Source organism: Nerophis lumbriciformis, linkage group LG15 (genome assembly GCF_033978685.3).
Source record: "Nerophis lumbriciformis linkage group LG15, RoL_Nlum_v2.1, whole genome shotgun sequence".
NCBI lineage: Eukaryota > Metazoa > Chordata > Actinopteri > Syngnathiformes > Syngnathidae > Nerophis > Nerophis lumbriciformis.
In genome coordinates, this window is record NC_084562.2 from 12,254,730 (window position 1) to 12,326,818 (window position 72,089).

Genomic DNA, 72,089 nt, shown 5'->3' on the forward strand with positions numbered 1-72,089 from the left:
GGCCCAGAGAAGCCGGCGGCGTTTCTGGATGTTGTTGATAAATGGCTTTCGCTTTGCATCGTAGAGCTTTAACTTGCACTTACAGATGTAAATGATAAATGATAAATGGGTTGTACTTGTATAGCGCTTTTCTACCTTCAAGGTACTCAAAGCGCTTTGACACTACTTCCACATTTACCCATTCACACACACATTCACACACTGATGGAAGGAGCTGCCATGCAAGGCGCTAACCAGCACCCATCAGGAGCAAGGGTGAAGTGTCTTGCTCAGGACACAACGGACATGACGAGGTTGGCCATTCTTCCACTGCGCCACGCCGACTAACTGTATTTAGTGACAGTGGTTTTCTGAAGTGTTCCTGAGCCCATGTGGTGATATCCTTTAGAGATTGATGTCGGTTTTTGATACAGTGCCGTCTGAGGGATCGAAGGTCACGGTCATTCAATGTTGGTTTCCGGCCATGCTGCTTACGTGGAGTGATTTCTCCAGATTCTCTAAACCTTTTGATGATATTATGGACCGTAGATGTTGAAATCCCTAAATTTCTTGCAATAGCACTTTGAGAAACGTTGTTCTTAAACTGTTTGACTATTTGCTCACGCAGTTGTGGACAAAGGGGTGTACCTCGCCCCATCATTTCTTGTGAAAGACTGAGCATTTTTTGAGAAGCTGTTTTTATACCCAATCATGGCACCCACCTGTTCCCAATTAGTCTGCACACCTGTGGGATGTTCCAAATAAGTGTTTGATGAGCATTCCTCAACTTTATCAGTATTTATTGCCACCTTTCCCAACTTCTTTGTCACGTGTTGTTGGCATCAAATTCTAAAGTTAATGATTATTTGCAAAAAAAATTTTTTTTTATCAGTTTGAACATCTTTGTAGCATATTCAATTGAATATGGGTTGAAAATGATTTGCAAATCATTGTATTCCTTTTATATTTACATCTAACACAATTTCCCAACTCATATGGAAACGGGGTTTGTATGACAGAAATAAGCCAAAGGACGCTCCGGTGCGTTCTCGCTAGTAGCTAACGTCCCTCCACAGTGCGATGCTGCCTCTATGTCAGCAAATGAACTACACTTCTTACATGTATCATTATCACTGGAGGACGAGGAATAGCAAAACTCGCTACGCCACACACCGTGGGAGGAAACAATAAGCTATGCAAACCGCTAATGTAAACAGAGGTGGGTGGCTAGATACAAATATTGACAGTCATGATACTATGTATAGTATCATTGTATGGTTGATACTGCGGTCACTAGATCGATAATTTTTATGATAACACAATTTATATTTTTGTTATTGATAACACATTCAGGAAGTAAGTCCCTGGACACAGGAATGCTTTAAGGCGAGGGGTGTCAAACTTGTTTTTATTGGGGGCCACACCGCAGTCATGGCTGCCATTGGAGGGCCGCTCGTAACAGTAAATAATTAATGAATTTGCCTATGAATTTCAATATTTAAAAAAAAAATTACGTAAAGAGTAAAAACAAATTTGTGGATTTTACCACTGTTTGGCAGCTTAGTTGCCAGACTTTTTTTTTTTTTTTAATTATTATTATTTTTACAACATATTACTGTAAATAAAAATACAGTACCGCTGTTAAATTTTATTTTGGCAACTCAGATTAAGGCTGCAGCTAACGATTATTTTTCTATCGATTAATCTATAGATTATTTTTTTCGATTAATCGGTTAATCTATAGATTATTTTTTCGATTAATCTATAGATTATTTTTCCTTTTACCGATTATTTTTTTTATTTAAAATGAAGATGAAAAAATAAATGTTGGCCAGTTTTTTCAAAAGGCATGACTTTTATATACAAAAAAAAAAGTATGGCCACTCAGTCAACATTGACAACAACATGACAAAATATTCTGTAACAATGTAAACATTTAAAACTTTTAACATTTAACAAAATTAAAAGTAGCTTATTTGCTTTTTAATGTGCAAATATAAAAGTAAACATCCAGTGCAAATCTTAATATTCTGCAATAGTATAAGCATTTCTAAAGTAAAAGTATTGCTTATTTTGCTTTAAAATGTGCAAAAATAAAGATAAACATCCAATACAAAAAAGTGCAAAACGAAATATTCTGTAACAGTGTAAACATTTCAACAAAAGTAAAAGTATTGCTTATTTTGCTTAATAACACAACAATGATAGTATGATTAAAGTGAAAGTTAATTGTTGGTTTGTACATAGTATATGTAACTGTTAATGTTGTAAAAGGTATTTGCACAACTAATTAACGTTAGCGTTAAAGAGGAGCGCGTCTTTGTAAACACTGAACAGGCATGCCAAACGCGCCTCTCAGAGCGAAACAGTGTTTTAGTTTATGAATTTACAACGCAGATACAAATGACACATTCATGATTTTGTGTAATGATGACAATGTATACTCACGCGGACGATTGACTAGTTGATGGTGATGGCAAGAACGCTGTCGGGTGTTTTCTTTTCAAATGTTCCTTCATAGCCGTTGTGCTGCTATGATAGGCCATTTCTGCTCGACACAGTGTGCATACAACAACTGTCAAGTGTTTTGCTTTTTTCGCTGTGCTTATCCCACACTTGAAGGGATGTACCAATGCTGAATGTGGCTTCTGGATTTCACTCAAAAGACCAGACCGTAGTTACTTTTTCCTTTTATTTTCCTTTAGTTTGCAACAGTTTTTCCAACCAAGAAACAGCTTCTTTTTTCTTCTTTAGTCTTTTTAGCAGTCTTTAGCAGTGTTAATAGACTTTAGTTTCTTTAGCTGTCATTAGCTGTCTTTAGTAGCCTTTAGTAGCCTTTAGCTTCTTTAGTAGGTGAAAAACCTTTAAGGACAAAACACCACAAGATTAACATGCTGTAAAAAATCAATCAATTATCAATCCCATAATTTACAACTATTAATTAGCTATCAAACTCTTAACCATTAAACAAGTGCAAGAAAATGGACACATCTTTTCCCTTTAAGTTAAAACAGATTTTAAATAAATTGTCTCAACATAAATGCACCAAGATACATATAAAATACATTTAACACCAGAAACACAATAGATAAATGCAACAGAAAACCCAATATGCAAATACATAAATACCTAACCAATTAACCACCTATTTAGATACATATTTAAAATCCATATTCAATATAAATATATTATTAATTTAGCAGTGAAACACTCAATCTTAAACGCTGTCTACTGATAGAAAAATGCCCCTTTTTCTACGCCCTCACCAACACAGTTAAATCCAACACTTTAAATTGAGCGACTTCACCCTCCTGATGAAGCAAACTGCTCCAACATTTATCAAACTAAGCAAAGAATATCAACACTAAACAACAGTTACATAACACACTGTGTGTATTTAGCCTCCAGACTAAGCACGCTACATGCACACAACCCCCCCTCCCATCTCACCAGCGCAACAGGTGCGCCACACCCACGAAGAGAAATATTAAATCTTACATACTTTTGGCACAACTCTGGGTTATCTGTAATGAACTAAACCTTTTTCCACTCTGCGCTGGCGTCTTTTGTACTCCTTGATTTGACACAGCGGTCTAATTACCGGGCTCGCGCACCAGCAGATGAGACAGGAGCGCGCCGCGTTATACCTGCGCGCGAACGTAAACTGATCGGCTCTGATTTTATAAGCCGACTGGCCGAAATATTGCCGAATTATATACATTTGTTTATTGAAATACTCCCACACTTTTGACGACTTTTGGCGTGCTTTTTTTCCCTCGCTCGCGCCGCTCGCATCATCTGCTTTGCGCTCCGCCATGACGGCAGTGTGACGTAAATATGCGACGCGTCGAAGCATAAAAACGACGTCGACGTATTTACGTAACCGATGACGTCGACTACGTCGACGCGTCGTTTCAGCCTTAACTCAGATGCAATTTTTTTTTTACCATAATAAAATGTGGTACCATAAAATCATCAACCGTGGATTTTACAGTAAAAAAAAAAACCTGACAGTTCAGTCGACAGAATTTTACTGTAAAAAAACAAACAAACATTGTTTTTGTTTTTTTTAAATTTACAGTAATATTCCGTAAAAAACTCCCTAAATTTTACAATACAATCTATTGGTCATTTTTATAGTGTACAATTTGATGGATCATTTGCTTCAAAATCATAAGTTAAGCAGATATTTAAGGATTTATTTGGATTTTGACCAAAAAATGTAGATAATATAATATTTGTTGAAATATTGGACAGTATTTCCCCCCCCCCTGTCAAACTAGAAAAAACAACAACAAATACCTTTGGTAAGAAAATAAGAAAGTAAAGAAATACAATATAACGTAGTAGTTTGACACCTGTGCTCTAAGTTATAAAAACAAACAAACAAAAGACTTAAATCAAAGCTAATATTAGGAAATATTTTATTAATATAGTTACACCGCCATCTTGTGTTTTAGTCCGACTGCAAATTTAATGATATTGAAAAGTTTCAGTATGAGCATTTTTCAAAACTTTTTAACCACTTTTACAGCCTTTGTAAACCATTTTAAAATGTATTTTTTATTATAATTTACAAACCAGACTTGTCAGACTTCCTTTCAGCCTTAGGGCTAGCGTGTGGTTCTCTGAGAGAAAAACAACAAGGATTGTCTGTACGCGAGAAGAGCACTCACTCTGTTGTCGCCGAACGATTGTTCATGGAGAAGACGTCTCACTTTGTTAACTTTTACCACAAATTTGGGTATCATTTTGATACCAAGTCGTTACAGGATCATACACTACTCATATTCAAAGTCCTCATGTGTCCAGGGACATATTTCCTGAGTTTATAAACGTAATATAATTTTGTTCAAAAACAAAAGATTTTGTGATGCTAAAAAATATCGATGTAATCATAGTAGTATCGACTATATACACTCCTGTATATATTAGGTGTAGATCCACCCATGGCACCCATGGGGGGCAGAGAGGTGAGGGACTGGTACTTTTTAGAGGCGGTATAATACAGAATATGATTCATTTAGGGCCGCAACTAACAAATAATTTGATAATCGATTAATTTGTCGATTATTACTTCGATTAATCGATCGGATAAAAGAGACAAACTACATTTCTATCCTTTCCAGTATTTTATTGAAAAAAACAGCATACTGGCACCATACCTATTTTGATTATTGTTTCTCAGCTGTTTGTAAATGTTGCAGTTTATAAATAAAGGTTTATGAAAAAAAATAAAGTAAAAAATAAAATAAAAATAAAAAATACAATAAAAAGGAGCCTCCGCGCATGTGCATAGCATAGATCCAACGAATCGATGACTAAATTAATCGCCAACTATTTTTATAATCGATTTTAATCGATTAGTTGCAGCCCTAGATTCATTAGTATCCCTAGTTACTAGTAAAAAATGCGGCGCTATTAAAAAAGCGCACTTATTACAAACACTGGCGCTAACACAATCCAGTGAAAAGATTCAACAGAGCTGCCGTCAGTGCCGCTGCTAAGCTAATAAACGCAGCTGAGCAAAAATGCCGACGTCACACGTGACTTGGCAACAGGCACCACCTTTAAAGGCACACTCTGCTCTCATGAAACATCCGTATCTGCTTATTTTAAGTAACGCATTAATAATTTTTCCCATTGAAATGATTAAAAAGTAATTCCGTCAGTAATTCAATTGCTTTTTTTGGTAAAGTATTGAGTAGCTATAGTTACTTTTTAAAAGTCTGGATTAATCATGATCAATCCAAATTCAAAAGTGTGAATAATCTGATTTAAATAAAATGCATAATTTGACAGCACAAGTTTACAGACACACAGAAACAAAAATTGCTCAAATGCAATCATAAAACATTTAGCATGTCAGTATGTAGGGTTGTACGGTATACCGGTATTAGTATAGTACCGCGATACTAATGAATCATATTCGCTACTATACCGCCTCTTAAAAGTACCGGTCCACCACCCCGTGCCCCCCCCCCCGCCGTCGTTGTTGGTTTTACAAGCAGAGGAGCATGTTCGGCAGCGCACAATCACGGAGTACGGATGGACGCATTTTGGCTTAAAAACTAACGATAAAGGTGAAGTTATAACACTGAAACGCCTTCAGGCAGAGGTGCTTTAAGACAGTGGTTCTCAAATGGGGGTACGCGTACCCCTGGGGGTACTTGAAAGTATGCCATTTTTTTAAATATTCTAAAAATAGCAACAATTAAAAAATCCTTTATAAATATATTTATTTAATAATACTTCAACAAAATATGAATGTAAGTTCATAAACTGAACATCAAATCAAGTAGGCTATTCCATTCATTACAATGCAACAATGCAATATTGTGCTGACAGCTAGATTTTTTGTGGACATGTTCCATAAATATTGATGTTAAGGATTTCTTTTTTTGTGAAGAAATGTTTAGAATTAAGTTCATGAATCCAGATGGATCTCTATTACAATCCCTAAAGAGGGCACTTTAAGTTGATGATTACTTCTATGTGTAGAAATCTTTATTTATAATTGAATCACTTGTTTATTTTTCAACAAGTTTTTAGTTATTTTTATATCTTTTTTTCCAAATAGTTCAAGAAAGACCACTACAAATGAGCAATATTTTGCACTGTTATACAATTTAATAAATCAGAAACTGATGACATAGTGCTGTATTTTACTTCTTTATCTCTTTTTTTCAACCAAAAATGTTTTGCTCTGATTAGGGGGTACTTGAATTAAAAAAATGTTCACAGGGGGTACATCACTGAAAAAAGGTTGAGAACCACTGCTTTAAGACATGGCTAGCGGCTAAAGTCCAGCTGCAGTCGGCAGTGTTCTAGCTACTTCTAAATCACTAATCCTGGTCTCCATGGCGACAAATAAAGTAAGTTTCTTACGAGTATCATCCCTGCAGGACGAGGAATAGCTAAACATGCTTCACTACACACTGTAGCTCACCGGCGTCAAAATGTAAACAAACGCCATGGGTGGATCTACACATGACATCCACTGTAATGATACCAAGTACAGGAGCGTATCTAGTCGATACTACTATGACTACGTCAATATTTTTTGGCATCACAAAATCTTTTTTCATTTATAAACTCAGGAAATATGTCCCTGGACACTTTGAATATCACCAATGTATGATCCTGTAACTACTTGGTATCAGATCGATACATAAATGTGTGGTATCAACCAAAACTAATGTAAAGCGTCAAACAACAGAAGAATACGTGATTTTTTGCATTTTAACAGAAGTGTAGATAGAACGTGTTAAAAGAGAAAGTAAGCAGATATTAAGCTGTAAGCAGTTAATTATTCATTTTCTACCACTTGTCCATAATAATGTTGACAAAATAATAGAATGATAAATGCATACTTGCCAACCCTCCCGGATTTTCCGGGAGACTCCCGAAATTCAGCGCCTCTCCCGAAAACCTCCCGGGACAAATTTTCTCCCGAAAATCTCCCGAAATTCAGGCGGACCTGGAGGCCACGCCCCCTCCAGCTCCATGCGAACCTGGAGGGTCCGCATAGAGCAATGTTGTTGTAATATATTGAGTTTGAGGCAATAAACAGGCGTGGGGATGAAGTACGTCTCTTTACTGTAGACTTCAGAACAGACTCACACACTTGACGTCAGGTGCGCAACACCACTAAATCGTTGGCCAACCAAAAAGTAACCCCAGTACGCTATAGCCAACATTCACCAGGAGATGGCAACAGACAAACATAGATCACTCTATTACATTCCTCCCCTTTTAGAAATGTAAAAGTTACTCAAAATAAATAAACAACCCAACCAAAAAATGCAGCAGCTCAATTAAAAAACTGTACTTAAGCCACATTCTTTTCTTTTTTTTAGTACTGAACTCTTAACCCTCATTTGTAAACAATAACATGCTTATTATACAAACAGTATTTGTACAACTTTAACACAGATTTTTATACTGTCTTCAGAGATTCAGTTTTTTTGGTGGGGTTTTTGTTGTGGGTGATCTGGGTTCTGATGATGGCAACTCAGCAGCCCTTGAATCTGGTTCAATGATGAGACTAGTTTGTGTCTGACTCACTGATGGTCCTGGTGATTGAACTGAAACAGCACTGTCCAGTTGTACTGATGGCACATTTTCTGCAACTGGTGGAGACTAGATAACTGGCAGTCTCTCCATGTTTTCTCGCCATGGTAACATGTGATCCACATGCACTGTGCGCTGTCTCTGTCCCTCTTGATAGATATATATATATATATATATATATATATATATAAGTATTTCTTATATATATATATATATATATATATATATATATATATAAGAAAATACTTCACTTTCAGTGAATTCTAGCTATATATATATATATATATATATATATATATATATATATACATATATATATATATATATATATATATATATATATATATATATATTTATATATATATATATGAAATACTTGACTTGGTGAATTCTAGCTGTAAATATACTCCTCCCCTCTTAGCCACGCCCCCAACCACGCCCCCGCCCCACCCCGACCAGCCCCCCCACCTCCCGAAATCGGAGGTCTCAAGGTTGGCAAGTATGGATAAATGACAAAATATGTTACTGCATATGTCAGCACACTAAATTAGGAGCCTTTGTTTGCTTACTTACTACTAAAAGACAAGTTGTCTCAAATGTTCACTATTTTATTTAAGGACACAATTGCAATAAGAAACATATGTTCAATGTACCCTAAGATTTTTTGTTAAAATGAAGCCAATAATGCAATTTTTTGTGGTCCCCTTTTTTTAGAAAAATATCAAAAAGTACCGAAAAATGTTGGTACCGGTACCGGTACAAAAATATTGATATCGGGACAACACTATCAGTATGCTAACATTGGAACAAGTAGCATCCATGATTTTCAGGTTGAAATGTTTACCATTTGCTAAAATGGTAGCATCAAACATGAGCATGCTAACCTGGGAACAGTTAGTATACTCGTAAGATGGTGTCAATAATAAAAATTCCTATTTTTAATGTTTAAACTTACAAAATGTGCTAAAATGATAGCAAAAAAACAACAACCAAACATTAGCATGCTAACGGTAGCATCTTACCAGATAGGAAGAAATAGCAAAAGTTTCCAGGGCAGTTGTAGAAAGTTCCAATGCCATACCTGGAAGTCTTTGTCATGTCTGTGCACCACCTCCCTGGTCCACAGGGTTTCTTTTCAATACCAGTCTAAAATCAGACGTTGCGTCACCGATAGTGTAGTGCAGGTTTTCAAAGTGGAACACAGCCAGTCTCCCCTCAGAGAATATAACGGGGTTGTGGCCTCTCCTACTCTGCGAAAAGAAGGTTTTCTTGGGCATATTTTGTGAAGTTTTCTGCTCCCCACAGACTATTGTTCACAGCAGGGACACACAAAAAAAACCAACACAATTAATTTTGTCTTGGATAGAACTGAAATCAGCTGTGCAGGTGTGGAAAAAGCTGGTCTTCATTTTTTTTCAAGCTACTGCAAGTCTTCTGGGAGGGCCTACTTCACACTTTGAAAACTTGGCTGAGCAATTTCCAGTCAGTGACAGAGATGACATCAGGGGTGTCAAACGTACGGCACAACAGGTTTTATCCGGCCCGCGAGATGAGTTGGCTAAGTAAAAAAACATTTTTGAATATAAGAAACTGCTGTTCTAAATGTGTCCACTAGATGTCACAATAGCAATTATTTGTATCTTTGTAGATGATGCTATATATGTAAAAATAAAATAAACCACATGGTGTTAGTGCACCAGTCGAGGAAAATGATCAAACTACATAAATAACATCCTGTAATTTGATTTTTGATATTATTTTTTTATCTTGATAGATTGAAAATTAACACCAATGAGTTGACTGATGAACATTATCACATAATTTATTCAGAAAATATAAATAACGACAAATAAAGATATAATATTATTAAAGGCCTACTGGAACCAACTATTACCGACCACGCAGTCTGATAGTTTATATATCAATGATGAAATCTTAACATTGCAACACATGCCAATACGGCCGGGTTAGCTTACTAAAGTGCAATTTTAAATTTCGCGCGAAATATCCTGCTGAAAACGTCTCGGTATGACGACGCCTGCACGTGACGTCACGGATTGTAGAGGACATTTTGGGACAGCATGGTGGCCAGCTATTAAGTCGTCTGTTTTCATCGCAAAATTCCGCAGTATTCTGGACATCTGTGTTGGTGAATCTTTTGCAATTTGTTCAATGAACAATGGAGACAGCAAAGAAGAAAGCTGTAGGTGGGAAGCGGTGTATTGCGGCAGGTGTTGTGCCGGATAACGCACCCCCGCCATAGAATGCACCCCCTGACTGTTGTGCCGGATAACACAGCCGGTGTTTCATTGTTTACATTACCGAAAGATGACAGTCAAGCTTTACCATTGGCCTGTGGAGAACTGGGACAACAAAGACTCTTACCAGGAGGACTTTGAGTTGGATACGCAGACGCGGTACCATGAGTACGCATGCAACTGCGGCTTCCAAACATTTGATCGCTTGCCCGTACGTGCGTGCCGCTATGTGCATGTCACGTACGTAACTTTGGGGACTTTGGGGAACTATATGTGCTGTATGAACTTTGGGGAGGTGAACGGTACTTTGGGCTGTGGGATTGAGTGTGTTGTGCAGGTGTTTGAGTTGTATTGGCGGGTTATATGGACGAGAGGGGGCAGGTGTTTGTTATGCGGGATTAATTTGTGGCATATTAAATATAAGCCTGGTTGTGTTGTGGCTAATAGAGTATATATATATATGTCTTGTGTTTATTTACTGTTTTAGTCATTCCCAGCTGAATATCAGGTCCCAAACCGCCTCTCACAGCATCTTCCCTATCTGAATCGCTCCCACTGCCCTCTAGTCCTTCACTCTCACTTTCCTCATCCACCAATCTTTAGTCCTCGCTCAAATTACTGGGGAAATCGTCGCTTTCTCGGTCCGAATCGCTCTTGCTGCTGGTGGCCATGATTGTAAACAATGTGCGGATGTGAGGAGCTCCACAACCTGTGACGTCACGCTACTCGTCTGCTACTTCCGGTACAGGCAAGGCTTTTTTATCAGCGACCAAAAGTTGCGAACTTTATCGTCGATGTTCTCTACTAAATCCTTTCAGCAAAAATATGGCAATATCGCGAAATGATCAAGTATGACACATAGAATGGACCTGCTATCCCCGTTTAAATAAGAAAATCACATTTCAGTAGGTCTCTAACCGCAACACGTAAGTTTAAAAAAAACAACAACAACATTATGATTTGTACAATTTCAAAATGTGCTTGTTCTATTTTTAAACAAAGAAAACATCTGATGTTGTCTTTATTTTTAAGTTATCGTGCCGTGACTTGGGAGTAGATTTTTCTCCATGTGGCCCCCCCCATCTAAAAGGAGGTGTTTGGATGTTTTTTTTAAGGGCTTTATAAACGGAATAGAGCGGCTCCTATAGGCTCCATTGTAAGCGGACTTCGGATCGCATTTATTTTGTATTTATATTGTAAAAAAGAAAAAACATCCATCGTCATGTCTTTCATAATGATTGTGAACGATAGGCAACAGCTAAAAAAAAAAAAAAAAAAAAGTACAAGCCGACTTTAAAGCATAACAAGTAGCCAACAGATAGCTCTTGTCTCAAAACAGTCTTAAGTTGAGGCACTCTTAGGTTGAGGTAGCCCGGTATTTTGTATTTAAAGTACCAATGATTGTCACACACACACAAGGTGTGCTGAAATTTGTCCTCTGCATTTGACCCATCCCCTTGATCACCCCCTGGGAGGTGAGGGGAGCAGTGGGCAGCAGCGGTGCCGCACCCGGGAATCATTTTGGTGATTTAACCCCCAATTCCAACCCTTGATGCTGAGTGCCAAGCAGGGCGGTAATTTAACCTCCTATTGACATTGATTCACGCCTGTCTTCTTGTTATTGTGCCTGACCTCGTGTCATTATATTTCACAAAGGCGTCTCCGCCTACGGGGGACTTTTTTGATTCTCAATGTTTTGTGAATATTGTCACACCTAAATCTGGTGCGTCCATTGCTCTGATTTCTTTTCAGCAGACGCTCTCCACACCGAAGCGTAGGAGCACAGAGTGCTACTTCATCCTGCACACACTCGACCGCGGGATTCTTAATTGCACACAGCAAAAACTTCAATCTAAGTAAGATTAAATATGTCAAATAAGGGTGATATTTGCATATTTTCTGTCTGATAAGATAATTCTTCTGACTAAGCAGATTTTTATGTTAGAGTGTTTTACTTGTTTTAAGGGTTTTGGTCCTAAATGATCTCAGTAAGATATTACAGCTTGTTGCTGAGATTTGATGACCTATATTGAGTAAAACATGCTTGAAACTAGAATATCAACTGTTGCAAAGCTGTGTCATCAACACTCACAAGTATAAAACTACTTTTTTAAAGTAATAATTTCTTATTTCAAGCATGAAAAAAAAAAAATCATGACTTTGACACAATTGTGTCTCATAATTAAAACAGATGACAGCCAAATGGACTTTGCTGTTTTATTTTCAATGAAACAATAGAACATAAGTACTCATATAGTAGTACAGTTAACTGACAGTTAATATTTAAACATTTAACGTGTGACATTTCTAACAATTTTGAACAGAAAAGGTTCATGCACATTCAGATAAATTCTTCAAAATTACAATTAAAATTTTTTTGGCCGGAGGCCAGGCTGTATACAGGTAAAAGCCAGTAAATTAGAATATTTTGAAAAACTTGATTTATTTCAGTAATTGCATTCAAAAGGTGTAACTTGTACATTATATTTATTCATTGCACATAGACTGATGCATTCAAATGTTTATTTCATTTAATTTTGATGATTTGAAGTGGCAACAAATGAAAATCCAAAATTCCGTGTGTCACAAAATTAGAATATTACTTAAGGCTAATACAAAAAAGGGATTTTTAGAAATGTTGGCTAACTGAAAAGTATGAAAATGAAAAATATGAGCATGTACAATACTCAATACCTGGTTGGAGCTCCTTTTGCCTCAATTACTGCGTTAATGCGGCGTGGCATGGAGTCGATGAGTTTCTGGCACTGCTCAGGTGTTATGAGAGCCCAGGTTGCTCTGATAGTGGCCTTCAACTCTTCTGCGTTTTTGGGTCTGGCATTCTGCATCTTCCTTTTCACAATACCCCACAGATTTTCTATGGGGCTAAGGTCAGGGGAGTTGGCGGGCCAATTTAGAACAGAAATACCATGGTCCGTAAACCAGGCACGGGTAGATTTTGCGCTGTGTGCAGGCGCCAATTCCTGTTGGAACTTGAAATCTCCATCTCCATAGAGCAGGTCAGCAGCAGGAAGCATGAAGTGCTCTAAAACTTGCTGGTAGACGGCTGCGTTGACCCTGGATCTCAGGAAACAGAGTGGACCGACACCAGCAGATGACATGGCACCCCAAACCATCACTGATGGTGGAAACTTTACACTAGACTTCAGGCAACGTGGATCCTGTGCCTCTCCTGTCTTCCTCCAGACTCTGGGACCTCGATTTCCAAAGGAAATGCAAAATTAGCTTTCGTCAGAAAACATGACTTTGGACCACTCAGCAGCAGTCCAGCTGGTGTCGGTCCACTCTGTTTCCTGAGATCCAGGGTCAACGCAGCCGTCTACCAGCAAGTTTTAGAGCACTAGCACAAGATAATGGCACTAGCATTTATTTAATTTAAGAATATTTTTCAACATATTGAGCAAAAAGGTCTCTTTTTTTTTCCTACCAAGAAAAGTGCACTTGTTATTAGTGAGAATATACTTATTTTAAGGTATTTTGGGTTCATTGAAGTTAGCTAATTTTACTTGTATTGGAAAGTCTTGACAAGCCAAATTTTCTTGTTCTATTGGCAGATAATTTTTCTTGGTTCAAATAAAATACCCCTCATTTTTGTATTTTTTTTTAACACTGACTTTTCGCAGTGCAGCCTCTTAGTGACGCAGTGAACAACAATCAAAGAACAACAGTCACGGTTCACGAGACACCCGTCAAAGGTTGAGTTCTCAAAGTCACACGTCACTCCACAAGGCAAAAGGTGTGGGGATGAAACCTGAGCTCGCCGGGCACCTTTGCGTTGCCATGACGACAGAAGCCCGTTCCACTGTTTCAAAGGAAAAGACTCGGGGGACCCGTTCTCTGGGAGGGAACTATTTATCTCCATCTCCCATGTGTTCCCTAGCATGACGGTGGTTGAGGGTGTGTCTACTGCTGAGACAGGGACAAACAGGTTGAACAGGTTGTTCCCTACGCGAGTGCTGAATCACTCAAGTCAAATCACTCACTGAAGATATTTGTCGCCCGTGCACCTGTTCTCACCTGAGACAGCCTGGCAGTAAGGTAAGCACTGACTCAGGAAGGTTCCGTCTGTTTCAATTTCCAGGGGAGTTAAAAGGTCAATGTCACACTCGAAGGTAAATAGACACAATGTAAATAACTTCTCAATGTTTCTAATGAGGAAGCCTAATAATGGACAAGATGTGCACAATGTTAGCATTGTCTGGGGAGGGTCCGGCGTAGGAATGTACTAAAACAGGGGTGTTTGAAGTGCTAATATTGTACGGCCTGCGGCACATTCTACAAATACGATTAAAAAAAAAAAACATTAGGTGGAATAAAAGAGCAAACCGGTGAAATGTCACAAGAAAAAGATACAATGTTCCACTTTTTTCCCATATTTTTTTGGGCTTATTATTTTGTGTGTTTGCCATTTCAAAAAACTATTTTCTTTCAAATAAAAACGGGGCATAAAACAACAAAATAATAAAAATTTATAATCGACAAAGTTGATCTAGAGGAGTGGTTATCAAACTTTTTTCCACCAAGTACCACCGTAATAACCAGCATTGAAATACAGTAGCGTAGTAGGCTTAAGTATTCATCGAAAACAATGTAGGGGTTTTATTTAACAAGTATATTTAACACCGTTGGTGATTGTAAAATTACACACAGTTCGAACAGTAACACTGTTTTTTTTATTTAACCAGGAAAGTCCAGAATAAAACGGTGTTTGAATATTGGAAAATAAAACACTGTACTTTAATAAAGTGATTATGTGGTGTATAACTACATGGAGCCCGTGTGCCACGACCACAGTTTGAGAATCCCTGATCTAGAGCAGTGGTCCCCAACCACTGCTCTAGTCCAGTCCGTGGACCGATTGGTACCGGGCCACACAAGAAAAAATAAAAAATAAAAAATAAAAAATATATATATATATATATATTTTTTTAATTAAATCAACATAAAAACACAATATATACATTATATATATCAATATAGATCAATACAGTCTGCAGGGATACAGTCCGTAAGCACACATAATTGTATTTCTTTATGACAAAAAAAAAAAAAAAAAAAAAAAATACCATAACACCCCCCCCCCCCCGGTCTGTGGGCCAAATTTTCAAGCGTTGACCAGTCCGCAGCTACAAAAAGGTTGGGGACCACTGATCTAGAGATTTAAGCAAAATAATAATAAACAAAATGTATGACTTAATTTTAATGTTTTAGTGGGGCCCTTTAAGATCCGCAACTATTTTAATGGGATTTTTTCTTTTAAACTGTCATTGCTCAAAAAATAATAATGGATTAAAATCAAGGTTGTTATGAATTATTGACCTATTTAAGGCTCCAATTAGCTCACATCAAACATTTACATTTTTAGTCTACTTTATACCTGCAATACCCTTTCCATCCTTACCCTTTCCATCCTTTGTAACTGAGCTGCTATGTGGAACAATTTCCCTTATGGATCAGTACATTTCGTCTAAGTCTAGGTCTAAGAACCCTACGACCATGTTAATAATCCGCTAGTGAAGTGACCGATCGACCGATCGCCAAAATCATGTGGCCACCCCCAGTGGTTGTGGCCCTAACCAACCGCATAGACAGTTTATGCCAGGGACTACACTGCACTACATTCACCTTCCTATGGAGCCATTGAAACCAACTACAACAATGATATTTCATAGCTTTATGAGACATTTCCTACTATTTTCAACTCTGTCCTGGAAAACATTCATGTTTATACACACAGAACTGAAAGGCTTAAATTCCCCACTCATGATATACCATAACAGTGAGACGTGTATTGCAGGGAATGTCTATACACCAGCATTAGACTTAAATAAGGTATTTAGTGAATAATTTGAGACTTTTCAAATTAAATCAGGCCTTTCAGACCTTTTAAAGTTCTGTACAAGCTGCTTCTCTTAGGATGAGACAGGACTAGAACTGTGATTAACAGCCCAAATGTCAGGTAAATAGTTGCTTCAGGTAGATTGAGAGGTCGGACTGAGTGTGTGTTTGTGCTAGGCACTACGTAGTCATGGCTGACGGAACAGTTGGGATTTTATGTGCTACAGATTCTGAAGAGACTGGCAGTCAGGCAGTAAGTTTGAATGGTCTCAGATACTTGTTGGTAGACCTCTTCCAAACTGCAAGCAATTTTCCATAAACTGTTTTGTTTTGTAAACTTCGGATATTTTGTCTATTAACAGTTGACACCTCAGGAATGCAGGCATGCCAGTCCCTCCCAGACTGTTTAAGAAACACAGCATACACACCATGTGGCTTGGCATTGGATTCCTGATATGATTAGGCGCCAACGTGTTTGCATAATGATGACTTGCTAGGTATTATTGTCACAACAATGGGCTGGGCATACAATGCAACAAGCAGCCAAGCGTTCAACGTGTTGCTCAAAGAGATTTAACAGGCTCGACTGTATCTCACCAGTCTTTCAGTTGTGTTGTATCACGTGAGAAGATTGCGTGAGCTCGGATATACATTAGCAGTTCCACCCATTCCTAGCCTATTTGTCTTTCATGAAGAAAGAAAAGCACAAATGTCTGCAAAAAAACCTGACAATAAACACAAAAAAAATAACTGAACAAACATAGGAAACTATGTTACTGGCAACAATTGAACAATTTCAGACTTCATTAATTTTTGTTTTCCGTAAAGATTGATGGGTGAGACACTAGTTTTGTTGACATGGACACATTTAATCGGATTAAAAGCCGAACCAGAATAAAAATGCTTCTTGTAAACAAGGCATTCAGAATGTTCTGACCCGATCACACAAGTTCAGATCAACATTTCGATCGAGACGGGTGGTTTATGCCAATAGTCATTCGGATTGTATCCATCCGTCTTCTTCCGCTTATCCCAGCCTAAGCAGGGAAGCCCAGACTTCCCTCTCCACAGCCACTTCGTCCAGCTCCACCCGGGGGATCCCGAGGCGTTCCCAGGCCAGCCGGGAGAGATAGTCTTCCAACTTGTCCTGGGTCTTCCCCGTGGCCTCCTACCGGTCGAACGCGCCCGAAACACCTCCAAAGGGAGGCGTTCGGGTGGCATCCTGACCAGATGCCCGAACCACCTCATCTGGCTCCTCTCGATGTGGAGAAGCAGTGGCTTTACTTTGAGCTCCCCCCGGATGACAGAGCTTCTCACCCTATCTCTAAGGGAGAGCCCCGCCACCCGGCGGAGGAAACTCATTTCGGCCGCTTGTACCCGTGATCTTGTCCTTTCGGTCATGACCCAAAGCTCATGACCATAGGTGAGGATGGGAGCGTAGATCGACCGGTAAATCGAGAGCTTTGCCTTCCGGCTCAGCTCCTTCTTCACCAAAACGGATCGATACAGCGTCCACATTATTGAAGACGCCGCACCGATCTCACGATCCACTCTTCCCTCACTCGTGAACAAGACTCCGAGGTACTTGAACTCCTCCACTTGGGGCAAGATCTCCTCCCCAACCCGTAGATGGCACTCCACCCGTTTCCGTGCGATTCGGATTGTAGCGCATGAAAACACGTCTTCCAAAATTCAAGTTGGAATTATCCTTACTGCGATTGTCTTGCAGCTGTCTGCCCCTATTCAACATGTACAGAAGTAGCGTTATACAGTCGTGGTCAAAAGTTGACATACACTTGTAAAGAACATAATGTCATGGCTGTCTTGAGTTTCCAATAATTTCTACAACTCTTATTTCTTGGTGATAGAGTGATTGGAGCACATACTTGTTGGTCACAAAAAACATTCATGAAGTTTGGTTCTTTTATGAATTTATTATGGGTCTACTGAAAATGTGACCAAATCTGCTGGGTCAAAAGTGTCATGATCTGTAGTCTAGATCATGTTTTGTTTGGTTATGTTCTGTTGGGTTTTGGACTCCATAGTTCCTGTTTTTGTGCACTCTTGTTTGTTTTAGTTTCCGTGATGACTGATTAGTTTCACATGTCTCATGTGTTTGACTCACACACCTGCTTTAATCATGAGATCACTGTTTAAGTCTTCCTTTGTTAATAACTCGTTCTGGCTTCATTGTTTGCGTCACGTTCAAACCAAGAAAGTTTTGTTCATTACATGCTATAGCTAAGTCCTAGCGTCCTGTGTTTTTGGTAGTTTAATACATCAAATCCTACCTTTACACCTTCGTCCGGAGCCGTCAGTGTTGCGAACCCCCACGTGACAAAAAGTATACATACAGCAATGTTAATATTTGGTTACATGTCCCTTGGCAAGTTTCACTGCAATAAGGCGCTTTTGGTAGCCATCCACAAGCTTCTGGCAAGCTTCTGGTTGAATTTTTGACCACTCCTCTTGACAAAATTGGTGCAGTTCAGCTAAATGTATTGGTTTTATGACATGGACTTGTTTCTTCAGCATTGTCCACACGTTTTAAGTCAGGACTTTGGGAAGGCCCATTCTAAAACCTTAATTCTAGCCTGATTTTGCCATTCTTTTACCACTTTTGACGTGTGTTTGGGGTCATTGTCCAACTGCGCCCAAGACCCAACCTCTGGGCTGATGATTTTAGGTTGTCCTTAAGAATTTGGAGGTAATCCTCCTTTTTCATTGTCCCATTTACTCTCTGTAAAGCACCAGTTCCATTGGCAGCAAAACAGGCCCAGAGCATAATACTACCACCACCATGCTTGACGGTAGTTATGGTGTTCCTGGGATTAAAGGCCTCACCTTTTCTCCTCCAAACATATTGCTGTGTATTGTGGCCAAACAGCTCAATTTCTGTTTCATCTGACCACAGAACTTTCCTCCAGAAGGTCTTATCTTTGTCCATGTGATGTCAGAAGGAACAATTACCGTGATTATGTCGGACAAGCAGAAATTCACAAAGCCATGTTTATTTACAGCGAAAGTCACTGCTTTCTCAGCACCTGCAGTGAGCGAACTCGTCCAAAAGATGGCACCATAGCACAAACCATAACACATCTTTCCGTTCATGGTATGTTCTGTGCATGTCAAAGTGAAGTATTCCGATTTAAGGTGTGAGGCATACAAATGCATGTCACTATCAGATAATTATTTCAGGGTCCATGTACACGGGAACATTCTCATTTTGAATGATGATCAGATTAAATACACTTTGCCCATGTACACATGGCTGTCTTTTTTTTAAGTTGTTTGCAACCTTTTTCTCTTTCACTAACTTGTTGCCTTGAGTGTTGTAAGCATTCTATTCCACCTTTTTTCGGCTTTTAGCACATAATGACGTAAACTATGTCCGTATGTAGGGATGGGATTTGATAATCAATCAATCAATCAATCAATGTTTATTTATATAACCCTAAATCACAAGTGTCTCAAAGGGCTGCACAAGCCACAACGACATCCTCGGTACAAAGCCCACATAAGGGCAAGGAAAAACTCACCCCAGTGGGACGTCGATGTGAATGACTATGAGAAACCTTGGAGAGGACCGCATATGTGGGTAACCCCCCCCTCCCCCCTCCCTCTAGGGGATAAGATTTTTCCGTTTCCGATTCCACTTAACGATTCGGTTCCTCAACGGTTCTCTTATCGATTCTTATTTGGGGAAAAAAGAGAAAAAAAGGTCAATCAGAATCAATTTTGTTGAGTTTAGAGGTAACATGATCTTATGGAGTCTACAGTGAGGTCTCAAGAGGCACATACATAGCATGGAAGAACAAAATAACTTTTTTGTAAAATACATATAAGAAATGAATATTCTTCTTTAGAATTTAATCATGTGCAAATTACACAAGAATGTAACATTTAGTAACATGTGATATTAACTTATTACATGCAAAGTGAGAGATGTCAAGCCTTGTGTTACGAACTGATCAAGGGGGTGACCCCGGGATGCAGAGACGGGAGGCAAGTTTGAATAACAAAAAATGAATACTTTTAATGAGTCCAAAAAGTGTAACAAAAAGCGATGGGGCAAAAATGCACACCATGAAATACTAACTAAAACAGGTTCCTCAGTGGTCGACAGGGGAAAAAAACCAGGGAGCACTCAGCACAGCATGATGTCCTTGCTGCCTCAAGGAGGCTGGGAAACAAACACAACAAGGTTAGAAATAACAGGACTAAGGAGAAATAACGTACCAGGACTGACGAGGCGAAGTAGGCGCATGCACGTGGGAGGTACAGGATAAAATAACCGGCAAGACCCAGCTGTGGGTGACGAGCTTAAATACTCCTCTGAAGAAATAGGTTGCAGGTGTGCCTTACTGTCCGCCCCTCGCTGGAGATTAATGAGCTGAGGAAACTTCACAATAAAAGAGAAGGCAGGGAAATAAAAACACAACACCTTGATTGGTTATAATGTTGATGATTATGGCTTACAGTTTATGAAAACTTTGAATTGAAAATCTTAGAAAATGTAAGGTTTCAAAAAATATGAGCCATAATTATCAACATTATAACCAATAAAGGCTTGACATACCTCACTTTGCATGTAATGAGATGATGTCACGGATTAGTTTCACATTTGAAGTTAATTGCTGAGATGAATGGACTTTTACACCATATTGTACATTTATGAGTTTCACCTGTATGATGTAATGACTGAGAGGAAATCTGGTTTCAGGAAAACGTGCAACTTTTCTCTGACTACATTTGACCATTCACCTACCGAAAATTAAAACTTTTGACCACAAACTGCTTGGTGACATTTGTCCAGCGGCAGACGTGATGAAAACCCTTTGAAAAAATGGCAAGCGATTAAAAAGAAACAATACACTGGAAACCGGTTCTGAACCGGTTTTCGATTCCCATCCCTACCCGAATGTAACACAAACACATACTTTGTGTTAATGATTTGGCAATGTTAAGCTATTAATGTTAGCAAGCATTGAATGTACATTAGGGATGCGCAATACAGAGAAGTATATATACAAATGTGTTTACATTGTGAGGTGCGGTGAGTTTAGGGTCAGTGTAGAACCTCTTACAAGGTTGATTTGTTCACCCTAACCCAGTGGTTCTGAAATGATTTCCCAGCAAGTGTTCACATGCACAATAGAAGTCCGAAATAGCATCAGCTTGTATCTGCAAAATGATCTAGTGTTGTCCATTGAACAGTTTATATAGGCTTAAGCATTTTAAACCAGAAGTGTTGCCTTTGGAAGATCACTTTTTGTTTAATTGGAATGCGACTGTGCAATTCAAAACACTTTGTTGTTTTTTTTAGGTAGATCCAAGAGGAAGAAATGGGACTGCACCTGCAAATCACAATACACCTGTTACTGCTTGTGCACACTTTTAACCTGGCCTCGCTTCAACAGTCAACACAATCTCCGAAGCCCACAATTGATAGCAGCTGGTTGCGTGGGCAGATCTTTAACGCAACAGATCCTCCAAGGCACACGATTGATAAAAGCTGGTTGCGTGAGGAGATCGTTAACGCAACAGATCCTCCAAGGCACACAATTGATAAAAGCTGGTTGCGTGAGCAGAACTCTGACGCTGAAGAGGAAGGACAAAACGAACCGCCAGGTGACGGGTCTCCTACGGAATCGAGCAACGATTTAGGTGCTGTTGTGCCTAATGACGGTGATCATGTGGACAGTCGAGAGCAGGGTGAAAATAAGACATCAGATGATCAGTCGGTTGCCATAACTACCAAGCCTCCCACATCCCCAAAGGCCAGCCAAGACCAACCTGAGCTGACGAATAGAACTGGCAACTTCACAAACGGAGAATCAAGCCAAACCAACATCACTGGAAATGAGGAGTTAGATAACTCAACCACACCCCCTATGACCTCACCCAGTGATCCAATCGATGGCAACTCCACCACCGTTCCGGATTTTCCCAATCCCACTCTTGTGAATACTACTACCTTGTCACCCGGGATAATTAATCCAAATGAAAACATGACAACAGTAAATAACACAGAGTCAACCAACGCAACGGAATCTTCGACCACAACTGTGACAACCACCACGACAACCGAGATTAACAAAACATCTGTAAAACCTTCATCCACGGAAGTGTTGCCTCCTGATCCCACCGAATTCTTTCCTGAGGTGACAACAACCGTTGCTCCAGAAACACCTGCGGCCAACCTGGATGATAAACAGGCATCAAGTGGGGGCAGCTCAGAAAGAGGTACAGTTGTTTCGTACTTTTGACTGTTAAAGTATTGTTTGGTTGTAACTGTTTAAACGAGGGTGTAGTCTGCCGAAGACCGGCTCCTGGTAGAAACCCTTTATGTGGTTGTTTATGGTCACAACCAGTAGGGGGACATGATCAGAAAAGCTCTGACCACGTTTAGGTCAATTGATATGCTCATTGTTCATATTTTGATAACTAGTGACATTTAGAGCAACTTATAAAGTACCTCGTCTTACAAGTTCATTGGTCTGTAATAGAGCTCGTAACCCAAAATAACACGTATCTCGAATCAATCCTACTCATTAAAATTAATTTAAATGATTCTGTGCTGGGCCCCCCAAAAAGACCCCCACATTTTAACATGTAATATATGTTTTTGAATAAGAAAAGCAACCTTCAAGATAACGAATATTGTATCAAAGACAACTCCAGTAAAGTACCAATGATTGTCACACACACAGTGTGGTGGAATTTGTCCTCTGCATTTGACCCATCCCCTTGTTCACCCCTTGGGAGGTGAGGGGAGCAGTGGGCAGCAGCGGTGGCCACGCCCAGGAATAATTCCTGGTGATTGAACCCCCAATTCCAACTCTTGATGCTGAGTGCCAAGCAGGGAGGTAATGGGTCCCATTTTTAGAATCTTTGGTATGACTCGGCCAGGGTTTGAACTCACAACCTACCGATCGCAGGGCGGACTCTCTAACCACTAGGCCACTGAGAAGGTCGTATTTGTCGTAGGTCTGTATGAAGTCATTTAATAATAAAGTGCAGCATTGGTGAGTGGAATTCTACAATATCTCCTTTGAGTTATTTCTCCATCAAAACATCATCAGCAGCTTTTCCATATTTTCATGGATAAATGGTTAGAAAAACAAAGTTACGTATTTCTAACTGTCCACCTAATAGTTTGCTTCTGGCTCATGCTAGCGAGTGAGAGTTTTGGTTATATCTTAAAGGGTTCACTGCGACATTTGCTACTCCAACTTGCATCGGGGAAGGTCGTGACCCACATTTTTGCTCACAACATAAAGCATAGCAATCAGTCGAGAGACAGGTCGTAACCCAAAAAACGTGTAGTAATAATTTTAAAGACCGAAATAGGGCCACAAAAAGCTTGAGTGTGTCTTTTTTATGTTAGCTGAGATAGGCTCCAGTTCCGTCTAAACAGGACACATAGTAGAAAGTGGTTGTGAAGTTACTGATATTTTCTGGCTTCTGATGTAAAATCACAAATGCAACACAGGTGGGACGCTGACTGAAAATGTTTTCAACTATTTAAGGCTCAAACTATTTAAGGACCAAATAACCTTAGTGTAGAAGTGGCCTTAGACAAAAGTCCATGGAAGGAGATCTACTGGATTGCACTAAACACCAAATTAGACATGCCAAAAAAATGGTAATTGTGGAATATTGGGGTATATGGTATTCTGGGGTGTGCGATTGGCTGGCGACCAGTCAAGGGTGTATCCCACCTTTCCCTCGAAGTCAACTGGGATAGGCTCCAGTTTACCCGCGATCCCAATGTGGATTAGCAATATAGAAAAATGGACGGATAGTATTCTGGGGTGTTAAAAAGGACTACAATGTACACTGAATAAAATGAAAACCATTACCACAAACCGAACAGTGGATTTTGGAAACTGTTCCACTTTAAGGTGTTTTACAGTCAATGAAGACCGACCCCAGTGGGTAAAATAGTTTCAGAAATATTTATTTCATGTAAGCAGGACCTATGCTTTAGGATGCATGACTTGTGTTTAGTAAAACTGCAACAGACTGTTTAGGTAACTGTGGGGACCTACCAATGACATAACCCTTAAGAGATCACTTTCAGCTTTTCAATGTGAAAGTAACTGTAAACCCAAAGCATGTAGATTACTGTGTCTTATTTGGTTGTGTTTCTTCCAACCTCTCGCCAAACCACAGCCATCTAAATTTCCACAGGCAGAGGACAAACACCCCTTCTTTCAAAATGAAGAAAAAAACCCTTGGGTTTGGGTTTCAGTTGACTACTTTGCTTGAAGGGCCCTTTTATATCGTCGTACTCAAAAGGGACAATGAAACACTGTTACAGTGGGGAAAAAACCTAAATAAGACAGTCACAGATTCCTATATTGCCTTACACAAAGACCACAAAATAAATGAGATAGGACCAAAGCATGTGTTTCTCCTGACACATTTTAAGAAACTGTCCACAAAATAGCTAATGCATGTACAATATATTTGTCCCCCAGTATTGGGTATTTTTTTCAAGTTAAGTTAAATTATGCATGCAAGTTATTTCACTGTGATTAATCGTCATTAATCCAAACGGAAAAGTGTGATTAATCTGATCTGTATCCAATTACGAGGGTCTTTTTTTTAAAGTTAAGTTGAAATGCAAGTTAATTTACTGTGATTAATAATAATTAATCAAAATGCAAAATTGTGAATAATCTGATTTGTGTCCAAATGTTTTAAAGTTAATTACTGTGACTAATCGCGATTAACCAAAATGCAGAAGTGTGATTAATCTGATTTGTGCTCCAATATGAGGGTCTTTTTAAAAGTTAAGTTAAATTAGGCACTCAAGTTAATTTATCATGACTAATGACGAATATACAAAATGCACAAGTGCGATTAATTGAATATGTGTCCAAGTTAAATTATGCATATAGGATCATTTACTGCGATTAATTGCGATTAATCAAAATGTAAAAGCGTGATTAATCTGATTTAAAAATGCAATCATTTGACAGCATTAATTTTAAGCAAATATATTAATGATTTTTATCAACTAAATATAAAACAATTTAACAGTTAAAAATAATCTTGAAAATAATTATCACATCTTATTGTGTTCTATTATGCACACTTGTTTTATCAAAAGGTCACTAGTCTAAAATATCAAAATACTGTCGCAATAAATGCATTGAAAATATAAATATTATCACGGACAAGAGAAAAGGAGGTGAATAGGAGAAGGACTTTGAGGAAAATCGAGTAATTTGCTGGACATCTAACATCAAGAAACTGCCCTAAAAAGTATCGATCCCATCCAACTAATATCGATCCGATACAAATACTTACCCTGGTATTGATACCAATGAGTTTTGGATCGATACAGATTTGACTTGACTGATTGATTGATTTAGACTTTTATTAGTAGGTTGCACATATTCCGTACAATTGACCACTAAATGGTAACACCCGAATAAGTTTTTCAACTTGTTTAAGTCGGGGTCCACTTAAATTGATTCATGATACAGATATATACTATCAGATATATACTAACATCATAATACAGTCATCACACAAGATTATCACATTGAATTATTTACATTATTTACAATCCGGAGTGTGGAGGGGTTGGTTTGGTTGTTATCATCAGTCATCAACAATTGAGAACAGAGAAATGGATATTGGAACAGTGTAGGTCTGACTTGGTAGGATATGGACAGCAAGTAGTGGGCAGAGAGAGAGAAAGAGAGAGAGAGAGAGAGAGAGAGAGAGAGAGAGAGAGAGAGAGAGAGAGAGAGAGAGAGAGAGAGAGAGAGAGAGAGAGAGAGAGAAAGAGAGAGAGCGAGAGAGAGAGAGAGAGAGAGAGAGAGAGAGAGATGTGTAACATGTTTTTGCCTTTTGAAAAACAAAAATAAATGCGTCATTACCAATTATGCAAATTATACATGTTGACACCACGCCTCCGCTGCCACGAATAGATTGCCAATCTGTGGAAACACTGAATATTGTATGTCACAAATACTATTCGATCCAGTTGCAACTTTGTGTCAATTTATTCTGGAGAGATACGTTTTCACCAGAGCGGCGGGCATTTTTGTTGTAATTGTATTTTATTAGCAGGACTAAAATGAGTGCAATAATTAATGCACATGTTTAAATTTTAAATACATTTAATCCCTTGTTAATAAGACTTTTTTTTAACCAAGTATTTAAGGGAACGTAAATGTTTTCAGCAAGAAAAAACAATCTAAAAGAAAATATTTTAATGACTAATATTCATATAACAAGGCCTTGTGTTTTGCTTTTAATTTCCCCCGAGTTAAGCATGCGTTATCTATAATTTGATTTCATCGGCATTCAATTATTTACAGCAAAATATTCCCAGAGTGTTGTTTAAAAATTCATAATGATTCCATACCTATGTACTTTCAACTGTATAACTTGAACAGGGAACAATTACAAATAATTAAATTAAGTTGATATCATCACCCATCCCGTCTTTAAAGGTTTGAGTATTTCTGACTCTAATCAATGATTGGGGGACATTTTATTTTAGTATCTTTAGTATCTGACAAAACCTATAAGTAAATCCATATTCATCTATATTGGGGTTATTGAAAGCATGTTTCATCCGAAATGATCAACACAGATGTTTTAACAACATCAAAGCTCACCTTCATGCATTTACACATTTGGGAACCAGGATAATGTAATAAAATTAAGGTACAAATATAATAATTATATTTGTGGCAGCATCAGACAAAGTTATGTTTAGGTTTCACTTTTGCATCTCATAGCACATAATTGTAGTGCATTTTTACTCTTCTTCTTTTTGTTTTATGGCGGGGCAGTCGATGTTAAAGGGACATAATCAAGAAACCTTGAATAATGTTTAAGAAGGAGACAAGGGAGGCTTAACCCCGAGTTGACGTGTGAATATATCTGTGAATCTTTGGGCACCGCATGATTCGATTCGTTTCGAGACTTGGTTCGATTCAGAATCGATTCTAGATTCAAAATCCATACTTTTTAATAACATTGGGTGCCAGTTCTATGATTGACTACCATAAAATAGATAAACAGCTCTGATACATTTCTATATTAATTAAAAGAAAACTTGTTTTGTTTGATAAAATGCTTCTCAATTATTTAAAAAAGTCAAATACAAATAAGGCAACAAGGTAAGTATCCAACACTTCTCTTTTCTAAAGTAAATATGTACAGTAGATATTGGCATCAACAATATGATTTGCCTAAGTGGCTGGAAAAAATAAAAAAATAAAAAAATAAATAAATACACATTTTTTAATTTATTTTTTAAATCAATTAAGATTCATTACAAATAATCACAATTTTCAAATTAATCGTGATTATTATTTGTAATGATTCTTAATTGAATTAAAAAAAAAAATTTTTTTGGACACCATTGCTAGATATACTAATCTAGTTTGTGTACCTTCCGTTCATTCTTTCCAAACGCAAATAAAAAAAACTAAATCAGAGCGATTTTTTTTATTATTATTATATATGGCAGATTTTAAGATTGTAAGGGTTGATTTTCATTAGAATATTGCTATTAAATTGGATTTTGTGCTGTTTTCCTTATTTGGATTTTTATTTTTCCAGATACCGTATTGTTCGGACTATAAGTCGCAGTTTTTTTTCATAGTTTGGCCGGGCTCCAGTGCGACTTATATATGTTTTTTTCCTTTAGTTTGTGCATTTTCGGCAGGTGCGACTTATACTCCGGTGCGACTTATACTCCGAAAAATACGGTAAACGCAAAAATCGATGTTAAAGGGACATAATCAAGAAACCTTGAATAATGTTTAAGAAGGAGACAAGGGAGGCTTAACCCCGAGTTGACGTGTGAATATATCTGTGAATCTTTGGGCACCGCATGATTCGATTCGTTTCAAGACTTGGTTCGATTCAGAATCGATTCTCGATTGAAAATCCATACTTTTTAATAACATTGGGTGCCAGTTCTATGATTGACTACTTTCCTCCATAAAATAGATAAACAGCCCTGATACATTTCTATATTACTCAAAGGAAAACTTGTTTTGTTTGATAAAATGCTTCTCAATTATTTAAAAAAAACAAATATAAATAAGGCAACAGGATAAGTATCCAACACTTCTCTTTTCTAAATCTGTACAGCAGATATTGGCATCTACATCAACAATATGATTTGCCTGAGTGGATGGAAAAAATGAAATAAATTAAAAATAAATACAGAAATTTAAAAAATCAATTTTTTTGATTTTGATTTTTTAAATCAATTAAGAATCATTACGAATAAAAATCACCATTTTTCAAATGAATCGTGATTATTATTTGTAATGATTCTTAATTGATTTTTAAAAAAATTTTTTTTTTGGACACCCCCTGCTAGATATGCTAATCCGGTCTGTGTACCTTCCGTTCATTCTACTTACAAACGCAAATAAAAAAACTAAATCAGGGCGATTTTTCGATTATTATTATATATGGCAGATTTGAAGACAAACACAAAAGGATTGAGTTTCATGAAAATATTGCTATTAATTTGGATTTGGTGCTGTTTTCCTTTTTTGGATTTTAATTTTTCCAGATAAACGCCAATTAATCGAATATATGTTCATCCAAAATGCAAAAATGCTTGGTTATCTGTGTGATGACAAATTGAACCGGAAGCAGTATTTTAGCTTTTCCTTTGCGTTTAGCATGTTTTTAGCATAACAGTAACATATTTGTTCATTGTCGTTTTAAAAAAGTGGCATTAAAATGGTTTCAGAAATGAAAATAGAAAAAAATGGCCCGAAACTTGTTTTGTGATTTGCATTTAATAATTTTAACTAGAATGAACGGAAGGTACACAGACTTAATCCCATCGTCAACAATCTTATTCATTTTTTTTCCAAACAGAAGATTAAAGACATGCTCCGTGTGTTTTAAAAATGCTCGTTTCAATCAAACTAAATAAATAACTTTTTTTTTTTTAGATCACATAAACATACTGAGAATGTAAACGTGACGTTAGGTTTATGGTGGTGTGGGGTGCCTTCATGAGTTTAATAATAATAATAATAATAAAAATAAATAAATAAGTATAACAAAAACCAAATGGAGTCACAAACTAAATCTTGATTAGGGCCACACAAATCCTAGAGCCCTGCTCCCCCACAGTCCAAGAACTTGAATGATAAATTAATCTTGGTGTGAATCTGAGTGGAAATTGTGTGTTTACATTGTGGATGAACCATCAGACAATGAACAGAATATGTGGTAGAAAATGAATGAATGTATAGAAATACATTTCCTAATCACTCATTCCTTTCTTTCCTTCCCTAACAACATTTCCATCTCATTTTCCTTTAATGAAGGTTTTGCATCAGAGGCGAGCAAACGGCGCGAAGCGTGGGGCGCCGTGTTGGGAACAGCGGTGGTCGTGTCCGTTGTGGGATTGGTGGCGTACGTTGTCTTGAAAAGGAAACACCAGAAAGGTTTCTCGCACAGGAAACTGGTGGAGGTGTTCCCCACTGAACCAGGTAGGCACCCAAAAACATGCACAACATGGAATAAATGTGCAAATGTAATGAGAATAAATAGATCGGTGATACACACAATGGAAGATTGTGTGATATTATGTACAAAACCCAAAACCAGTGAAGTTGGCATGTTGTGTAAATGTAAACAAAAACAGAATACAATGATTTGCAAATCCTTTTCAACTTATATTCAATTGAATAGACTGCAAAGACAAGATACTTAAAGTTCGAACTAGAAAACTTTGTTATTTTTGCAAATATTAGCTCATTTGGAATTTGATGCCTGCAACATGTTTCAAAAAAGACTGATAAAGTTGAGGAATGCTCATCAAACACTTATTTGGAACATCCCACAGGTGAACAGGCTAATTGGGAACAGGTGGGTGCCATGATTGGGTATAAAAGCAGCTTCCATGAAATGCTCAGTCATTCACAAACAAGGATGGGGCGAGGGTCACCACTTTGTGAACAAATGCGTGAGCAAATTGTCGAGCAGTTCAAGAACAACATTTCTCAACGAGCTATTGGAAGGATTTTAGGGATTTTCACTATCTACGGTCCGTAATTAGAGATATTATCGGCTGATAAATGCATTAAAATGTAATATCGAAAATTATCTGTATCGTTTTTTTATTATCGGTATCGTTTTTTTTAAATGTATCTATTTATTTATTTTTTATTAAATCAACATAAAAAACACAAGATACACTTACAATTAGTGCACCAACCCAAAAAACCTCCCTCCCCCATTCACACTCATTCACACAAAAGGGTTGTTTCTTTCTGTTATCAATATTCTGGTTCCTACATTATATATCAATATATATCAATACAGTCTGCAAGGGATACAGTCCGTAAGCACACATGATTGTGCGTGCTGCTGGTCCACTAATAGTACTAACCTTTAACAGTTAATTTGACTAATTTTCATTAATTACTAGTTTCTATGTACCGTAACTGTTTTTATATTGTTTTACTTTCTTTTTTATTCAAGAAAATGTTTTTAATCTATTTATCTTATTTTATTTTATAAATTTTTTTAAAAGTACCTTATCTTCACCATACCTGGTTGTCCAAATTAGGCATAATAATGTGTTAATTCCACAACTGTATATATCGGTTGATATCGGTATCGGTAATTAAAGAGTTGGACAATATCGGCAAAAAGCCATTATCGGACATCCCTATCCGTAATATCATCAAAAGGTTCAGAGAATTTGGAGAAATCACTGCACGTAAGCGATGATATTACGGACCTTCGATCCCTCAGGCACTACTGCATTAAAAAGTGACATCAGTGTATAAAGGATATCACCACATGGGCTAAGGAACACTTCAGAAAAACACTGTCAGTAACTACAGTTGGTCGCTACATCTGTAAATGCAAGTTAAAACCCTACTATGCAAAGCCAAAGCCATTCATCAACAACACCCAGAAATGCCGCCGGCTTCGCTGGGCCCGAGCTCATCCAAGATGGACTGATGCAAAGTGGAAAAGTGTTCTGTGGTCTGACGAGTCCACATTTCAAATGGTTTTTGGAAACTGGGGACGTCGTGTCCTCCGGAACAAAGAGGAAAAGAACCATCCGGATGGTTATAGGCACAAAGTTCAAAAGCCAGCATCTGTGATGGTATGGGGGTGTATTAGTGCCCAAGGCATGGGTAACTTACACATCTGTGAAGGCACCATTAATGCTGAAAGGTACATACAGGTTTTGGAGCAATGGTGTTGTTAAAAGGAAAGGCCATGTAACACAGTGGTAAAAATGCCCCTGTGCCAACTTTTTTTGCAATGTGTTGCTGCCATTAAATTGTAAGTCAATGATTATTTGCAAAAAAAAAAAAAAAAAGTTTCTCAGTTCAAATATTAAATATATTGTCTTGGCAGTCTATTCAATTGAATATAAGTTGAAAAGGATTTGCAAATTATTGTATTCCGTTTTTATTTACGAATTACACAACGTGACAACTTCACTGGGTTTGGGTTTTGTTAAATAACTGTTCATTTTGTCACATTCTCACCATGAACTTCCTGTCAAAGTCCAGCTGCAATAACTTTGAGGAGACAAGCTGTTCAATTCAGCAAATAGATGGAAAGCAATCGCGTATGTGTCTCCCCCACCCCCCATCTGGCTTGCACACATCCATCTTCAGTAATCGTTGCATGGTCACATCTGTAATATTCCAAATGATGAGCCCAGGAAAACGATCTTAGAAAACAAGTCAAGAGGTTCACGGTCAACAAATCTGAAATTTAGGCACATTTCTGAGGAGGCCTCAGATGTGTGTGTTTTTTGTTCTACTTATTCCAAATGCCACCACAGAAGGTAACAATGATATCGGGTCACGAAAAGGAAAACAATGCGATGACAACCATTGAACCCAAAAAGGAACATGCTTTGAAATAGGACATGTGTTTGTGTGTCCTGGCTACTCAGTACCATATGTCAGAGTGGACAACAAGTCTGCAATGATAATCGAGTGAAATATTCACTGGAACATTAGATGCTTTGAGCCGATGTGTCAAAGTCAAGAATGAATTATCTATGAATATTTGATTAGTATTAGAACCGGCCCGCAGGTCACAGCCGCCTGCTGCTGTTTTGCACGCACCAATACTCCATCAGTGTTAGCGCTAGGAATTTTCAAAATAGGACCCCATCAAGTCATAAAAATGGGGCCCCGCAGTACATTTTTGGGGTCCCACTTTTTTGTAACCCGTTTTGAAAACAAATGATAGATGCATGCATTATCCTGTTATATCTCACATTCCATATTGTCTTTTGGAAAAAGGTTGTCATTTATGCATTCATCTTGATACTGTATTAAGAAACATATTTTTTTTTTGGACGGACATTTACTTGTTTGCCGTTTGCCTCTTGAAAATGTTTTCCCTTGAAATAACTGACTGAGCCATAAGAAAATATTGCTTTATTCATTTTATGTCCACGACATGTCATTTTTCTTTAAAGGAAGTTTGTTTTTGTCTGTGAGCCTGTTGAAAAAATGTTTTCACTTGAAATGAGTGACAGAGCCATACAAAAATGTTGGATTATTCATTTAATCCATCCATCCATCCATCCATCTTCTTCCGCTTATCCGGGTCGGGTCGCGGGGGCAGCAGCCTAAGCAGGGAAGTCCAGACTTTCCTCTCCCCAGCCACTTCGTCCAGCTCTTCCCGGTGGATCCCGAGGCGTTCCCAGGCCAGCCGGGAGACATAGTCTTCCCAACGTGTCCTGGGTCTTCCCCGTGGCCTCCTACCGGTTGGACGTGCCCTAAACACCTCCCGAGGGAGGCGTTCGGGTGGCATCCTGACCAGATGCCCGAACCACCTCATCTGGCTCCTCTCGATGTGGAGTAGCAGTGGCTTTACTTTGAGCTCCCCCCGGATGGCAGAGCTCCTCACCCTATCTCTAAGGGAGAGCCCCGCCACCCGGCGGAGGAAACTCATTTCGGCCGCCTGTACCCGTGATCTTGTCCTTTCGGTCATAACCCAAAGCTTATGACCATACATCAGGATGGGAACGTAGATCGACCGGTAAATTGAGAGCTTTGCTTTCCGGCTCAGCTCCTTCTTCACCACAACGGATCGATACAGCGTCCGCATTACTGAAGATGCCGCACCGATCCGCCTGTCGATCTCACGATCCACTCTTCCCTCACTCTTGAACAAGACTCCTAGGTACTTGAACTCCTCCACTTGGGGCAGGGTCTCCTCCCCAACCCGGAGATGGAACTCCACCCTTTTCCGGGCGAGAACCGTGGACTCGGACTTGGAGGTGCTGATTCTCATCCGAGTCGCTTCACACTCAGCTGTGAACCGATCCAGTGAGAGCTGAAGATCCTGGCCAGATAAAGCCATCAGGACCACATTATCTGCAAAAAGCAGAGACCTAATCCTGCAGCCACCAAACCGGATCCCCTCAAAGCCCTGACTGCGCCTAGAAATTCTGTCCATAAAAGTTCTGAACAGAATCGGTGACAAAGGGCAGCCTTGGCGGAGTCCAACCCTCACTGGAAACGTGTCCGACTTACTGCCGGCAATGCGGACCAAGCTCTGACACTTTATTTAATCATTAAATAAAATACAGTACACAGGGTTCGTACGGGTGCTTAAAAACTTTGAAAATGCTTGGATTTTATTGTTGTGTTTTCTCAAGGTTTGAAAAATGCTTGAATTTTGGGTGAAGTGCTTGTAAATGCTTGGAAATGTTCATCATATTTTTCTAATTATAAAATGCGAAAAAAATTAAGTAAGTTTCCTTAAAAATGAAAGCTACACGCTTGATCTGTTGGCTTTGCACGAGCCCTTACATTAGGTTGTTGCCATGCCAGAGCCTCTGTGTCGCCCCCACGAGGACAGTGGTGCATCGGTCCATCATGCCGGGCGGTTGTCGTTTTAATGAACATGATGTATGCATGAATTATGATACAAACAAACAAGTCAGCAATAATAATTCATGTTATTTCTTGTAAGGAATGATGTAATACATAAATGATGATGATACAAACAAACAAGTAAATAACGTTTGCAAACACCAATGACATTGAATAGTCTACAGAAACACTGCTTCATTTTCTATGCCCCATTCAGTTAATGATAACTGCTGGTTCAATGTCAGGCTTATAGGTTTGAGCAGATTTTCCGTATTTTTCCTACAGACAGCATTTGGTCTCTTTGTCTGATCCCTCACCTAGGACCAGTTTTCCTTGGGAGACCCTACCAGGGGGCATAGAAGCCCCCGGACAACATAGCTCCTAGGATCATTGGGACACGCAAACTCCTCTACCACGTTAAGGTGGCAGCTCAGAGAGGAGTTGAGCTGCTCTTTGTCTGATCCCTCACCTAGGACCAGTTTGTCTTGGGAGACCAAGAGCAAAAATGAGACAAACCTTTGTGGACAGAATTTCTAGGCGCAGTCAAGGTGTTGAGGGTATCTGGTTTGGTGGCTGCAGGATTAGGTCTCTGCTATTTGCAGATGATGTGGTCCTGATGGCTTCATCTGGCCAAGATCTTCAGCTCTCACTGGATCGGTTCGCAGCCGAGTGTGAAGCGACTGGGATGGGAATCAGCGCCTCCAAGTCCGAGTCCACGGTTCTCGCCCGAAAAAGGGTGGAGTGCCGTCTCCGGGTTGGGGAGGAGATCTTGCCCCAAGTGGAGGAGTTCAAGTAGCTCAAAGTCTTGTTCACGAGTGAGGGAAGAGTGGATCGTGAGATCGACAGGCGGATCGGTGCGGCGTCTTCAGTAATGCGGACGCTGTATCGATCCGTTGTGGTGAAGAAGGAGCTGAGCCGGAAGGCAAAGCTCTCGATTTACAGGTCGATCTACGTTCCCATCCTCACCTATGGTCTTGAGCTTTGGGTTATGACCAAAAGGACAAGATCACGAGTGCAAGCGGCCGAAATGAGTTTCCTCCGCCGGGTGGCGGGGCTCTCCCTTGGAGATAGGGTGAGAAGCTCTATCATCCGGGAGGAGCTCAAAGAAAAGCCACTGCTCCTCCACATCGAGAGGAGCCAGATGAGGTGGTTCGGACATCTGGTCAGGATGCCACCTGAACGCCTCCCTAAGGAGGTGTTTCGGGCACGTCCGACCGGTAGGAGGCCACGGGGAAGACCCAGGACACATTGGGAAGACTATCTCTCCCGGCTGGCCTGGCAACGCCTCGGGATCCCCCGGGAGGAGCTGGACGAAGTGGCTGGGGAGAGGGAAGTCTGGGCTTCCCTGCTTAGGCTGCTGCCCCCGCAACCCGACCTCTGATAAGCGGAAGAAGATGGATGGATGGACAGCATTTGGTGACCTCAAACAACAAGGCTATGGATTGATTCACACTGGTTTTCGTCTTTTTTGAAGGGTACTGGAAAAACTGGAACATTTATCTTGAAAGTCCTTAAAAAGTGCTTGAATTTGGTCATAGAAAAGGTGTATATTGTGTTAGGTCTTGGTTCAACAGGTTATGTGCAATCATTTTTAATATGTTTTAATAAACATTGAACCAGTCCGGCCCTTGGCTTCTAGAAAATTTGTTTTTATGGCCCTCTGATGTATTTGACTTTGACATCCCCACGCTAGAGTTTGGTGATACTGCAAATGTTAGTACCGATTCGATACCAGGCCAGTTATACAGTTACTTCTTGACGTATTTCAAGACCATTTAATTTTTTGGTGATTTTGCTTTGAAATAGTTGATCGTGATTGTAATCAGAAAAACAATACGGTTGAAAAGCATTTTAAGGTGAGCAAACAAATATTTGTGAACAATTTGATACTGGACAATGGAACAATGTCAGCAATTATTAATTTTTGTTGCATACAATTTTTTGAGCGAATTAAAGTCAATAGTGCAAGATAACTCAACAAAAGCAAAACTCATCATTGGCTCTTATTCGAAGGAGACTTCTTGTGTCCAAGGCATTATACCTTGAGGTGACTCTTTGTCTGTAAATAATATAACAATCCTCCACAACAATCCACCACCTCCATCCTCACCACCATGACGGAAAATAAACAGTTTCTTCCAAGTATTGATATCTCCGTCATCCATGAAGTAGTTTTTAGCGCTTCCATAGCGAGTGTACTAACAGAGATAAGTTCGAACTATACGTTACTTTGTATTAGAAATGGCAACAGCGGAGGATGCATGTGCATGTACGAGCTAGTCTGCCCCACAACAAGAGGATACAGCGTTGGACTACAATGGCGGACTCGCGCAAAGCTCTTGGGGTAAAACTTGACCATATATGGAGATATCCTCTGACATCACATTTGGGCAAGTTCCAAACGGCTCGTTTGGACGATGAATGAACGAAGGCAAGATTGTTTTATAAATATCTGCACCATGCCTCCATGGTTTGATATCACATTTTAGGGGCTTATGCAGATCCCAAATATACAAAAACAAGTACCAAAGGGTAAGAACAATTAGTTTAGCATGTTTTTTTTTTCTAGTTCACACTACAAAAATACTTTTTTGCTCGTTTCTGTTACAGTACTGTTTAAAAACTCCGGAAGGCAGAACCCAAATGATTTAAATGGGAGCCAAAAGTAGTTTTTGCTTTTGTTTGGTTGTTGTGCACTAAACCAACGGTTCACAAAGCATGGTATCTATCTAGTGGTATGCCAAAGAATCACTTGATTTAAGAACAGTGTTTTATTTTTCTACATTCAAACACAGTGTTACTGTTCAAACTGTGCGTCATGTTACATTGACCAAAAATATTAAATATACTTGGTAAGTAAAACCACTGCTTTGTTCTTAATTAATACTTAAGCATACCACGCTACTGTGTTTTAAAGTTGGTCATTGTGGTGGTAATTGGAGAGCCAAGTGACGGTAAAAAAAAGTTTTAGAACCACTGCACTATGCGCTTTATTTTGTTAAAGACAACTCAATACCACAAATTTAATGTGCCATCTGATTTACAAAAATAGCAGCAAAATTAATTGAAAATAAAATACAATTTAACGAAATAAAATTCAACAAAATAAAATCAAACAAAATACAATTAAATAAAAGTAGGTGGATCATTTTCTAAGATAGTTCTTGCTACCGAAATATGTTTTTACGATATCAGCTTCTTCAAGCTGGAGTTATACAAGTTCTTTCATTCTTTTCACCGTCTTTATTACTTTTTTTTTTTCCATTATTACTTACTCTACTGTCAGTTTGCAGAGGTTGCTTTGATTTATGTTGGGTGGTGAAATACATTATGGTAGCAGATGGTTATGATAGTTTTTGGCACTTGAGTTTGAAGGGTGCGTGTTTGAAGCAGAACCACTCTAATTATTAAACTGCAACAAATAAGAAACTCGGTGTGCTTGGAATTGAAATATTTATTATGTCTCTGCCTAAAAACATCACAATATGATTTCTGTTGCACAAATGCAAACTCCAAGTTTTTTTTTTTTTTTTTTTCAGTTCTCAGACTGGACACCAGCGAGCCTTTGGATCTGAACTACGGTGGCTCGGCTTATTACAATCCTGGACTTCAAGGGGACAGCATTCAAATGAGCAACTTCCCAAGACACAAGCCTCAGTAGAAGGACTCACGGATCACTCTTGGAAAAAAGAACATTCCATGTGGAGTTTTGTCAATACGACTTTTTGTGGGAGAAATTTACAGATGAGTTAGTTGCTTGAAGGTTTGCCGCGTAAAACTCTACTAAATAGAATGTTTTAGTAGCCAACATCTGCCCGTCTTTTATACGTTTTTCCAAAGATAATGCAATGCATTGTCATACTATCAAACTGTTATTAATAAATTAGCCACTCCGAGACTTCGCAGGGTTCTTTTGAAAGTTGCGGCAAAAGTTGCGTTATTTTTTCTTCCAATAACATTGAATCGACTTTTAGGAATTTGCAATTATTTTTTCAAGTGTTCCTTGTAACCTTAACCTCAAAAAGCAGAAAAAAATACTTTGTTGATGTTTTACTCGTTTTACACGGCAGAGACATACAACTAGAACATAGGAGCACATATTCAGCGCTAAATGTCAAATGACTGTACTGCTTTAATTCAAACAGAGCTTAATGCCAAATGACTGTACTGCTTTAATTCATTATAACTAATTAATTATATTTAGAGAATGAAATGCCACCAAAAGAAGCAAACGGTGAACACATTCTCCATGTTAATTTTACGCTTGAAAAGTGTCCATCTTAAACAATTATTTACGTTCCAACTCATTTATTACCCCCGCATGTCAAGAGCATTTATAAACTGTCGAAAGCGATTTTTGCTGGTTAAAATGAGAGACTATTGTCACACTTCAACACATCTGTCATGTAAACGCCGCCTTTTTGCTAGTTCAACCGTTGCAAACGAAAAATCGGTGATCGGTAATATCATCAAAAGGTTCAGAGAATCTGGAGAAATCACTGCACGTAAGCGACAAGGCTGAAAACCAACACTGAATGCCCGGGACGTTCGAAACCGACATCGGGGTGTAAAGGATATCACCACAAGCGCTCAGGAACACTTCAGGAAACCACTGTCAGTAACTACAGTTCGTCGCTACATCTGCAAGCGCAAGTTAAAACTCTACTATGCAAAGCGAAAGCCATTGATCAACAACACCCAGAAACGCCGCCGGAATCGCTGGGCCCGAGCTCATCTAAGATGGACTGATGCAAAGTGGAAAAATGTTCTGTGGTCTGACGAGTCCACATTTCAAATTGTTTTTTTTTAAACTGTGGACGTCGTGTACTACGGACCAAAGAGGAAAAGAACCATCCGGACTGTTATAGGCGCAAAGTTCAAAAGCCAGCATCTGTGATAGTATGGGGGTGTATTAGTGCCCAAGGCATTTATAACCTACACATCTACCCCCGCACGTCAAGAGCATTTGTGAACTGTCGAAAGCGATTTTTGCTAGTTAAAATGTGAGACTATTGTCATACTTCAACACATCGGTCATGTAAACACTGCCTCTTTGCTAGTTCCCCATTGCAAACAAAAAAAACGGTTCTTAATTGTCACACCGCGGGCCAGAGTTTGACACCCATGGGTTAGAGTGTCCGCCCTGAGATCGGTAGGTCGTGAGTTCCAACCCCGGCCGAGTCATACCAACGACTATAAAAATGGGACCCATCACCTCCAGAATCAAGGGTCAGAATTGGAGTTTAAATCACCAAAATGATTCCTGAGCGCGGCCACCGCTGCTGCTCACTGCTCCCCTCAACTCACAGGGGGTGAAACAAGGGGATGGGTCAAATGCAGAGGGTAATTTCACTACACCTGGTGTGTGTGTGTGACGATCAGTGGTACTTTAACTTTAACTTTAATAAGCAAAACATGATATGAGTTAATTAATTCACTTCACGGGCATTGGACACAATTGTGAGGCCGTGCAAAATTTGGTTGGATTTGTGTAAAATTGCGAATTCCTGTAGGGACTGAATGCGGACGGAAATATTGCGGGGTTGTAAAACATAATCAGAAGCCACAGCGAACAATCACGTTAATGCACAATAATTATCACGTTCATGGCAATAGCTTGTCAAATCTGAACTGTGCGTCCAGGTTTTAAGAACCGTAGCTGTATTAGGAGTCTTTTTTTTAAAGCATTTATGACTTTAGGAGTACTCAGTCGCTACATTACCATATCAAACCTCCGAATTCCTGTGACCTTCAGGTGTCCAAACAGAGTTACGAGCTTTTCCTTGACAGTGACGAGGTATCACTGCAAACCCACGCTGCATACCGAGTAGACAAAGTGAAATGTAAAATAGTTTAAAACTACCGGTATGTATTATTATTATTATTATTATTATTGCATTGTTATTCTTATCATGAGCGTTTTTTGACTTTGAGTGGCAACCTTCAGCGAGTAGTCCTCGTCTGAATATGTTCTGTCGGACGTGGCGAGAATAATAGGAATCCGTCCTTCTGTAGACTCTGTCCCACAACATCTGGATGTGTCAGCGTCCATATCTTTAGCAATAACAAACAAACGCAAATGTGTTTTGATTGATACGCTCTCCAGCTTGGTTGCAAACGATTTTTAAATGCCGGTGGCTGGGGTCAGCTTTGTTGCAATTCTGCTTTGTTCTAGAACAGGGGTAGGGAACCTATGGCTCTCGAGCCAGATGTGGCTCTTTTGATGACTGCATCTGGTTCTCTTAGCTGACATTGCTTAACACGATAAGTAATGAATAATCCCGCTGGTAATAACAGTGTTTAAAATAACGTTCAAAATATAAAACAATTCTCATGCATTTTAATCCATCCGTCCGTTTTCTACTGTACCTGTGCATGAAGTCGCATTAATGGTAAGAAGTATTGTATTTATTATTATTTAGCTTCAGAATAACACTGTTATTAAAAAGAATAAGAGGATTAAAAAATGTTGGTCTTACTTAAAAATGCCCGCATTTAGTTAAAAAAATATTACATGGCTCTCACAGAAATATTTGGCTTTCATGGCTCCCTCAGCCAAAAAGGTTCCCGACCCCTGTTCTAGAATCTTGACACTGATCCGTCAAAAAAAATAAAAATATATCTATATATATATATATATATATATATATACAAAAAAAAAGCACTTTATGCGACAGTGACGAGAGATGTGGCACTGCAAAGAAAAATAAAACTGTCTTCTGCGCTAATGTTTTCATCGCTGTTTTGTACATTTCTGTCTTTTATAGTGTGCGCTCATTTATTTTCTGTTTCCAAAATCCAGCATTGAGGGTGAAAATAAACATTGCATTTTGTATGTTCTGTAAAATAAACTGCACTTTCTTATGTCTACGTTTGCATTTCCATTGCAGCAGAAGAAAAGATGCCAAAACCCCCGTTTTGAAAAATGATCATGCACAAAAGGCCCTACTAAAGTCAGTGCACTTTAAACGGGATTTACTATAAATCTGCCTTTTGTTGACGTCCGGCGAGGCATTTTAGCTGCAATGTGGTGTGTCAAGCAAAAAACAAAAAGACATTGGATTGGACTTTTCTTTACTCTCCTTGTAATAAACAAACAAAACAGAGTATGATATGAAGTTGGCTGAAGTTTATTTCGAACATGTATAGAATTTCAGTACGATGTATCACATTATTACAATTTTTCTTGGAGCTTATTTAATCCTACCCCTTTTCTACCAAATAATATCTGTAGACCAATTCATTCTGAATACAATGAACAATATAGCATTGTCCAGAAGTCTGAGAAAACACTTGTAGTTTGAACAGTCTCTTAAAATGAATCATATTAATACAATAATTGACATATTTTCTTAATCCATTCCGTAATTTAATTCCACACACTGATATGTTAAAGGTTTAAGTGTTGTACGTGCATACAAAAGTAATTTTTTTCTTCAATGTTATAGTTGGAAGAATTGTACATTATTGGGTAGCAGGTTATAGTTTGCTCTGTACAGCATTTGAGCTGTTTGCAAATGCACCATGTCGTTGAATTTCAATACTTTGGATTAAATAAATAAAGAGTTAGTTTGTTCTCTATATCCAACATTATGTATTATTCTAACTAACCTTTTTCGTAACACCGTTAGTGAATGAAGTGTAAATTTGTAATTATTTCCCCATATTTCTACACAATAACTAAGATATGGTAAGACCAGCAAGCAGTGGATAATATGGAGTAATTTTTTGTCTAGAACATGTTTTGCTTTATTCATCATTAAAATATTTCTTGCGACTTTATGTTGTATATTTTTTATATGAGATTTCCAGGTCATTTTCTCATTTATTATTACACCCACCAAAACATATTTAATTTACTCTTTCAATGTCTACTCTAGTTGTGCAATAATGTGACTTCTTCCATTACATTACATGCTAAGAGTGAAGTTAGGCCAAGGAATGTGGGCAATAATTATCATTTAAATAAATATTTTTTGACAAATGTATTTTTTTTAAATGTATCTTATTTCCTAATTATATGTATTATTATTAATATTTATTATAACTTTTTTTTAATTTATTTTTTTATTTCATGCATGATGACAATTTTTCTTTATAGTTTCTTATATAAAAATAGCTGAATTTGCAAATGTCCTGATCAAATAGTAGAAGTGGATGATATTTATTTAATTTGTGTTACAGGGAGAGAACTAACAAATCTGTAAGACATTGCTATTTTGGATTAAATGTGCTTCTTCCTACTCCTTTTTGGACATGAAATGAGGAATTAGAAATATGTGATCTACCATACTGTATGCATGTTTTAAATACATTAAAACTGACTTGAAATGTCATGATCATTGAACAATAATAATAATAATATAATAATGGGCTCAGGAACACTTCAGAAAACCACTGTCAGTAACTACAGTTGGTTGCTAAATCTGTAAGTGCAAGTTAAAACGCTACTATGCAAAGCGAAAGCCATTTATCAACAACACCCAGAAACGCCGCCGGCTTCGCTGGGCCCGAGCTCATCTAAGATGGACTTATGCAAAGTGGAAAAGTGTTCTGTGGTTTGACGAGTCCACATTTCAAATAGTTTTTTGGAAACTGTGGACGTCGTGTCCTCCGGACCAAAGAAGAAAAACGAACCAACCGGATTGTTATAGGCACAAAGTTCAAAAGCCAGTATCTGCGATAGTATGGGGGTGTATTAGTGCCCAAGGCATGGGTAACTTACACATCTGTGAAGGCACCATTAATGCTGAAAGGTATATTCAGGTTTTGGAGCAACATATGTTGCCATCCAAGCAACGTCTATTCATGGACGCCCCTGCTTATTTCAGCAAAACAATGCCAAGCCACATTCTTACAACAGCGTGGCTTTATAGTAAAAGAGTGCGGGTATGAGACTGGCCTGCCTGTAGTCTAGACCTGTTTCCAATTGAAAATGTGTGGCGCAATATGAAGCTTAAAATACCACAATGGAGACCCCGGACTGTTTAACAATTTAAGCTGTACATCAAGCAAGAATGGGAAAGCATTCCACCTGGAAAGCTTCAGAAATTGGTATCCTCAGTTCCCAAACGTTTACTGAGTGTTGTTAAAAGAAAAGGCCATGTAACACAGTGGTAAAAATGCCCCTGTGCCAACGTTTTTGCAATGTGTTGCTGCCATTAAATTCTACGTTAATGATTATTTGTAAACAAAAATTAAGTTTCTCAGTTCGAACATTAAATATCTTGTCTTTGCAGTCTATTCAATTGAATATAAGTTGAAAAAGATTTGCAAATCTTTGTATTCTGTTTTTATTTAGTATTTACACACTGTGCCAACTTCACTGGTTTTGGGTTGGGTAAATATATGTTATAAAATTTATTTAAAAAAAATCCCCTTATTACATTTAATGAAACACGGTTGTTTAAGAAAAATAACAAAACAATATAAGAAAAATGTAAATATAAGAATGTCAACAAAACAACGTAAAAAACTTCCATTGCAGGATATTTGCATGAAAAATGAAGTCGGTGGTCAGTGAACGAGGTAAGAGGATGGGAGCGTGAGCAGCAGAGCGAGAACGAGAGAGATACGCACTGACAGGCTCGAAAAACCCCCCAAAAACGCTGCACTCGCATGAACTCTGAGGAAAATCAAGTAAGTGGAAGCATCAGAAGTGGAATATGGAATATAACTTAATTGTCATTGCACTTAAACGTACAAAGACATTTCATTTTCAGTAGAGGCCTGACCAAGAACAGACATACAGTGGAACCTCGATTTATGAACTTAATTGGCTCTTGAACGTGGTTCGCAAACTGAAAGGTTCTTATAGTGAAGCAGAGTTCCCCATAAGAAACATGAATACTTGTTCTAGTCTAGACAAAAGTCCTTATTTCTTTAAAAATCTGCACACTTTGAAGAATTGCACGATATATATATACTGTACATACAATCTCTTTTTTATCCAAACAACACAACACTAAAGCAAGCTTGAATGTCAACACGCAAACACACAAACACGTTTCGGTGGTGTGTTTGAAAACGTTAACCACAATAGAAATAAACAAAAAAAAGAAAAATAATTTTACCTTGTGTTTCGAAGTGATAAACAAGCAGTCGCTTCATATAGTCACGACTAGCGATAGCACAAACTGGCAGTGTGAGGCAATCCTTCATTGGCTGTTGTAACACGTGGCTTGGCATTGTCTTGCTGAAATAAGCAGGGGCGTCCATGGTAGCGTTGCTTGGATGGCAACATATGTTGCTCCAAAACCTGTATGTACCTTTTAGCACTGATGGTGCCTTCACAGATGTGTAAGTTACCCATGTTTTGGGCACTAATACACCCCCATACCATCACAGATGCTGGCTTTTGAACTTTGCGCCTATAACAATCCGGATGGTTCTTTTCCTCTTTGGTACGAAGGACACGACGTCCACAGTTTCCAAAAACAATTTGAAATGTGGACTTGTCAGACCACAGAACACTTTTCCACTTTGCATCAGTCCATCTTAGATGAGCTCGGGCCCAGCGAAGCCGGCGGTGTTTCTGGGTGTTGTTGATAAATGGTTTTGGCTTTGCATAGCAGAGTTTTAACTTGCACTTACAGATGTAGCGACCAACTGTAGTTACTGACAGTGGTTTTCTGAAGTGTTCCTGAGCCCATGTGGTGATATCCTTTACACACTGATGTCTGTTTTTGATGCAGTACCGGCTGAGGGATCCAAGGTCACGGGCATTAAATGTCATGTGCAGTGATTTCTCCAGATTCTCTGAACCATTTGATGATATTACGGACCGTAGATGGTGAAATCCCTAAATTCCTTGCAATTGCTCGTTGAGAAATGTTGTTCTTAAACCGTTCGACAATTTGCTCACTAATTTGTTCACAAAGTGGTGACCCTCGCCCCATCCTTGTTTGTGAATGACTGAGCATTTCATAGAAGCTGCTTTTATACCCAATTATGGCACCCACCTGTTCCCAATTAGCCTGTTCACCTGTGCGATGTTCCAAATAAGTGTTTGATGATTATTCCTTAACTTTCTCAGTCTTTTTTGCCACGTGTGCCAGCTTTTTTGAAACATGTTGCAGGCATCAAATTCCAAATGAGCTAATATTTGCAAAAAATAACAACGTTTTCCAGTTTGAACGTTCAGTATCTTGTCGTTGCAGTCTATTCAATTGAAAATAGGTTGAAAAGGATTTGCAAATCATTGTATTCTGTTTTTATTTACCATTTACACAACGTGCCAACTTCACTGGTTTTGGGTTTTGTATAAAGGGAAGAGATATACTGGGTAACTGATGTTATACTATTTTTCACAGTATTAGCATAATATGAATTAGATCTGTTTGTGCATATGAGAGAAACATCGGCTACAACTGCATTTGTAGTTGTAGCAATAAGTGTGATGCAATAAAAACAACATCTATGAAACAAAACATCCAGATGTCAAATTTCACTTAGCACTTTCAAATAGGAGGCTGTTATATATTTTATTGTGCAGCAGAGGCCTCTATTGGCACAAGCGCTAATTGCATTCCCTCAATTTCCTTCTGTTCATGTCGGCAGAAAACAAAGCAGAAATTAAACGTGAGGTACTTAGAAGTAAAACCAGCCTCCAAACCCTCTCGAGTTTGGAATAGACTTTCGTTTTCGGATAATGCTCGTCGTCAGGGTGGACTTAAGCGCTTGCATTGCTTATTTTTTTTGGTGTGTTAACTTCATTTGACGTGAGTGTTTTAATTTTAGACTGCATCTGTTGAAGTCTATATCATTCTATTAAATATCGATCTTGTGATCGGCCACAATAATGTAAAGAATTTAAATGAAAATACTGCACCCTTAAAGTGAGATTAATTAGGGTTAATTGATTAAATACAGATAATGATTATTAACCGCTTGACAACACAACATTTTATAACTGCTGCAATTTCCCCAGATTGCACGAGAACAATTGTGTATGCATTCTTTATTAGCCTATGGCAGGGGTTGGCAACCTAAAACGTTGAAAGAGCCATATTGGACCAAAAATACAAAAAACAAATCTGTCTGGAGCTGCAAAAAAAAAATGCTGTATATAAAGTTAAAGTTAAAGTACCAATGATTGTCACACACACACTCTAGGTGTGGCGAGATTATTCTCTGCATTTGACCCATCACCCTTGATCACCCCCTGGGAGGTGAGGGGAGCAGTGGGCAGCAGCGGTTGCCGCGCCCGGGAATCATTTTTGGTGATTTAACCCCCAATTCCAACCCTTGATGCTGAGTGCCAAGCAGGGAGGTAATGGGTCCCATTTTTATAGTCTTTGGTATGACCCGGCCGGGGTTTGAACTCACAACCTACCGATCTCAGGGCGGACACTCTAACCACTAGGCCACTGAGTAGGTGTATGAGTAGGTGTATAAGTCTTATAATGAAGGCAACACATGACGTAAGTGTCTATTTTAGCTATACTAGCCTACTATCAAAATGACTATGTGTCGCAGGCTGTAGCAAATCTTTGTTGACAGAAATGTTGAAATGTGACATTTATTCTACACATTTTTACAACATATTAAACCATTAGTAAATCAGAGGCTACTCAGAAGGTGAGCTAACTCCTGGAAATTACTGGCTTTTAATGGCCAAAGGTATAGATGTGTTTGTCCAAGTTTTTAGTTTTTATATTTTTTTATTATTCTTTTTTTTCCGTCCATCCCGGAAGGGATGGTCGGTGGGACCCAGGAGCTCCAGACATGCAGTCCGGATGCAGTAGCCTGAGGCGTTGACCCCCGCCTGACAGGCAGGCCCAGAGCCTACCCCCAGAAATATACATACATACATACATATATACATATACATACACATACACATATACATGTACACATACACACACATACACATATATACATATACATACACATACATACACATATGTACACATACACATATATATACATACATCATACTTGCCAACCCTCCCGAATTTTCCGGGAGACTCCCGAAATTCAGCGCCTCTCCCGAAAACCTCCCGGGACAAATATTCTCCCGAAAATCTCCCGATTTTCAGCCGGAGCTGGAGGCCACGTCCCCTCCAGCTCCATGCGGACCTGAGTGAGGACAGCCTTTTTTCACGACGGGAGGACAACAGGGTGACAAGAAGTAAATCATCCAGACTAGAGATAAATTGTATTATTATGTTTATCTTACCTAAAAATAAATATATTTATTAGTTAAAAAAAAAAAAAAAATAAATAAATGCTTACTATATTTTGCTAAAAACATCAAAATTAATTGTATTTTTATTTGTATTTTTTCTGACTCCTTATTACATCCAGCCATAGAATTATACATTAAAATAAACATATTTGAAATAATGAATTTTAAATGATCATAATAATTCATTTAAAATGACCAAATTTAATTATTAAAATAATTGCTTGTTTATCAACAACTTTAGCATTTTACTCATTACATTTTGAAGCTCTCAGAAGCCAAGTTATGTTATATTCCTTAATATTTATTTATGCAAGTTTGAAGTATCGAATATCTAAACACAGTTTTGTTTGCATATTTTCAGGATGTAGATATATATATATATATATATATCGTATTTTCCGCACTATAAGCCGCCCCGGGTTATTAGCCGCACCTTCAATGAATGGCATATTTCAAAACTTTGTCCACCTATAAGCCGCCCCGGACTATAAGCCGCGCCTACGCTGCGCTAAAGGGAATGTCAAAAAAACAGTCAGATAGGTCAGTCAAACTTTAATAATATATTAAAAACCAGCGTTCTAACAACTCTGTCCCAAAATGTACGCAAATGTGCAATCACAAACATAGTAAAATTCAAAATAGTGCAGAGCAATAGCAACATAATGTTGCTCGAACGTTAATGTCACAACACACAAAATAAACATAGCGCTCACTTTCTGAAGTTATTCTTCATTGGTAAATCCTTCGTCTTCGGTGTCCGAATTGAAAAGTTGGGCAAATGTGGGATCCAAAATGGCCGGTTCCGTCTCGTCGAAGTCATCGGAGTCAGTGTCACTGTTGTCCAGCAGTTCTGTGAATCCTGCCTTCCGGAAAGCTCGGACCACAGTTGTGACCGAAATATCTGCCCAGGCATTTACGATCCACTGGCAGATGTTGGCGTCGTCTGGCGCTGTCTGCCTGTCTTAGTGAAGGTGTGTTCGCCTTCTGTCATCCATTGTTCCCACGCAGTTAGCAGTCTAGCTTCGAATGCCCTGTTGACACCAATATCTAGCGGCTGGAGGTCTTTTGTCAATCCACCCGGAATGACGGCGAGTATTGAATTAAGCGCGTAAGCGTGTCTCTTAATGTGATGTTATGAGCTAGCAAATATAACAACTACACTACCCAGCATGCAACGATAGTGACGAGCATGCGCGGTAGCCCTGAGAAGCGTTGTATACTGGCAGTTAGAATGTGGTTATGAGCACGCTGTGAGTAAACGTTGAGAACTCAGTTAACACGCCTCGTCTGCATTATTTATAATTAGACAGACAACACACTTAATAGGAGCCATTTTGGGGTCTTTACATAAACACACAAATGGAAATGAAACGTCACATATCCCAGCATGCACCGCGCGCTTCTTCTTCTTCCGGGGGCGGGTGGTTGCTTACAGTAGAAGAAGAAGCGCTTCCTGTTCTATGGGGGCGGGTGCTTACCTTGGCGGTTGCTTGCGTAGAAGAAGAAGCGCTTCCTGTTCTACCGGGAAAAAAGATGGCGGCTGTTTACCGAAGTTGCGAGAACGAAACTTTATGGAAATGAATCTTAATATTTATCCATATATAAAGCGCACCGGGTTAAAAGCCGCACTGTCAGCTTTTGAGTAAATTTGTGGTTTTTAGGTGCGGCTAATGGTGCGGAAAATACGGTATATATATATATATATATATATATATATATATGTGTGTGTATGAAATACTTGACTTGGTGAATTCTAGCTGCCAATATACTCCTCCCCTCTTAACCACGCCCCCAACCACGCCCCGCCCCACCCCTGACCACGCCCCCCGCCCTCCACCTCCCGAAATCGGAGGTCTCAAGGTTGGCAAGTATGTTATAAACCATTAGTAAATCAGAGGCTACTCAGAAGGTGAGATAACTCCTGGAAATTACTGGCTTTTAATGGCCAAATGTATAGATGTGTTTGTCCAAGTTTTTATTTATTTAAAAAAAAAATGTTTAATTTTTTTCCATCCAAGGGATGGTCGGTGGGACCCAGGAGCTCCAGACACGCAGTCCGGATGCAGTAGCCTGAGGCGTCGACCCCGCCTGACAGGCAGGCCCAGAGCGTACCCCCAGAAATATACATACATACATACATACATACATATACATACACATACACATATACGCTAACTTTTTGCAACTCAACACTAAAAAAACGGAAATGCTGATTATCGGTCCTGCTAAACACCGACATTTTTTTAATAATACCACCTTAACATTTGACAACCAAACAAATACACAAAGCGACTCGGCAAAGAATCTGGGTGTTATCTTCGACCCAACTCTCTCGTTTGAGTCACACATTAAGAGTGTTACTAAAACGGCCTTCTTTCATCTCCGTAATATCGCTAAAATTTGTTCCATTTTGTCCACTAGCGACGCTGAGATTATTATTCATGCGTTCGTTACGTCTCGTCTCGATTACTGTAACCTATTATTTTCGGTGCGCGCTGCCACCAGTCACATCAGCCACCCCCCTGCACCAGACCCAGCAGCCACGGGCGCCCACACCACAAACAAACGCCAGCAGAAACAGCAGCCGCAATACCCCCAGACAGCCAGCACCACCCAATCAAATCAAAGCGATCAAAAAAGACTGCAACCGGCAACCACACGCCAACAGGACTACGGAGACCAGCCGGCGCCAGCCCGCCAGTCAGCCCAAACGCCAACACGCAAACAAGAGACACCCCCCACCCCACCAAAAGACCCCACCACCCCAACCCAAACCCGCACAAACACACCACCGCCCAAACAACCGAGACACAGCATCCAGACCAGACATGGGGGCCGCGCCGCCACCACATCAAGTCACCAACAGAGACCCCACAGCGCAAGGTCGGGCCACACAGGCACGGACCCCACCCAACAGGAAGTGAGACCCTTGCGACGCCACACTCAAATAAATAATAAGATTTTAAAAAATAATTAAAAAATAAATAAAATAAAATAAGTAAATAATAAAAATACAAATAATAAATACATTAAAAATAATAATAATAATAAATGAATAAAAGCCTGGCAGGCCACCAGACTGCAGTCCCCGCCGGCCGACGAGGCAATGAGGGGTGCGCCGAACCCCAACCCCCCCATGCATGTGTACAAGGTCCCCCGAGTGTCTACTGTGTAGTTAAAATTAGGAGGTCAGCCGTTACAGCCGAGTTAAAGGAAACGGCAGGCTGTCTTCTTTTAATAGATTTATTACAATCTTTGGCAAGCTAGGGAATGTTTGCTGTAGTCTGGAACAACATGGCACACAAACAACTATCTGAAATGTGTCCTGAGACATGCTAAATTAAATTATATACAAAGAGGATAAAAGTAAAGGATATTAAATGAGCTCAAATATACCTACAAATGAGGCATAATGATGCATTATGTACATACAGCTAGCCTAAATAGCATGTTAGCATTGATTAGCTTGCAGTGATGCCAAATATGCCTGATTAGCACTCCAACAGGTCAATAACATCAACAAGGCGCACCTTTGTGCGTTCACGCACAGCATAAAACTTTTGGTGGACAAAATGAGACAAAGAAGATTTTACATGTAAACAAACTGTTGCGTCACAGTCCACACTACGGTGAGTTCAAGAACCGCCGAAATTAGTAGGACAAAACGATGTTCGCCAACTACTCTCATCAGTGAAGAATACACACAAACATATTAAACAGTGGGCTTTCTAACAATTGGGAAGGTTTGTGTCATGTTTGTCCTCAAAAAACATACTAAAACAAAAAAAAATATTTTTCACCCATTTTTTTTTTTCCATTTTCAGTCCTTTTTTAAAAATGCTCCAGGGAGCCACTAGGGCGGCACTAAAGAGCCGCATGTATGGTATTATTCACAAAGATTTATTCGCACAGTCAAGCAAAAATAACGTGTCGTATAAAAAACGTTTGGCCTGGTGCAGGTTTTGAAATGACAGCACAATTCAAGACGGCTCCTTTTTCGACAGCGAACACGTGATGGACATTTTGACTAGTCAGTGCCTGCTGAGCTTTTGCACCTGATTTTATTTTCGATCCGTGCGTCATAGAACACTGGTGATGACGCATTGCGTATTTGCACGGTGCAAACTAGAATGAGCTGCATTGTAGAGTAGCATGTGGTCATGTCCCCTTGTGAGGGGGAAAAAAGTTCAATCTTTTCAATCATAAACTAAGCAGAAAAGCCCCGGAAAAATGTGAAATACCTATAAAAATGCACCTTATCTGTCAGCCGGGATTAATTAGTTATGCATACATTCGCTACATCCTTGCAGGGTCACAGAGGGCTGCAGCATATCCCGGATGACTTTGGGTATATTTAGATGACTATGACCTTATTTAAATTAGAAGTTGTTATGGCCTTCCTTCACAATGAATAAAACACAGCAATATAAATGCTAGGCCAGCCATTTGAGTTTACAGAAGTTACGTACAGTATAGAACAGGGCTACTCAACTGCATAACGAAGGGGGCCGCAGTTTCAAGAGCCCAAGGTCTCAGGGGCCGGACATCAAAATTTGGATGCTTCTCTAGAAATCGCCTCTGCAGGTTATATTCCTTTGAGACTGCCTTTACTTATTTACACATCAGCTTTCACACTGCACTGTCCATAAATTCATTATTCTGCCCTCGTTATTTGTTTCCAGCATGTGCAGATAGTAGGATTGTACATTATACCGGTATTAGTATAGTACCACGATACTAATGAATCATATTCGGTACTATACCGCCTCTGAAAAGTATCGGTCCGCCACCCCCCGCACCTACCACGTCGTGTCATTGCTGGTTTATGAGCAGACGAGCATGTTCGGCAGCGCACAATCACAGAGTACTTACAAGCAGACAACGTGTGTGTACAGAAAAGGGAGAATGGACGCATTTTGGCTTAAAAACTAACAATAAAGGTGAAGTTATAACACTGAAACGCTCTCAGGAAGAGGTGCTAAAGACTGTCCCCAGTCTGCAGTGTTGTAGCTACTTCTAAATCACTAATCCTTGCCTCCATGGCGACAAATAAAGTAAGTTTCTTACAAGTATCATCCCTGCAGGACGAGGAATAGCTAAACATGCTTCACTACACACCGTAGCTCACCGGCGTCAAAATGTAAACAAACGCCATTGGTGGATCTACACCTAACATCCACTGTAATGATACCAAGTACAGGAGCGTATCTAGTCGATACTACTTTGATTACGTCAATATCATCTTCTTTCGTTGAAAAAAAATGCATATTATGTTTATAAACTCAGGAAATACGTCCCTGGACACATGAGGACTTTGAATATGAGCAATGTATGATCCTGTAACGACTTGGTATCTGATTGATACCAAAATGTGTGGTATCATCCAAAACTAATGTAAAGTATCCAAACAACAGAAGAATAAGTGATTATTACATTTTAACAGAAGTGTAGATAGAACATGTTAAAAGAGAAAATAAGCAGATATTAACAGTAAATTAACAAGTAGATTAATAATTGATTTTACAGTTTGTCCCTCATAATGTTGACAAAATAATAGAATGGAAAATGACACAATATGTTACTGCATATGTCAGCAGACACATTAGGAGCCTTTGTTTGTTTACTTACTACTAAAAGACAAGTTTTCTTGTATGTTCACTATTTCATTTAAGGACAAACTTGCAATAAGAAACATATGTTTAATGTACCGTAAGATTTTTCGTTAAAATAAAGCCAATCATGCAATTTTTTGTTGTCCCCTTTATTTAGAAAAGTATCGAAAAGTACCAAAAAATATCGGAAAAATGTTGGCAACACTAGCAGCTAGACAGATAGTTAACAGCATGAAGAAACAGAAGCTAAGTTTTGTGGATGATTGATGTTCCTTCTTTTGAACTATTTTTCTTCCTCAGTTTTATTTCTTTATACGTCCTCCTTCATTTAGGTTTGTAAGACTGAAAATATTTTTTTTAAGTATAACGTCCATTGTGTATGTTACGTAATTAAAATAGAAGGTTTAGTGTTAATACAAACAGCAAACACATGTGGTTCAACACAATCAAACCTAAGATGTAGCTTTATCGCCATCTGCTGGTCAAACTGTTGCGCTACATGTATTTAACCAGTTTTGATTGCCAGAGCAGCAATTTCAATACATCCATACTTTGTTGTCCAGTCGCTGTTAAAAGTAAGATTTCCGCAATTTATTTAGATTTCGATAGTGCCATCTTCTTGTATTCACCCACTGCTGCTTCATTGTGACACATATGCTTCGCTGTTGCCCCCTGCGGGTTGGCGGCAGTACTACAATCACGAGCAACCCTGTTCTGAATGGTTTCATCAAGCCTAGTTGGGCGTTGTTGATCAGCGGGCCAATTTAAAATAATTAGCAGGCCGGATGTGCCCTAAAGCAAACGTCGGCGCCACATGCACACACACTTGCTATGTTTACAGCACTGAAAAACTTAATTTTTCCTGAATTATGCTGAAACTCGCTTTTTAACGTACATGTGAATCCAAATAAGAACCAGATTCCTTGTATTGCCATTGTCAGAGGTGGTTCACAAACTAGGATTTATTTTTCGGTGTAGTGGTGCCACAGAAATCATTAACTAGCAAATCTAAGCTAACCGAGCTAATGACAGAATTAACAAATAAAACAAGATGAATAAAATAATAATATGAATACAGTAAAAATACAGTTTTTTTGGTGGGAGGTTTTGGTCCGAATTGACCTTAGTCTCCTGCCTAGTGTTGTACTCATACTACTAAAGTACCGCGGTACTAATGAATTAAAAATAATACTAAGCGGCCTTTGTAATATTGGCACAGATTAGAAATATTACGTCTTTAATGGCTACGCTGATGTTAAATAGCAGAAAGCATCAGAAATTATCTTAGATTACACTACGATCATGACGCTAGTGCCAAGAATGTATCGGATCGGATGCAGGTCTGAAGCAAAGAAAGACTGGCAGCTGCCGCAGGAAGAACACCCTCTGCTGGGCCTTTTTGATGAGGGAGCAGATGTTTAGCTCTTACTTCAGGTCCTGGGTGATGGTGGAGCCCAAGAAGCAGAAGGAGTCCACAATGGAGACGGGGAAGTCTGTTAGGGTGAGGGGGACGGTGAGGATGGGGCTTTCCTGAAGTCCACGATCATCTTCATTGTTTTTTAGACGTTTTGGTCCAAGTTGTTGCAGCTGCATCAGGACACCATACGGTCCACCTCCCATCTGCCTCATCGTTGTCTGAGATGAGCCCGATTAGGGTGGTGTCATTCGCAAACTTGATCACTTTTACAGACTGGTGACTGGATGTGCAGCAGTTTGTGTACAGAAAGAAGAGCAGGGCGGGAAGTACACAGCCTTGTGGAGATCTGGTGCTAATGGACACGGTGTCCGACACAGTCCTCCACAGCTGCACATGCTGATTTTGGTCTTTCAGGAAGTCAGTAATCCACCTGCATGTGGAATCGGGGACATTTAGAGTCCTGTAGAAGTTGGGAGGCAGGTATTGAATGCATAGCTGAAGTCCATAAAAAGGATCCTAACATAGGTTCCCAGGAGTCCAAAGTAGATGGCCAGATTAATGGTGTCGTCTCCAGACCTGATGGCTCTTTAAGCAAACTGCAACGGGTCCAGGTGGGGTGCGGTGATGGCGTCCAGGTGGGGTAGGACCAGGTACTCAGAGGACTTCAAGACTACAGACATCAGTGCCACTGGGCTGTAGTTGTGGAGTCCTGTGATCCATGGCTTTTTGGGGACAGGAATGATATTGGAGGATTCAAAACTAAGTGGCACATGGCATGACTTAAAAGAAGTGTTGAAGATGTCCGTGAAGACAGGAGTCAGCTTGGACGCAAATTGTTTTAAGTTGGATGGGAAGACACCGCCAGGCTCGGGGGCTTGATCGGGGTTCATCCTTTTGAATTGTTTGTGCACATCCTGCTCATAGATTGTGAGGGATTGAGGGGAGAGATCTGTGGTGGCCATTGAACAAGTGAGCTTTGTGGGTCGGGGGGAGGAGGGGGTGTTGGAGTCGTTGAAGTTGTTGGGCAGGGTGGGTGTGGTGGTCGGAGTCGGGCTAACAGGAACGGTGTTGGGGATTGATGGGCCATCAAAGTGAGCAGAAAAGGTGTTCAAGCTTTGGGCGAGTTGTTGATCGTTAGCAACATGGGGGGATTTTGGATTGTAGTTAGGGAGTTGCCTAATCCCCCTCCACACAAAGGCAGAGTCGTTACCAGCTAACTGCTGCTGGAGTTTGAATACAGCGATTTAGCATTTCAAACATCTCTGCTAAACCAGTATTTGGACTCCTTGTCTCCACTTTTGAAGGCTGCTTCTTTTCCCCTCCTAATGTACCTTAGCTTTGCTGTGAACCCAGGGCTTGTCATTATCATAACTCACCCTGGTGCACATTGGCACGATGTGGTCCTCAAAGAAGTGGATGTATGAGGTCACAAAGTCTATGTACTCATCCAGATTGTCTGCCTTGATCACCTCCCAGTCTGTTGTCTCCAAACATGTAAACAGCTCCTCCGCAGCCTCGCTGGTCCATCTCTTTAATGTTCTAGCAACCAGTTTTATGAGCTTCAGCCTCTGCCTGTATGCAGGAATCAGATGCACCATCTCATGATCCGGGAGCTGCACGGGCCACGAGGCAATAGGTTCCATCCTTTGTAGTGTAACAGTGATCCAAGATTTTCTCCTCCCTGGTGGAACACTTGATAAACAGTTTATATTTTGGTAGTTCCTGTCTTAGATTTCATCCCTGTTAGAGTCCCCAAGCGCAATAATCAAGGAGTACAGAAAAGTTTGTTCCACATGCAAAATCTGCTTTGTCTCACGCACATCAGCATCTGGCGGGATGGAAACAGCCGTCAGAATGAATGGTGCGAACTCACGCGGAGAGTAGAATGGTTTGCAGTTTATGAACAGATATTCCAGAGGAGGACAACTGTAGCCACGTGTACATGGGAACATTTTATTTAATCTGATCATAACTCGGATTGTGTATATGGACCCTGAAAAAAATTATCCGATTATGACTTGAATTATCATGCATCACACATTAAATCCGAATACTTTACTAAGACATGCCCACAATATCGTAATAGGAAAAGTGTCTTATTGTTTGTGCTATTGCGCCATCTTTTGAATGAGTTTGCCCACTGCAGGTGCTGAAGAAGCATTAGACTTCCACCGTAAACAAACATAGCTTTGTGAAATTCTGCTTGTCTGACGTTGTCACGGTATTTATTTATCTTCTTCTGTTCACTGCTTTTGTTTTATCCCTCTTTTTGAAATGGAGCTGTTCTGTTGCCATTTATATTGCAATATTTATGGGTTGGCAACTTCATGTTACGACATTATGTGTATGTGTTTGAGGCTAGCCGTTAGCAGTTGGAGTAGCTGTAATGTCGTGAATAAAACAGCTCGTCAAGACGCAAAGGAGCTTTCCTTTTATTGTTACACCGACACATACCACTCAATACCATACTTTTGACTTCGCTAATCTCTTTTTAAAGCAACAAACTCAACCGTATATAACGCTACTTCTCTACATGTTGAATGGGGGGAGACAGCAGCAAGACAATCGCTTAATTCCGAGATTATTACATTTAATTCCTACTCCACCACCAAAGTAAGGATAGTTTCAACCTAAATTTCGTAAGAAGTGTTTTCATGCACTATAATTCGAATGACTATCCGCATAAACCACCCGTCTCGATTGGAAGTGAATTTTTATCCGAATTTGTGTGATCGGGTCAGAATAATCCGAATGGCGTGTTTCCATGAAGCATTTTTACTCTGGTTTGGCTTTTAATCCAAATAAGTGTGTCCATGTGCACATATCTACTGTTGAGAAACCACACACATCGGCGAACCATTCACTGTTGGCATAGAAACGGACCTCCTCGACTTTGGGCTGCTTGAATCTTAATTTGATTCAAGCAACCTTTTTATTGAACTTTCGGGCTATATATATTGTATACCGTATTTTTCGGGCCATAAGGCGCACTGCCGATGAATGGTCTATTTTTGATCTTTTTTTCATATATAAGGCGCACCGGATTATAAGGCGCATTAAAGGAGTCATACTATTTTAATTTTTTTCTTAATAGAAAACACTTCCTTGTGGTCTACATAACATGTAATGGTGGTTCTTTGGTCAAAATGTTGCATAGATTATGTTTTACAGATCATCTTCAAGCCGCTTTCTCACAGTCGCTTCCGGATGCGCCGTTTTGTGGGCGGTCTTATTTACGTGGCTCACCTTCGGCAGCGTCTTCTCCCCGTCATCTTTGTTGTAGCGGTGTAGCGTGCAAGGACGGGGGTGGAAGAAGTGTCAAAAGATGGAGCTAACTGTTTTAATGACATTCAGACTTTACTTAAATCAATAACGGAGCAGCATCTCCTAATCCAAAAAACAACACAGAAAAGGTGTCCCGTGAAAAAACGTTCGACCGGGACTCTAATAACTAAAGTTCTTTGGGTGAATAATGTAAACTCACTACACCGGTATGTTTTAGCGCTTTCATGGTAATTTTTCAGGACTTATACAGATCCCAAATACAGATCAGCAGGCACCAGAAGGTAAGAAAAGTTGCTTTTGCATATTATTGTGAAACAAAATGCCAGATAATATGTCTTACCTTATACACACACCATAATAATACTCGTATGTTTAATGCGCCGACAATCCTTCAAGCGGTGCGGTTTCATAGCTTACCAAAGTCGTACTGAAACATTTTGATAGATTTTTGAGCGCGATCTGTAATGTTCGAAATTTTAATGCAACATTTAAAATGTTGGCGTTGTTTACTTGAGACATATTGCCATCATAGTGCAGCCTACACTTATCTCTTATGTTTGACTGCCATCTACTGGTCACACTTATCATTACACCATGTACCAAATAAAATTGCTTTGAGTTGGGTAAGCTCCATTCATCCATTTTCTACCGCTTATTTCCTCCGGGGTCGCAGAGGGCGCTGGAGCCTATCTCAGCTACAATCGGGCGGAAGGCGGTGTACACCCTGGACAAGTCGCCACCTCATCGCAGGGCCAACACAGATAGACAGACAACATTTACAAGGGCCAATTTAGTGTTGCCAATCAACCTATCCCCAGGTGCATGTCTCAACCATACTTATTCCTTACATAGGGCGCACTGTCGAGTTTTGAGAAAAAAAAAAAATTAAGTACGCCTTATAGTCCAGAAAATACGGTATTAACATTTATGATGTGTTTTTTTTATAACCTACATAATTAAATGGCAGAAATAGATCTTCAAACTTTATCGTACACTTTGCCTGTTCAAAAGTTGACATACACTTTAAGTACGCCTTATAGTCCGGAAAATACGGTATTAACATTTATGATGTGTTTTTTTATATAACCTACATAATTAAATGGCAGAAATAGATCTTCAAACTTTATCGTACACTTTGCCTGTTCAAAAGTTGACATACACTCATCAAATGAGTAACGTCAAATCAATTTTGGGACAGGACTTTTTACCTTTGCAAAGCAGTTAGTTACTTAGTTTGTTCATTATTTCGTTTGTTCAATAACTCAACAGTCATGGGCGGATTTTCATTAAACATTCAGGAAAATTCAGATCAATCATTTGTTCAATAACTCAAAAGTTACGGTTGTTCATTCTTCCGATAACTCAAATTTTGGGCAATTTTCATGAAACTTTAAGAAAAGTCAGTTTGTTCGTTCGACAACGCAAAAAGTTATGGCCGGATTTTTATGAAACTTGCAGGAAATGTCCAAAATGGAATAAGGGACACATGATTTACTTTTTGAGCTAATCCGGAGCACCGTCTGGTTGTAAGACTTTTTACTACTGGGAGGTTGAGTTTGCACTCTACAAGTGCTTTGCTAGTTTGAGTTGTTCTTTTTCTTGGTTGGAAGTCCATGCATGCAGCAGAGTGACAAGTCACATGTTTGAATCTGTTTTAGTTCTGTGCCGTCATGTCAACAAAACACAAAACACAGTCGACTCTGGTGGGACTCGAACCCACAACCTTTGAATGGCCTCATCAATCACTAGAAGTCCAACGCGCTATCCATTGCGCCACAGAGCCTGTTGACTGCTGAGAGAGAGTTGCGCTACAGGCTCTTATCACTGCCAGGGGGTTGGAAGGGTGCTAAAGGTTAGAGGTCCCAGCTGTCAGAACTTCAAAGAATGAAAGACAGACTCTTGTCAAAATGTCCTTAAAGTTTACACAACTTCACGACGTAAGTGTTACTAACTTTTTTTGACCAGGCGGGGGCAGTGTTACATTCTGAGAAAATGTTGTAATACATAATAATAATCATAGTAATACTAAGAATATAATATATTAAAATTGGAATATATATATATATATATATATATATATATATATATATATATATATATATATATATATATATATATATATATATATTTTAATGATTAATATTAAGGCAAATATTATTTAGCTCTAAAAAAAAATCTTTAAGAATTTTTATTTTGACATTTTTTAATTACTATTTTTTAGTTTGTTTGCTAAACATGTCTCTCTTTGGTCTTGTCCTAAGGTTCTGAGTTTGTATTTTTTTTTAAATGTTTTGCAATACAAGTGTTTTAAAGTACGGGATGCATCACAGAACCAATTAAACCCAGGGACCACAGTATTTATAAAAAGTAACTTACTAATAGGGTTGAACTGTATAGTATAGCACCGCGATACTAATGAATCACGGTACTATACCGCCTCTAAAAAGTACCGTATCGGATTGATACTTAAATTTGTGGTATCATCCAAAACTAATGTAAAGCATCCAAACAACAGACGAATAAGTGATCATTACATTTTAACAGAAGTCTAGATAGAACATGTTAAAAAGAGAAAGTAAGCAGATATTAACAGTAAATGAACAAGTAGATTAATAATTAATTTTTTACCACTTGTCCTTAATAATTTTGATAAATTAATAGAATGGAAAATGACACAATATGTTATTGCATATGTCAGCAGCTAAATTAGGAGTCTTTGTTTGTTTACTTACTAATAAAAGATAAGTTGTCTTGCATGTTCACTATTTTATTTAAGGACAAACCTGCAATAAGAAACAGTACAGTAAGATTTTTTCGTTAAAAGAGAAGCCAATAATGCAATTTTTTGTGGTCCCCTTTATTTTGAAAAGTATCAAAAAGTAACGGTACCAAAATATTGGTATTGGGACAACACTACTTACTATAGTGCCTCACTTGGATCCGGTATAATTTTAAAAGCCCTTGAAATAAGCAAACTAGGGAATGAATACAATATTGAAGCTGAGCATTAATGCATATAAACCTAACACACAGCAATTCAGAATTTTTAAGAAAATAAAATTACGAAGGGAACCGTCTTGCAATCGACAGCCGAGCTCTAGGAAGTGATGACAATGTATTTCATTACCAACACATGGGTACAGTGTAATGGAGATACAGTCCTATTTGGATATATAACTCTAGGAAAACATGGAAAATTATTGGCTTACCACCAGTGTTTGAAAAGGAGTGAAGCGTTGAAGGTTTAATATGCCCTCAGCCATAATGTGATACGGACCACGAGAGCTGTGAGGCTCACAGAAATACAGGACTGTCAAGTAGCAGCATTTATTGCCACTGAAAGGGACTAATTATACCTGACAGTAATAATCAATATACACTGGGTATTGAAAATGAATTATTCATGATGTGACACCCAAAGTTTTTTTAATGAAAAAATAGTATGAAAACTGTCTCGGATTCCTACAGCTGCAAATGGGTAGATAACAGGCCTATAACCAGTTCTATTTTACAGTAAACCTTTGTTTATCGCTGTTAATTGGCCTGACAGTGCTAAATTAATTTCAGTGAAGTGGGAATTATCAATATACTTTTCAGTTTCTGCAAGTCAGACAACACATACAGTACAGCCCAAAGTTTGGACACACGTTCTCATCAATGTGTTTTCTTTATTTTCAATTGTCATGACTATTTACATTGTAGATTGTCATTGAAGGCATCAAAACTATGAATGAACACGTGGAGTTATGTACTTAACAAAAAAAAGGTGAAATAACTGAAAATATGTTTTACATTCTAGTTTCTTCGAAATAGCCACCATTTGATCTGATTACTGTTTTGCACACTCTTGGTATTCTCTTGATGAGCTTCAAGAGGTAGTCACATGAAAGGGTTTTCACTTTCAAGATTCAAGATTCAAGATTGTTTATTGTCATATGCACAGTTAAACAGTACAATGAAAATCTTAGTTTGCTAGTCCACCCTTCAACAAGTCACACGGTACTTAGCTAAAAATAAAAAATAAAAATAAAAATGTATATACAAGGCACAGTAAGTAACATAACATTATTGCACATTCTGATTGACAGTCAACAGTATAAATATGGAGGTGACCTTAGGTCACAGCAGCAGTTAAAGTGTCTTTAGTGATCAAAGGTGAAAAGTGTCTACAGTGATGGTTCACAGTTCGGGGGTGGTCATGGTAGCTGTATTTTGTTCAAAAAGATAAAAGTAAAACAGGGGTAGGGGGGAGCTAGCATTCACAAGTTAGCATTCACAAACCTGATGGCCTGTGGGTAGAAACTGTTTGTCAGTCTCGTAGTCCTGGATTTCAGGCTCCTGTATCGTCTACCTGATGGTAGGAGGCTGAAGAGACTGTGCTGGGGGTGTGTACTGTCCTTTATGATGTTGTGTGCTCTCCTGGTGGCCCTGGTAGAGTACATGCCCTGTAGTGAGGGGAAGGCTGCTCCTGATATGTACTGAGCAGTTTTAATCACTCGCTGGAGTGCCTTCCTATCCTTAGCAGTGCAGTTTCCATACCAGACCGTGATTGAGCTGGTAAGGACACTCTCAACCGTACTTCTATAGAAGTTGCTGAGAATTTTGGGTGGCATGCCAAATTTTCTCAGCCTTCTTAGGAAGTACAGTCGCTGCTGGGCTTTCTTTATTGTTTGTTGGGTGTTGTGATCCCAGGTGAGGTCCTCGCTGATGTGGGTCCCGAGGAATTTAAAGGTTTTCACCCTGTCCACCTTTGTCCCCCCTATGTACAGAGGTGTGTACTGTGCACTCCTTCTCCGTGGGTCAATAATCATCTCCTTGGTCTTGTCACAAGACCAAGTGTCACTTCACAAGTGTCATAGTTTTGATGCCTTCAGTGACAATCTACAATGTAAATAGTGAAGTGAAGTGAATTATATTTATATAGCGCCTTTCTCTAGTGACTCCAAGCGCTTTACATAGTGAAAACCCAATATCTAAGTTACATTTGGGAGCAGGTGGGTAAAGTGTCTTGCCCAAGGACACAACGGCAGTGACTAGGATGGCAGAAGTGGGGATCGAACCTGGAACCCTCAAGTTGCTGGCAAGGCCACTCTACCAACCGAGCTATACCGCCCTCAATAGTCATGAAAAAAAAGAAAACACATTGAATTGAGAAGGTGTGTCCAATCTTTTGGCCTGTACCGTGTATGTTTTGTCTGAGTAAACAAAACTTAAGAAGACATAATGAACCTTTTTAGCTTAGAATTAATAATCATATATTGAATATTTTTATAGTGAGAGCATAGAAAACCTGTTTTCCACCTTCTGAATATAGATTTTAATTTTAAAAGAGCCCTCTAGACATGAAAGAACACTTGTTTTATTCAATATAGTAATGCTGGCTGAGGCTGAGCCAATCAGTGGCCACGGTCCTGAACAGCACACTCTGATAGTGTTGTATAATACTGCGATACTAAAATATCAACAATGCCGATCAATGCTGAAAGCAAAATATCGATCATTTTGATCATTTGAGATTATGTATATCATTAACAAGAACACACTGGAAAGTAACAACATTTATGAGATGTTATGTATAATTGTATATATGCATATATATATATATATGGTAACACTTTAGTATGGGGAACATATGAACCATTAATTAGTTGCTTATTAACATGCAAATTAGTAACCTATTGGCTCTTAATTAGTCATTATTAAGTACTTATTAATGCCTTATTCTGCATGGCCTTATTATACAACCAGTAAGCCATTAACTAAGAGTCTTCCCTCAATAACCTCAGAATTATTACTTATTAGTACTAAGCAAAGAAGTTGTTGTATATATATACTTAGAATATGTTCCCCATACAAAAGTGTTACCATATATATATATATATATATATATATATATATAGCACGGCTCATTGCATAAAGAATACACAACATAGTTAATTATGTATTATATATATATATATATATATATATATATATATATATATATATATATATATATATATATATATACATATATATATATATATATATATTTAGTATTATAATATAATACTAATCTCATTGGCAAAATACCATAGAATTATTCAGGTAAAGTTACAATAATACATAATTAACTATGTTGTGTATTTTTTATGCAATGAGCCATGCTATTATTTCAAATACACAACTTTGCAAAATTAACCAGACACATTATAAATATTTGCACGTATCGTAACAGATCGGTATCGCCAATGCCAAACGGAATTTTTACTCTGTATCGGATCGGAAAGAAGAAAAGTGGTATCGTATGTCGCTACACTGATTGGTTTGGTCACAACTTGTGACCAATACTACTGCAGTATTGATATTTTGTGTTCATTTATCAATTCTTATGCTTGAAAACACTTAATTTAAGATAAAAATACAATGAATATGCTAGATTTAAAACACTTAGAAAAATTCACAATAGATTGTTTCGTACATGTGCAAGGAACCATTCATCGTAATTCTAAAGACCTTCATGTTAGGACTTGGTCAAGGAGTATACCCCAGGATGCAGAGACGGGAGGCAAGATGGATCAAGAAAGGAGAGTCTTTAATTAAGACCAAAAAGGTTAACAAAAATGTAATGGGGCAAAAACGCACACAAAATGTTCCTTTATCCTATGAGGGGACTTAACAGAAAATAACCGAGAAGCACTAAAGTAACGGTACTCTTACTCAGGTACAATTTTTGGTTACTCTACCCACCTCATAATAAGTCAATTTTAAAGAGTCACCTAAGCAAAAACTAAAAAATGTGTCCGCAGTAGTGCCCTTTGTAAATATTGCACGCTTGTTTTCAAAATTGTAGTGGCCGTAACTACCATTACGGACACTGAGGTAAGATCATCCTCTCTCAGTATACGATCTTTGGTCATGCACAGCTGAACCCGCTACAACTCCAGACAACATCGTTTCACAATGAAGTCCACTTTTGCTTTAAACATCGACCGATCCGAAATGTGCTGTCATCATAACGTTAACATTAACTTATACTGACGTCACTTACGTTACCACCTGGAAGGTCGGGAGTTCCAACTCAGGTCGCAGTTGAAGTGAGATTAAGTTGTTAAACTTATGTTTAAATTATGTTAAAATTGTTGAATACGCCGAACACCCTAACTTCAGCATAGTAATTATTCATTGTGTTGCTCAAGGTGGTGGGATACTCAAGTTTTCAGCCTTTCAAAGCTCCTCTTGGACCACCATTTTTTGACCCTGGTATTTGTCAAATCCTGGTTACGGACCTGCTCACGTTGTTGTTCTTCATCTTTGCCGCCCATAAAAGTAGGTTAAGCACATAACGAACGCTTTAAATGTTCAATCCTGCAGCTATGTTCACATTAAACTCACCAAAAAGGATGAAAGAGACATCTGGGAGAGTTTTTAACCGAAGCTCAGCTGGAGACGACTTTGACCGTTCTGAGGCCGTGAACCCATCCAAAGGAGGAGAGGCACGGTACAGACCTCGTGCGGTTCCGTTGCCATCTTTGATCACCGGGGAGTCGTTGAAGAGAGAGTCAGTGCACCTGTCTAGTTGTTCATCAGCTGTGAAGTGATTAGGGGAAATAGTGCAATAGATCTAAGGGAATGAGATTTGTGGTGCCGTGATACTGCATGTGGTGTCATAACTATCAGGGTCAGCTTTTTTCTGCAGTTCTGCAGTGTTTCTGTCACTTCGGGAACCTACATTCTGCGAATAGACACTCAATGCCCGACAGAAAATGTCTGAACCACTGGTCTAAGCTGTTCAAACATCATCAAGGATAAATATCAGATCCTTGAACAAGTGAAATCATCTACTGAGAAATGGACAGTGATAACTAAGTAGAGTAGTTATCTCATTAATGAGACTTACTCCTGCCAACAAGCTCTCCCTGTCTTGCAACGCCCCTTTAAGTATGCAAGACAGTCGAATGATGTTATTTGGAACAAGTTAAAGGGGAACATTATCACCAGACCTATGTAAGCGTCAATATATACCTTGATGCTGCAGAAAAAAGACCATATATTTTTTTAACCGATTTCCGAACTCTAAATGGGTGAATTTTGGCGAATTAAACGCCTTTCTATTATTTGCTCTCGGAGCGATGACGTCAACGTCACATCGGGAAGCAATCCGCCATTTTCTCACTTTCGTCCGTGTGTTGTCGGAGGGTGTAAAAACACGAACAGGGACGGATTCAAGTTGCACCAGTGGCCCAAAGATACGAAAGTGGCAAGAAATTGGACGAAATTTGTTCAAAACACGAGGGTGTGGGAAAAGCCGACGAAATGGTCAGTCGTTTGTTCCGCACACTTTACCGACGAAAGCTATGCTACGACAGAGATGGCAACCGTCCCTTATGCCACCGAAGATGATCAAGAGAAGAATATCGACCCTAGCTTCCCTGGCCTGCTGACATCAACTTCAAAACTGGATAGATCAGCTTTCAGGAAAAGAGAGCGGATGAGGGTATGTCTACAGAATATATTAATTGATGAAAACTTTATTCATTACTAGCGGTTTTACGTAAATTATTATACATAAACTGTGTTTACCAATAATTGATCTTTTTTTCAATCATTCGAGTACATTCGGGTAGTCTTGTGTAATGCAGTATTTTGTGTCTATTTAGGTATGGTTAACCTGAGTGCTAAAATCGTGGAAAATTATATGTTCTTAGCGCGCCTGAAATGGGCTGTCTGCACTCTCAAAGTGCATGTTGTTGCCAAATGTATTTCATATGCTGTAAACCTAGTTCATAGTTGTTAGTTTCCTTTAATGCCAAACAAACACATACCAATCGTTGGTTAGAAGGCGATCGCCGAATTGGTCCTCGCTTTCTCCCGTGTCGCTGGCTGTCGTGTCGTTTTCGTCGGGTTCGCTTGCATACGGTTCAAACCGATATGGCTCAATAGCTTCAGTTTCTTTTTCAACTTCGTTTTCGCTACCTGCCTCCACACTACAACCATCCGTTTCAATACATACGTAATCTGTTGAATTGCTTAGGCCGCTGAAATCCGAGTCTGAATCCGAGCTAATGTCGCTATACCTTGCTGTTCTATCCGCCATGTTTGTTTGTATTGGCATCACTATGTGACGTCACAGGAAAATGGACGGGTGTATATAACGATGGTTAAAATCAGGCACTTTGAAGCTTTTTTTAGGGATATTGCGTGATGGGTAAAATTTTGAAAAAAACTTCGAAAAATAAAATAAGCCACTGGGAACTGATTTTTAATGGTTTTAACCCTTCTGAAATTGTGATAATGTTCCCCTTTAAGTAAAAACACATTTTGGTCAAGTGATCAACCGTCCAAAATCAGTGGGTCCCACCCGTGCCATAATCAGCTGTCACGACCTGCTAGAACAGGTCATGTCTTGTTTTCTGTTTGTTGGGGTTTTCTTATGTTTGGTGTTTTAGTTCCACATCAAGCGCTCTTATTTTGGTTGTACTTCCTGTGTTGTGTGTGTCAACCTGCAGTGACCTTATTCCTGCCTCAGAACACTGCCTCCACACACCTGTGTTCAATGAATAATCATGTCTATTTAAGTTGAGCCCTTGCTGCTAGAGACTGTCGGAACATTATACTTTGTAAGTCTTTGCCGTCGTCCAGCATTCTGTTTACTGCGTAGCCTGTTCAGATAATTTTTGTATTGCCTAGCCTTCCCTATGCTTCGACGTCTTCCTGCATTCAGGGGGCAGCCGGGGTACACCCTGGACAAGTCGCCTCCTCATCGCAGGGCCAACACAGATAGACAGACAACATTCACACTTACATTCACACACTAGGGCCAATTTAGTGTTGCCAATCAACCTATCCGCAGGTGCATGTCTTTGGAGGAAGCCGGAGTACCCAGAGGGAACCCACGCAGTCACTGGGAGAACATGCAAACTCCACACAGAAAGACCTCGAGCCCAGGGATCGAACCCAGGACTTTCGTATTGTGACCCCTGGTGCACCGTGTTGCCCATAAAAACAGATACGTCTATAAAATATTATAAGGAATTGGTGTGGTTAGCACGTCAACAAGGTGGTTCTGGAGTAAAAAAACTCGGCCCTGTGTTTAATTGTGACCAGACCTATCGCCCAAAGACCCTGAACAGGATATGTGGAAGAAAACGACTGAATATGTATAATCATATAATAATATTGATTGTAATGTAATATTGTCCTGAGTCTGCTGCTGTTCACATTGATGACCCATGACTGCTGTGTCAGGTCCACTACTAACCACATTGTGAAGTATGCCGACGACACGACAGTAGTGGACCTCATCCGTGACAACGACGACATGGACTACAGGGAGAAGGTGAAACATCTGGTTGACTGGTCCTGAACGTCGACAAGACCAAGGAGATCATCGTTGACTTCACCAGTCCAGCCACGCTCTACTCTTCATCAATGGCACAGCAGTGGAGATGGTAAGCAGCACCAAGTTCCTGGGGGTGCAGATAACTGACAATATGACCTGGTCCCTACACACCGGAGCTCTTGTAAAAAGAGCTCAGCAGCGCATGCACTTTTTGCGTCTGATGAAAAGAGCACAGCTCCCTCCCCCCATTCTCACCACAGAGGCACTATAGAGAGCCTACTAACCAACTGCATCTCTGTCTGTACTGGAGCCTGCAGTGCCTCAGACCGGAAGTCTCTCCAGAGAGAGGACTCCTCTTCCTCCTATCCAGGAGATCGCAAAAAGCCGCTGCCTGACCAGGGCTCAGAAAATCTGCAGAGACTTCTCCCACCCCCACCAAGGACTGTTTTCACTGCTGGACTCTGGAAAGAGGTTCCGCAGCCTCCGAAGCAGAACCTCCAGATTCTGTAACGGCTTCTTCCCTCAGGCCGTAAGACTCTTGAACGCATCATAATAATCCCCTCAATTCCCCCCCAAAAATGGATTAACTCGCTGGAATATAAAGACAATATAACATACATACATAAACGTGGATGCATATGCAAAAGTGTATTATATTTATCTGTACAGTAATCTATTTATTTATATCTGCACCTTATTGCTTTTTTATCCCGCACTACCATGAGCTAATGCAACGAAATGTTGTTCTTATCTGTACTGTAAAGTTAAAATTTGAATGACAATAAAAAGGAAGTCTAAGTCTCATATTGAAATATGATTGCATAATATTGCATAATGATTCTAATACTATTTTATCTGCCATGATTGTGAGTTTATGCGGGTGTCTTCCCAACTGATTCGATATGATATACCGTACATTCCATATGTATTGGAGAAAACATTGCGTGAAAGACACTAGAGAAGAGATTCTTATGGCTTCATTTTGCAATGCATTCTGCTGAAAATTATGGAAAACGGCACTCTACGTAGCAACTGACGCTGGTCAAAGTTGGAATTGCCACAAAGCAGATGTTAAAGGGGAACATTATCACCAGACCTATGTAAGCGTCAATATATACCTTGATGTTGCAGAAAAAAGACCATATATTTTTTGAACCGATTTCCGAAATCTAAATGGGTGAATTTTGGCGAAATAAATGCCTTTCTTATATTCGCTCTCGGAGCGATGACGTCACAATGTGACGTTGCATCGGGAAGCAATCCGCCATTTTCTCAAACACTGAGTCAAATCAGCTCTGTTATTTTCCGTTTTTTCAACTGTTTTCCGTACCTTGGAGACATCATGCCTCGTCGGTGTGTTGTCGGAGGGTGTAACAACACAAACAGGGACGGATTCAAGTTGCACCAGTGGCCCAAAGATGCGAAAGTGGCAAAAAATTGGACGTTTGTTCCGCACACTTTACCGACGAAAGCTATGTTACGACAGAGATGGCAAGAATGTGTGGATATCCTGCGACACTCAAAGCAGATGCATTTCCAACGATAAAGTCAAAGAAATCTGCCGCCAGACCCCCATTGAATCTGCCGGAGTGTGTGAGCAATTCAGGGACAAAGGACCTCGCTAGCACGGCAAGCAATGGCGGCAGTTTGTTCCCGCAGACGAGCGAGTTAAACCCCCTGGATGTCTTGGCTCACACCGTCCTGAAGTTGATCAAGAGAAGAATATCGACCCTAGCTTCCCTGGCCTGCTGACATGAGGGTATGTCTCCAGAATATATTAATTGATGAAAACTGGGCTGTCTGCACTCTCAAAGTGCATGTTGTTGCCAAATGTATTTCATATGCTGTAAATCTAGTTCATAGTTGTTAGTTTCCTTTAATGCCAAACAAACACATACCAATCGTTGGTTAGAAGGCGATTGCCGAATTCGTCCTCGCTTTCTCCCGTGTCGCTGGCTGTCGTGTCGTTTTCGTCGTTTTCGCTTGCATACGGTTCAAACCGATATGGCTCAATAGCTTCAGTTTCTTCTTCAATTTCGTTTCCGCTACCTGCCTCCACACTACAACCATCCGTTTCAATACATGCGTAATCTGTTGAATCGCTTAAGCCGCTGAAATCCGAGTCTGAATCCGAGCTAATGTCGCTATAGCTTGCTGTTCTTTCCGCCATGTTTGTTTGTGTTGGCTTCACTATGTGACGTCACAGGAAAATAGACGGGTGGTTAAAATCAGGCTCTTTGAAGCTTTTTTTAGGGATATTGCGTGATGGGTAAAATTTTGAAAAAAACTTCGAAAAATATAATAAGCCACTGGGACTTAAGCCACTTTTAATGATTTTAACAATTCTGAAATTGTGATAATGTTCCCCTTTAAGATGTGCAACACTTTATTGACGTTTGGCGACTCAAGTGGATAGCGCACCCCGCCAATTTGTCACGTTTCATGCGTCAGGTAAACCGCGACTAACGGGGCCATATGAATCCCCTTCCTACTGTACGTAATAAATAATTCATTTTTAAATCCTCCCAAGTCATCTGAAGCTAGGTACTGAACAGAGTGTATCGATTGTTCACCCAGTCGGCTATGTGAGTGACTGGCTCGCAGGCCGGTTGCTCTTGATCAATAGCTAATTTTCCCCAAACAATCAAGTGACCCTTGCACTTGGAAGGTGTTGGGAGGCATTGTAATTGATTACACTTATCAATGGATTAGCTTTGCACGTTATTCCGCCCCATTTTTCATTCAGCTGGAGGCTCAGGTATGCGTGTTAAATACATCACTTTTTGTTTTTATAAAGTCAGGATCTAAGGATAGAATTTCACTCAACAACAAAAACGTGTGTTGTATTGTTCACAAATTTTCAGTCGCGCTCTAACTTTTACAAAGATAGCAGGTTTGTTGGGTTTTTCAGTGTGAAATTAGGCAATAATGTAGTAAAGGAGACAGAAAAGCCTTAGGATCACGTTCTTGGGATGTGTAACCACATTTGACCACACATCCCCAGATCCTTCCAAATCCCAAGAGTCCACACAGCTTGACTGTGAATAGAATAAATGTTTTTTCAATGGAGGATTATGTTTAAGAACCAGAACAAATCTACAAACTCACTATCAAGATGTGCAACAGAAGGCCTTTTGGCGTGATGCGGCATTGTGCATGTCTGTGTTCCTTACATACGGTTTCATGTGCTGCTAAAAGCAACATTTTACAATATTTAAAATACAACAATTTCACAGCTGATCGAATGTGAAATTCAGGTCTCAGCTGTTCTGTGGAAGCACAGAGCAAAGATGAAGAGAACCAGAGGCATCTGTGTGTGTGTGAGAGTGTGTGTGTGTACAGCAATGCAGTAGAACCGGAAAGGAAAGCAGAGGAAATATTTCACCTTATTTCACTTGAGTTATAGGCCAGCAATGCTGTCAGAAGGACAAGCTGTAAAAAAAGAAGAAGGTCCCGGGTCTGTTCGCAGTCACACAAAGGACGGGCACAATCCCTCAAGCAAACTTGCATTGATTTATTTGAAAACTGAACTATAAGAGCAGAAACAACAGCTTGAATGAATAAAGGAGATATTATCATGTATATACAGTATAAACATCAGAGATGCCTTAGAATAGTCGACCATTAGACAATTTGATCCAGACACGTCTAGACCTGGGCCGATAACAATTTTTGCTTGACGATATATTGACATACAAATTATTGCCGATAAACGATATTATTGCCATGATTTTTATGTGACCAAATTAACCATTGATTTAAAGATAATACATAATAATAATGCATGTGTATATTTTCTAGTGCAATAAACTTGTGTTTCTTGTGTACAAAACCCAAAACCAGTGAAGTTGGCACGTTCTGTAATTCGTAAATAAAAACAGAATACAATGATTTGCAAATCCTTTTCAACTTATATTCAATTGAATAGACTGCAAAGACAAGATATTTAATGTTCGAACTGAGAAACTTAATTTATTTTTGCAAATAATCATGAACTTAGAATTTAATGGCAGCAACACATTGCAAACAAGTTGGCACAGGGGCATTTTTACCACTGTGTAACATGGCCTTTCCTTTTAACAACACTCAGTAAACATTCGGGAACTGAGGAGACCAATTTTTGAAGCTTTTCAGGTGGAATTATTTCCCATTCTTGCTTGATGTACAGCTTAAGTTGTTCAACAGTCCGGGGTCTCTGTTGTGGTATTTTAGGCTTC

At 39.2% G+C, this 72,089-nt stretch overlaps 1 protein-coding gene and 1 non-coding gene across 3 annotated transcripts; one reads left to right on the top strand and one right to left on the bottom strand.

The window, feature by feature from the left end:
- Positions 1-14,224: 14,224 nt before the first annotated feature.
- On the top strand, positions 14,225-40,402 carry LOC133616210 (uncharacterized). 2 transcript variants are annotated; one of them, XM_061975369.2, is made up of 4 exons: positions 14,225-14,366; positions 21,493-22,412; positions 29,507-29,671; positions 37,588-40,402. In XM_061975369.2, exons 2-4 carry the CDS (start codon positions 21,512-21,514, stop codon positions 37,707-37,709), a joined length of 1,188 nt encoding a protein of 395 aa, XP_061831353.2. In that variant the 5' UTR covers positions 14,225-14,366; positions 21,493-21,511; the 3' UTR covers positions 37,710-40,402. The 2 variants fall into 2 exon arrangements, with proteins under 2 accessions (XP_061831353.2, XP_061831354.2); XM_061975370.2 differs by having other exon boundaries at positions 14,319-14,440.
- Positions 40,403-59,246: 18,844 nt separating this feature from the next.
- On the bottom strand, positions 59,247-59,334 carry trnar-ucu (transfer RNA arginine (anticodon UCU)). Its single transcript is given in 2 exon segments — positions 59,247-59,282; positions 59,298-59,334. It is a non-coding gene; the product is annotated as a tRNA-Arg (tRNA).
- Between the last annotated feature and the right edge of the window lie 12,755 nt (positions 59,335-72,089).

Excerpts from the sequence above, each read along its gene's own strand:
- LOC133616210 (XM_061975369.2), top strand. The coding sequence starts at position 21,512 with ATGGGACTGCACCTGCAAATCACAATACACCTGTTACTGCTTGTGCAC. Across the intron at positions 22,413-29,506 it reads TGGGGGCAGCTCAGAAAGAG|GTTTTGCATCAGAGGCGAGC; the intron begins GTACAGTTGTTT and ends CCTTTAATGAAG. Across the intron at positions 29,672-37,587 it reads GGTGTTCCCCACTGAACCAG|TTCTCAGACTGGACACCAGC; the intron begins GTAGGCACCCAA and ends TTTTTTTTTCAG.